Consider the following 72,089-nt stretch of genomic DNA (forward strand, 5'->3'; position numbering starts at 1 on the left):
TTCAAAGTCAACTTCTAGAAGCAAACCAAACAAAGAGGTAACTTGATGAGTGTAAAGAACTAGGACACTACAAAAATGAATGTCCAAAGCTCAAGAAAGATAGTTCCATAAAAGAAGGATTCAAGAAAAACTCCTTCAAAACTAATAAGGGGCTCATGGCAACCTGGGATGACTCTGAACCCGACGCCTCAAAACCAGACTCTGGAGAGGAACAAGCAAATGTTGCATTCATGGCTACCACATCTGGAAGTTCATCCGAAAGAGAATCTAACTCTGAAGAGGTATTTTCTGACCTCTCTCGCTCTGATCTGGAAGCTTGTTTATCAGAATCTCTAAGCTCTTATCAGAAGCTTCGACAGAAATTCAAGATCCTAAAAAGGGTCCATGAAGAAACTATTGAAGAGTGTGATAAGCTTGAGAAAGAAGTTTCTGAACCTAAAGGAAACATTTTTGTCGTTGAAAAAGAAAATGAAATTTCAACCAAAAAATGCTTAAAACTTGAAGAAACTCTTTTGAAAGCTCCACCAACTTCTGACACCATCATATATAAATATGAAAAAGCTTTTCAGAAATTTCTGAAAAATGGGCTTAAAAGAAGTAAAATGGCTTCTATGATTTATGGTGTTAGTCACAATAAGAAAACAGGAATTGGATATGACTCTGATGAAGATGAGAAAATACCTTCTGCAGAGGACAAGCCTAAATCTCCTTTTTCTTATCATTATACACATGCACAAACACAAAGATTTAATAATGCTAGAAAACCCAAAGTTTCCAGAAACTCTGGGAGAACTAATCATAAATGACCCAAAAGATTATGGGTACCAAAAGATAAAATAGTATATGTGGAAGATATCTTGTGAAGCAGAGTTAAGACACCATTCATGGTACCTGGACTCTGGATGCTCGCGACACATGATGGGAAAAAATCATATGTTCCAAAGTCTGGAACTTAAAGAAGCTGGCTTCGTAGGCTTTGGAGGAAATCAGAAAGGAAGAATCAAAGGATCTGGAATGATTGGTAGTGGATCTCTTCCCTCTATTTCTGATGTTCTTTATGTAGAAGGATTAATGCATAACTTGTTATCCATAAGACAATTAAGTGATAACGGTTATGATATAATCTTCAATGAAAAAACGTGCAAATCTATTAATCAGAACAATGGGACAGTTCTTTTCACTGGTAAGAGGAAGAACAACATTTACAAAATTAATCTTTCAGATCAAAATGTAAAATGTTTAATGTCTGTAAATGAATAGTAATGGGTGTGACATAGACGCTTGGACCACATTAGCTTGAGGAGGATTTCTCAGCTAAATAAATTTGAGCTAGTCATAGGCCTACCTAAGCCAAAGTTTTATTCAGATGCTCTTTCTGAGGCATGTCAGGAAGGAAAATTTTCTAAAATAACTTTCAAAAATAAAAATGTTGTTTCTACCTCTAAGCCTCTGAAACTTTTTCACATTGACTTGTTTGGACCTGTTAAGACAGCGTCAGTCAATGGTAAGAAGTATAAACTTGTCATTGTTGATGATTATAGTCGTTGGACATGGGTAAAATTCCTAAGACACAAGAATGAGTCACACTCTGTGTTTAATAGTTTCTGCTCAAAAGTGCAAAATGAATTTGACTCTAAAATCATCAGAGTCATAAGTGATCATGGTGGTGAATTTGAAAACAAACTCTTTGAAGAGCTTTTTGGTTCTAATGGAATATCCCATGATTTCTCGTGTCCTAGAACTCCACAACAAAATGGAGTTGTAGAAAGGAAGAATAGGACTCTCCAAGAAATGGCCAGAACCATGATCAATGGAACAAATGTAGCTAAGTAATTCTGGGTTGAAGTAGTGAATACAACATGTTATATTCAGAATAAAATCTCTATTAGACCTATTCTGGAGAAGACTCCTTATGAATTGTGTAAGGGAAGAAAATTCAACATTTCCTATTTTCATCCTTTTGGATGTTCTTGTTTTTACCTAAATACTAAAGATAATCTGAACAAGTTTGATCCTAAAGCACAAAAATGTATTATGTTGGGATACTCAAAACGCTCTAAAGGCTATAAATTATATAATACATAAACATTATTTATGGAAGAATCAATACATGTCAGATTTGTTGATAAGCTTGACTCTGAAAAGTCCGAGCTAGTTGAGAACTTTGTAGATTTGGAGATAACACTTGCAGGTTCTGACGAAAAGACTAAAGAATTTGAAGAAGCAAAAAAGGAAACGTCAGATGCACCTGAAGTCACAATCAATCAGAAAAGATCAATAAATAGACAAAATGTTTCTGAAGAATTGATTATGGGAAATAAGAACGAACCTGTCAGAACAAGATCAACATTCAAAGTTTCTGAAGAAACACTTATGGGACTAGTATCTCTGATAGAGCTAACTTCCTGGCAATGAAATAAGAACTTGATCAATTTGCAAAGAACGACATCTGGGATCTTGTACCAAAACCAAGGGAACTCACGTGATTGGAACCAAATGGGTGTACGGAAAAAAAACTCAATGAAAAAGGTGAAGTGGTCAGAAACAAAGCACGACTGGTGGCATAAATTTATAGTCAACAAGAAGGTATTTACTACAATGAAACCTTTTCTCTAGTCTCCAGGTTAGAATCTATTCGTCTACTTGTATCTTTTATGTAAACTACTCCATCAAACTATATCAGATGAATGTCAAAAGTGCATTTTTGAATGGATATATTTCTGAAGAAATGTATGTTCATTAGCCTCCTAGTTTTGAAAACTCAAAATGTCCAGAAGACGTTTTTACACAAAAAAAATACTCTTTATGGTCCAAAATAAGCTCCTAGAGCTTGGTATGAAAGACTAAGTTCTTTTCTTCTGGAAAACAATTTTATTAGAGGCAAAGTCGACTCTACACTCTTTTGTAAAAACATCATAAATGATCTTATGATCTGTCAGATATATGTTGATGGCATAATTTTTGGATCTGCTAACCCCTCTGTCTGTCAAGAATTTTCTGAGCTAATGTAGGCCGAATTCGAAATGAGTCTAATGCAAGAGCTAAAGTTCTTTTTGGCAATTCAAATCAATCATACATCAGATGCTACTTATATATATATATATATATATATATATATATATATATATATATATATATATATATATATATATATATATATATATATATATATATATATATATATATATATATATATATATATATATATATATATATATATATATATATATATATATATATCAAAGCAAATACATAAAAGACATTCTAAAGAAGTTTGAAATATCAGAAAGCAACCCAGCAAAGACTCATATGCACCCCACTTGCATTCTGGAGAAAGAAGAGGTAAGTCAAAAGGTTTGTCAGAAACTCTATCATGATATGATATGTTCTCTTCTCTATCTGACTGCTACACGTCCATATATATTACTCAGTGTTTGTCTCTGTGCCAGATTCTAGTTAGATCCAAGGGAATCTCACCTAACTGTTGTTAGGAGAATCCTAAGGTATCTGAAAGGAACACCTAACCTGGGCCTGATGTATAAGAAAACATCAGGGTATAGGTTTTCTGAATATTGTAATGAAGATTACGCTGGAGACAGATTGGAATGCAAAAGCACATATAGAAACTGTAAGTTTCTGGGAGAAAACCTCATCTCATGGGCTAGCAAAAGACAATAAACCATTTCACTCTCAAATGCATAAGCATAATACATTTCAGCTTCATTATGCAGCACTCAGATGCTCTAGATGAAGAATCAGCTAGAAGACTTTCAGATATATGAGAGTAACATCCCTATCTTTTGTGACAATATTGCTACCATATGTTTAAGTAAGAATCATATTTTGCACTCCAGAGCAAGGCACATAGGAATTAAACATCATTTTATCAGATACTATGTTCAAAAAGGGGTAATAATTTTAAAATTCATTGATACAGACCACCAATGTGTTGATATCTTCATAAAACCCTTAGCTGAAGATAGATTCTCTTTCATTCTGAAACATTTAAACATGGCAGATTGCCCGTAGTGATTCTGAACTTGTGTTTCTCCTCTAACGTGTTAAAATAGGCTATGACTTAAATCTATCATTGGCATCTGGTTCTGATGCTGATACTTCTACCAGTTAGATGTAATCTGAATTAGAAACCCTCTGAATCAAAATCTTTTGGTATTCTCGATGTCAGAAATATCAACATGTGGCCTCTCTAGCGTCTGACCTTGGATCTTCTAGACAACTGTCTAGCACAGAACTCAAGAGCCAAACTGTTGAGATCTTATCGAGCAGTGTGCATATTTTTAGGATTAGACATTCATCATTAGCTGCAATTCATTCTCCCCAAGTGTGTCAACTTAGATTTCTGAACTAATTAATTGTGTTGTTTCCTATTCTCTATTAACGTTTTCGTTTTGCATGTTACATGTTGTGTATATATATTTTTCATAATTCTCACTTTCACACATTTTTCACTCACAAACCTACACAAACCCCCCTTGTGCTCAAACTCTCTCCAAGTTCTTCAACAATCTTCAAGTTCGTCAACTTCCTTCAAAAATCTTCATCAATATTCAACAACATCTTCATCTTCTCCAAATGGATTCTCAACAACAACAGGTCTACTACTACTCTCAACAAATGGAAGAAAATGAACATCTTGCTGAAGCTCCACAATAAACCTCTACTGAAACTGCTACAACATCAACCATTATTTACAAGGAACCCCACGTCATTGATCGTCCTCCTCACATCAACCTTGCAACGGCATTTGAGAAACTGGAAGTTCTATATGAATCTCTAGTAGATTTTGAAAATATGAAGTGCAATGGAATTGATCTTACTGAAGATCTGCAGAAGCAAGGCTGGGGAAATTATTTTTAGAGGTTCTATGGTCTCATCTACACCTTCCTCGTCAAAGAGTTCTGGAGATTCGCAAATTGCGATGACCATTGCATAGTCTCATATGTTCTGGGAGTTAAGATGGTCATCACTGAGAAGTGAATTGCAAAACTCCTGAATATGGAGAAAAATGGGGGAAGAATAATTTACAACATAAACCATAGGGCAAGATATATGTCCTAGGAGATTGTTCCAACCATCTTCAAATAGAACTCTAAAGGAAAATCATCCAAGAACAAGGAACTTCACTAGAATCTGAGGGTCTGGTTGAAGATCATTCTGGGTACCATCCACCATCGTCCAACCTCAAACTCTTCTGACTACATCAACACATATCAGAATTATATCTTGTATTGCCTCCACAAAGGACTCAAGTTGAATTTTCCAGTGTTGCTATTTAAGTATCTGAGAGATTCAATCAGGGATACAAGAAACCACATGAAGCCCAGAAACTACATTCCTTTAGGGAGGCTCATCTCTGATGTTCTGATTGAAAGCGGGCTGATGGACCATCTGATATCCTACAACCTGATGGAAGATGTGACTGTAGATGTTGGCAAGCCTCTAAATTCCAGAAATCTAAAGAGCATGGGGATCATCGAGAAAGTCTTAGTCAAGCCAACTCTGGACACTTCCTGGGAAGCTCTGAAGGATCAGAGAAAGATACCCAATGGTCTCTATCTTTTCTCCAAGATAGATCCTCCAGAGGTCATTGCCCATTACCTCCAGAACCTGGCATCTCAAGGGGTGGATATCTCAGAGTTCTCAGTGGAATGGCTTCCAGAGCAGCCACCTAACTTCATGAAAAGAAAGAGATAGCCTTCTGAGAAGTCCAAGAAGTCGAAGACTCTGAAGCTGGGAGAACCGCCAGTAACCCGATCGCCTACGCCTCTAGACTCTTCTACTTCAAGTAAGTCATACCCCTCTAAAGCTCCTTCTAATTCTAATTTAAAGCAACTATATTCCTCTCTACCTCACCCATCTTCTACCTATACCCCCTTTGAACCCACCATATCCATTCCACCTACCTATGAACCTCATAACTCTAACATTTCCTTACCCTCTACAATAAATCAACCTCACTACCACAACACTTCCCATATCTGAAACTTCACCTCTGAATGAACCCCTCTCACCCATATCCTTAACTCCTTCTTCACCACCATATTATGACATATCATCTGACTCTGAATAGTCAGAAATCCCTGACCCTTCATCTCTAACATTGGCCCAACTCCAAGCCATAGAACTATCTGACCAACCTCCATCTAGCCTAGATACCTCTGTGCATACTTCTTATGAACCTCAAACAGAACCACCCTCTGAACCTCAAACAGAATCACCTTCTGAACCCCCAACTGAAACTCACATTGAAACCACCCACACATCATTAGAATCCATTAATCCATCATCTGAACCTGAATCGACCATCCCCACCCTGGAAGAGTCAGTTGCTTTATTTTCATAATCCTCAATTGTGAAGCTCAGAACATTGTCTGAAGAATCCATCCTAAGTGATAATCCCTCTGAAGTGAGGAATCACTGGAATGGATTTCTCAGATGGATGACATCCGAGGTCTTCAAGCTGAAAGGCCTCTCTAAATAAGTCAGAAATGACTATATCAGGTAAGCTGAGGAGAGGCTAGAGGCTCGTCTGGCCAGAGAAGCTGAAGAGAAAGCTCGCCATAAAGCTTAAGAAAAGGCTAGATTAGAAGCTGAAGAGCAAGCAACAAAATAAGCCAAAGAAAAGGCCATCCTTGAGGTTGATGTTGTTGAAGCTGAAGCCAAAGCCAAGGCTAACGCTGAAGAAGCAACACGCATTGCTGCGGAAGAAGCTGCTAAGGCAAATGAAGTTGATCTGACTCAGGGTGAGACCTCAAACTCTAATCTTGCTCCACTGGTGCTCAATACTCTGGAAGACATCCAGAAGGAGTAACAACTTGTGAGAGACATACTAGATCAATAAGAATTTGTCAACTCCAGTATTCAGACTCTCCTAACTCAGCTGCTTCAGAGGATGCCTCCTCCTCAAAACCCTTAGGCACCTTAGGCTTTGTGTTTTGTGTTTTTTTTCTTTTAAGTGTTCTGGCTTCTATGGTTCTCTTTCTATGTACCTCTTTCCCATTATCTAATGGAATTATGTATTGCACTATCTGCTTTTCTCAGTTGTCTTTTTTAGTCTGACAAAAAGGGGGAGAAATAATTAAACAGCCTTCTGATGAAATTAATATCTAAGTCTCATAATACACTGCTTATATTCTAAAAATCTAAATATTTTGCGCACTCTAAGCTTTCTTGCAGGAAGTATCTGAGAAACAAGCTAAGTAACATAAGAGTCTCTAGTAAGAAACTCCAAACCTTCTAAGTATCAGATTTAGGGGGAGGTTGCTTATCTAAAGGGGACTCATAGTATATATGACTATGAAATTATCTTCCTTTAATTATTATGAAGTATCATTATTTCATCAATAGTCTGAAGTTTTGTCATCATCAAAAAGGGGGAGATTGTTAGAATAAGATTTTGGTTCTGCATTTTATCTCTAAGTTTTGATGATAACAAAGGATGAAACATTTTGGTACCCTAATAAAATTCTCTAAGTGTGCGGGACTCTAATGAAAAATGAATCTGATGAAACAACATCTAACATCACAATAATCAAGAACAGCTGACTTAGAGTCAAAGGTATATGGTCTGACATCTGAAGACTCTAAAACTCTGCATCTAAAGGATCCCACACATGTATACTCTGATAATCCTTACATCTGAAGAATGTCTAATTAGAGATTAGTCAAGAACTTCTGAAGAAAACACATCAGAAAACTATCTGAAGAATATAAGATCTAAGAGAAGAATCTGAATTTCGCGCACTCTGATTCACGCCCAACATATCAGATTAAGACTTAACAATGAAGTATTCCAAATATGGTATGAATCTCTATATGGAGAAAATTGAATACTACCCTAAACTTCTATGGAAAGGACAATAATTTTAATGTCATTTAATTCCCATTATTGGCAAGATATCAACTTCAATGCTCCATTCAACGACATCATCTCCAAGCACTATAAAAAGACCCAACTATCATCATTCAAAAAGATGAAGTTATTACACAAGATTTATGCACATCAAAATCAAGTCATACACTAAATTCTTGTCTCACGTTATCACACAAGTTGTTGCTCTAAGTGTGATCTTGATCTTTGTTCTTACTGTGTTCACATTGCTTATCTAGAAGCACTAAACACCTTCTTGTAATCCTAAAATAGCATTGTAAATTTCCGCAAGTGACTTGTGAAGTCTGTAGACTTGAGAGGGCTAAGAGATCAGTGTACTCTTAGACGTTTGTTGTAATATTTCTATATTACTGGATTAAGTCCTTATTGAAGGCAAAATCACCTTGGTCGGTTGGACTGGAGTAGCTTTGAATTTCAAGCGAACCAGAATAAACTTCTGCATTATTTGTTTTGATTTTTGTGTGTGTGGCGTTTCCAAAAAAAATTATTGTCAATGAAAACAATTCAAACCCCTATTTCTTATTTTTCTCTACCTTCACGATCGATGTATCGCTGCTTCACCATACTAACATCGGATTCCGAAGCATAGTCAACATCAATCATCCAAATCATACACACATGATGCCAAATTTAATTACTCGTTTATTATTTAATTCATTATGTCTTTTAATTGTATTAATACAGAAAATAAACAGCTATCAGATGCATGGTTTCGTAAGTGGCTCTGATACCACTGAAGGAAAATTGCAATCCAAAATGCAGCAAAAATTAAAAAATTTCCTTTAGTGGTCCTTACAAATGGGTATGATCGGTGATAGAGATCATTACCTCTTGTGGCGGTTGAAACCTTTGATACAGATCTAAGAAGTGATCACGAGCATTGAATGGTGACAACGCCTCTACTCAGTCCACACGAACGAATTCCTTCAGTCTGAGTGCTAGTTGCTACGAATGAAGGCTTTGAGAGAGAGAGAGAGAGAGAGAGAGAGAGAGAGAGACGAAATTTCATCCAGTGAAATCCTTCTGCATAAGGGTTCTATTTATAGAATCACTTGTGTGAGTTGCAAGCTAAAAAACCCACTTAAGTGTATGTGGCCCATATCTTATGGTATACCGAAAATCACTAAAGCGCGTGGTATCTTACCATATTTCGTATTCTACTTAAGTGCATCGTAACTTACGATGTTCTACAATTCACTTAAGTGCATTGTACCTTACGGTGTTCCTTATTTACTCTATCTCTCATCAATCCGTTCTTTTGTGTGTGACCCTGTAGGTTTTTCCGACATTGGCAATTATATTAAATCACATATTTAACATAATAAACAGTGAGCGATATCTAGCAACACATCCCTACTACCCAAGACACTAAAATGTCATGTGATATGGCAAATCCTTTTTGTGATAATACTTATGTGTACAATTATCTTTTTTTCCCTTATGTCTATATTGATCACAAGTCATAGAATGTGCCATCCTTGTCCAGTTCAATATTAGGCCCTTAGACATTTATCTTGTTACGCGGGATGGGCAAATTCCATTTAGGCCACTCATGTCCCTCATCATACTTCGTGGAGTACCCATCAATTGTCTTTATGGTCATCTAGTTACGGACAATGTTTGATCAACAATAAATCACTCGACTCTACCTCTAGGGTCCATAGTTGTATCAGGTCGAAGAGTGGTATACACCACTATCACCATGAGAATAACTTATGACACTTTGCATAATATTCTATGTAGTATTCTCATAACGGGTCAATCCAGTATAAATATTACTCATAATATTCAGACCTATGTTTAAGACTTGATAACTCCTTATCCATGATCTATGAGATGTGATCATCGGTCTATATTCATAATAGTCTTAATGTTTTAATATTATCCCACTTCACAACAAAGCTCGACTACAAATACTTTGATAATAGTGTCCTTATTTTTAATGGAATCTCATGATTAAGTCACACTTGATACATTAAACAGACTAGCTATTATAAGGACTTTATTAAACAAACATAATAAAGAAAAAGTCTTTTATTATTAATAAATAATTCGATACAAATACCAAAAGTATTATCCTCTAGGGCTTACACCAACAGCTTCTTGGGTGTAAGTGACTTGGTGTGGGTCGTACATCTATACTTATCTCGCGGTCATGAAACTCGAATCCGTACTATCCTCGGATTCAAGAAACTTCATCGATTTATCGAAACAATTGATGAACACATGGTTGAACTCCAACCAATTCATTCCCAGATTAACACTGAGTTGACTTAGAGGCAAACGGACTAAGTCCTTCCAAAATTTCTACCATAAATTGTCAAGGGACAATTCAAACACACCAATGAAGTAGTCACTAAACCATTAGTTGGGGTATCAATGACCATGCTACCACTCATAGCAAACACTTCAAAATTAAATCTTGACACACACTCAACAAATATAAATGAATGTGTCGCACCCGTATTAATAATAGTAATTAAGGGAAAACTATTAATAAAGAATGTACCTCGAATCAAGCTATCATATGCAGTAGTATCTGCTCCAGACAACGCAAAAACTTTCCCTCTAGATTGATCCTTTTTAGGTTTTTCACACTGAGTACTAGTATGACCCTACTCTCCATAATTAAAGCAAGTTAGATTATTACTCGTACAGTCAATAGCTCGGCGGTCTGGCTTCCCACACTTGAAGCAATTCACAATTGTGTTCTTGCACTCAGAAACACGATGTCCAAACTTACCACATTTGAAAAATCTCACAGAAGTATGGGTCCCTTCCCCACTTTTCTATTTACCACCTATAGCCTTTTGATCAACCTTTTGTTTCCCTTTTCCAGCTGGAGCACTATACGGTTTCCCACGACTCTGATCCTTCCATTTTTCCCACTAAGACTCTTATAGTAACCAGAACAAACTATGTTATCCTCATCATATATTCTGCACTTATTTACCAGTACAGAAAATGGTCGAAAATCTTGATACCCAATACCTTGCTTGATCTCGGGATGCAATCTGCTCTCTAACTTGATACACTTCAACCCTTCAACATCCACATTATTGTAGTGTGGACAAAACTTCACCAGCTCTTCAAACTTAGCAGCATACTCCACAACTGTTGAATTTCCTTGTTTCAGCTCAAGGAACTCGATTTCCTTCTTACTATGTATGTACTCAGGAAAGTATTTCTCGAGAAAATAAGCTTTGAACACTACCCAAGTAATCTTAGTACTTATAACCTCCAGTCTCTGACGCACATTATCCCATAAGTCTTCAGCTTCCTCTAAAACCATTTGAGTATCGAACTGCGCCTTCTGAACTTTAGTCCAAGCCATCACTCAAAAAATCTTCTTAATCTTTCTGATCCTTTCTTGTGCACCCTCTGGATCATATCTTCCCTTGAAGGGTGGCTGGTTGTTTCTCTAAAAGCTCCCCAATCCATGAAATCCATCGCCAACCTGATTCTACTAACCCTACAGCGCCTGAGTGATTGCTTCCAAAGCATCAGCAATCACTCGTTCGTTTCTTCCAGCCATTACTCTTGTAAATCCAGCAAACATACATTAGAAGAACAACGCATCGACAATGTCCATACACATGTCACATACTAGGGAACAATCAACATTATAAAACCTGGTCGGATGGACCAACCTGCTATGATACCACTAAAGTAACACCCTACTTCCCAACTCGATAAATAATTAAATATAACATGTATAACACATAAATTCTTCAAGTAGGATGTTACTCACACATTAACAAAACATACATGAACCATATAATTGAAAATTAAATCATTTAATAAGCAGCGAAAATTATTAAATAGTTGGTATAAAAAGCCTCAACAACAATAAATTTGAAAAGTAGTTCAACATCAAAATCAAAGGAAAGATATGTAACGTAAACAAATAAAAAGAACAACTTGTTCCCCTCGTGTTACATATCAGAGCGACTCCAGCTATAGACTTGACCGACAATCAACTAAAGAGGCATAATGTCATCCTCTACTTCAAGCTCCTACTCACGTCCATAATTGTTTGTACTCCAGAGGAGCACAAATGCAACAACACAAAAGGGGGCGAGAATACATTCAAATAATAATCAGTACACAGAACAATAAAGGTGGATTCACACATCACAAATCATACACATGTCAAACATGCACCATAATGTCACATATTCGTATTTTACCCATGTCACGATCGATCACCAATCACAATGGTATTCATCATATTCAAAATCACACAAATCCATACGAGAGTATTCTACAACACTCAAACATCTCATATGTACAACCATTATGTAATGTAATGCAACATCGACTTGACTCATGCATGCGGTACCGACTCAACAAATGGTTCTTCATACGAACCGGGTCCCCTCTTTTGACCCCGAGCCCCACTCTGAGCTCCAAGACCCCGCTCTGAGCTTGAGACAAGTCACTAGTCCCCTCCCTGAACTCGTGGTCCGCCTCTTTCACAACATTATAACATGTGATATATGGTATGTAATAATACAATAACAACAACATAACAAATGAATACAGCCCAACATATGACTGTAAACATTCATGTAACAACAATATAACAATAAATACAACCCTAATTCTTACTATAGACAATCATACATTCAATGCATCACCAATAGTTATCACTTCTAACTACTCATCTCATTAATTCATCTGCAAGCATGTACAATAATTCACATAATTATACTTGCAATTCATCACATATTTTCACACATTTAACATACATTCACACGTCACTCAAACATATCAATTTACCTCACAAGGCACTACCATGAGATAGCTCTGCATGTTATCTCTCTAATGCTTCAAATTGAACCTCATTTGGAGTTATGGAACTAAAGTTATGGCAAGAACAATCAGATAAAAAAATATGATTCAGTTCTGCAAATTTTCAAAAATCAACTAGCATCAATCGATTGACATTCATTCCTATTACATTTTGCCTTTCCAAAATTTCACTTTTTGGTTGAGAGCAATCGATTGATTCATGGAATTAATCAATTGTCATGATTCAATTTTTCAGATTTTACATGCATACAATCGATTGACACAAGATGACAATCGGTTGACATAGTTCAACTTTTCAGATTTTACACGCATACAATCAATTGACGCAGGATGTCAATCGATTGACATTACCCCAAATTTCAAAAATCCCAAGTTTTCACATGCTAACTTCATTTTCCCCATTCCTTATCCCTCATTCATCATCCCAACTCTCATTAACATTCAAATACATCATATAACATCGTTAAACAACAACAATACATCAAATACATATTCTATTATGATTAATACATCAATTACTCACTGATTAAACACTTAATTCATCACTTTTATCATGAATTAACTCAATTATATTCATACCCTAAAACACCAAATTTCAATACAAATTCATCGTTTAATCAATTAACTCATGAACATAAAGCACCATGACATCAAACACGAATTTCCCATCATTTCATGGCATAAAAACAGAATCACAATCATTATTTATCATATTAACATCAAATAATAGAGAAGAGAACCCTATTGGAGGTTAAGGGAAACCTCTTTACCCTTTCATGAATAAGACACATTTATATCAAAAATCCCCCCTACCTTGTAAATTCAGCAAAAGCGCAAACAAGTAAGCTCATATGTCTTCTCTCCCAAAGCCCTAGCTCTGTTTCTCCAAAAGCTCTTGCTCTCCTCTTTTCTTTTCACGTACTAACAAATGCTCTAAAATCCCTTATGCCTTCTATTTCTCTTAATATATACTATAACTTAATTAAATTTCTCTCTAATTCAGATATGGGTCAACTAAAACATAAACTCTCTCCATTAGCTCACTATTTTCTTATAACTACACTTTTTACCCTTTCTTTTACTAACCTTTCCATTTCCAATTAATTAATTAATTAAATTCCACTAAAATCTAATTAATTAGCACAATTGTTCTAAACGGCCACTAACCGACCAAACCGGCCAAAATCACACGAAATAATATATAAATAAATAAATTAAATAAATCAAGAAATAAATAAATGATTAATTAAATCGGGGTGTTACCGTTGTAAGTTACACGCGCTAAAAGGGAAGAGCGACAAAACTATTAAAGTTCCATCACATTGTGACGATGAGAAAGTAAAGAATACAAAAAGCCAAAAAAAATACCCGAGCAGACTTTAAAGTTAATCCTCGTTAAATATTCAAGAGCGTGAAGTATGACTATGTGTAGGATATCATCCTAAATTACAAGCCACACTCCAATAATGTCAATTCATACTTTGGAGATAATTTTCGATATTGAGCTAATGCTCAGTCCATAAAGGTCGGACGAGAGTGATCCAAGTGATCAAGAGCCCAAATGCTCCACAAGCAAGGGAACCGTCGGATAAAGGAAAGTCAAGATCTGAGAACATGTGTTTCCTAATATATGTGTTCCTCGAAAGAAGGTTTTATAGACTCAAACCCTATATAAAGTCTAACAAAGACTCCATACTCATGTACACGATATTCTAACCCTAATATCTCTCCTTTTTGTCGTCACTGACTTGGATTCGGAATTTTAAGATATTCACTCTCACGTTCTAGTGTTTTGTAATATTAATAAAAAAATATAACTAATAATTTGAATATTCAAAAACTGATTAAATTAAATCGCATGAATTGGATTGGATCAATTTTTTTTAATCAATCATCTAAAATTGAATCGAATCGCAACTATATTTATTTTTAAATTTAAATAAATTTTTATTTCAAAACCGATTTAAACCACGTCACGAAGACCATACCTTTCTCGTAAGTGAGTAAAGTGCGAAATTAATCTCGGATTTTATAGAACATTCTCAAATTAATCGTGAACTACCTAGAAGATGGGGGACAATAGTTAATTGTATACAGTTTCTGATTTGATTCACACAACCTTACTAGATGACTTTCTTAATTAAATGCCACTCACACCCTCTCCCTATTTCCTAATTTAAATTTCTAGATTTTCTCTGGGTTGTTCAGCTCCATGTGAATTCGTTGTTTCCATTCTCATTACAACAAATATCATTGATGATGATGTACATTTGTTTTTTTCCGTAAGGGCGCGTGGAGACTTTTGGAACGAGTAAGCCATAATCAAAGTCATATAAAAAATTATTAGTCAATTATTAAAATGTATATATACATTGTTGATGATCGTAACTAATATATGTATAAAATATGTCACTAGAATTCCACCATACTTTACCATATTTAAGTATCCAACAACTCAAATTTATACTCTTTAATTTTGTTAATGAAACTCCCCAAGTTTTTTTTAACATCATATTTATTTATAAAGTTTAGCTCAACCTAAAAAATATCGAGATATTTGGTCTTGAGATTGATTTTAGAACTTTACATATGTATGCGTGAGATTCTATAAATTATTATTATTTCATTTACTGGCTAAAAGAAATTCATCATTTACCCTTTAAAAAAAGTACTCCTTTATAAATGCTAATGATAATGAAAAGAAGGGCCATAAAAATGTTTTAACATGTGTTTGCGAGTCAAAATTTAAAGAATTTAAAACATAAATCTTTGAAGATTTATATTTTAATATATATTGGATATTTAAAAAAAATTAACAACATGATACATAAAACTTAAAATACCATTTTGTTCTTTTAATTTTTTAAAATAATAAGTATGTGTGCAATTTTAGATTTAGTATTTCAAAACTCTCTTTAAAAGGAAACAAGACAAAAAGAAGAAGAAAAAATAAGAAAAAAATCTTGTAATTATAATTGGTCTAGTTCAGTTCTATAAAATTGATTTGTAAAGTGATAATTATCCTTATATATATATATATATATATATATATATATATATATATATATATATATATATATATATATATATATATATATATTGTCATATCACATATTATTATTCAATGTGAAATTTTTAACACACATCTCACGTCAACTATTAAACTTAATACCTAAATATAGGGTGTTGTTCATTACACCCCATGTAATGGTCAAACACCCTATGAAAACTCTAAAATTTCCTCAGGTATCATATACATTTCAAAATTCGGATGCGCTTATTACATATCTAATCACTTTATCTGAGTGACACCCCTTTTGAATTAAACCCTATGAAATATTTTACACCATTAGACAGTAAGTTAGAAGAAAATTGACATTTTTTAATAAACCTTATATTATAAGTCATTTATAAATCAATCTCACAATAAATCATACACATTTCTCATTCAATAATAAGACCAAATATTCAAACAAAAATGTTGGTAAACCATACATCAGTATTCATAAAATACAAAGAATCATAATACAAAATGTCAAAATATTAATATCAAAATAAAAATAAAAAGACAATTATTTCATATATGTGACGTTCATGCTCCTCTTTGCCTCTTATACTGCAACCCGTGCCTCTACTAAGATGGTTTGTAGAGTGACCATATGAGGAGTGCCTTCTTCAAACACGTCCCTAGTTATGGCGTCTCTCTAATAGCCACAATACATTGACATATTGGAAACACATCAAAAACATGGTGCGCCCTTGCTTGGTCCTCTTCTAAGATCTCCTGACGAGTTGACCTCATGGGGTCTCTTTCTGCATCTAGTGTCATGTAAAGATGTGACACTTTATAAAATCATTGGATGTAGTCGTATATCGTACTCCATAGATGAGGAGCTAACACACGATATATAGGGATGTCAATTTGCATTTGTTAATGAGGATCCTATGGGGATTATCTGTGTGGAGCTCCGGAGTCGGGAATTTTTTCCCCATGGGGATGGGGATGGAGGAAAAAGTTCCTCCAATGACACTTCAGGACGGGGATCGCAGAAGTACCCTTACCCTCCACCCCGCGGATTCCCTGACCCCAACCATATTATTTAACTTTTATATATAATATATAATTATATAATTTTGCATATTTTTTCCATAAATAATATATTAAAAAATGAAGAGTTATCAGTGGATCATATTTTTTTGTTTTATTATATAATGTGTTGTTTCACTACTAGGTATCCAACCCTAAAAAAGTGCATCCATTACATAAAGTGTACACAATCTCTCATCTTCTTCTTTTCTAAATTCTCCTTGCCTCCTCCATCTCTGTGGATCTCCGATGGATCTGCGGGGATGGGGATGAGGAATAATATTCCTCGTGACAGAGAACGAGGATGGGGATATAGAAAAAATTAACGGCAGGGCGGGGAGCAGGGAAGCATCATCCGCACATTCTCTGCCTCATTGACATCCCTAACGACATATATCCTCTAGAACCAGATGATCATAGTACTCTACAAATATCTCATTAACATCCATCCGGAGGACACTGGCTGGAACAACAACGGTTGACTCTCTAGGTATACCCTACCTTTACCTGAACTTCCGCATGAATCGCTCAGGTGAATATGGGTACATAAGTCGAAACCAACAAACCAACCATCTAGAGTACAATGATATCACCTCCAAGGATCGTGTCTCACAGTAATGGCCGCACGATGTAAAGAAAATATCATCCAACATGATGCGGTTAAGAACAACTAGAAACGACTCGATCACATGATTCCCTCTGAGTGGGATGATCGAGCACACACATGGAAAAGCCTTTGAGTAGTCTTCCACATATGTCCAACCAGAGAGATGTAGAGATGTGGAAAATACTGGTGGCTTCATGCCTTAAAATGGTTCATATGAAATATTAACAACGATATAGCACCAGTATTATGAAATTAATATCAGTAAGGGTGCAAAAAACTTATCGTAAATAGAAAAAAATCATGTCAATTATCTTGTCTTCCATAAACTACCTTCAACTAGCTTGGACTAGAGGTATACCAAACAAGGAACCCCTTCATTGTACATGTGAATCTTCTCCAAGTCAATGAAGTATTTAAGATAGATAACATCGACATATGTCACACTTTTGTCTACAAAATAGACATGTCTACTAAAACCATGATGTATGACCTCGATGCACATGCTCTGTGATATTCAACCCATGCATCATCACCATCAGCGTTCACAACTACAACCAACTGATTTTCATACATATCCACCAGGAATAAAAATCTAGCATGACATCCTCTCATGTCATTTATATCATGTTGGTATTTTCCCAGGTCATCTCCCAAATAAGTCACCATCATGTCTAGTGCCTCAAGTCTATTAGTTCTGGATTAGTAATAAGTTTCTCGTGCTCGGAAGATGTATGAGCCATGATACATCATCAAGTGTGATGGACATCTCACTGATCTAAAGATGAAATGACAACACCTCTACGTGAAATATCTCCACAAAAGTAGACAATAAACCATGATTAATTTAACCATATCTAGCCATGCACAAATCCTACAACCCGAATAGCTGCAACACATCTTGAAACCATAGTCCATCAGGTTGCGTTAACTTTGCAAACTTCCTTCCATGGTTGATACGTTTTAACGTATCACAGTACTATAAAAAATAAATACACTCATCTTCAGACGGTTCAAATACTGTAACATAGATGTTCAAAAGAGTAATCAAAGACTTATGTTACCTCTCTCTCCCGCATGTGCCTAGCACCATGGTCTGGATATAGAGGAATCAATAAAATGTCTGAGGGGCCTCCTAGAAAACCATTAGGCACGATAACATCTACAGAAGTAATGGCTTCTAGAGTAACAAAAGAAACATGAAACTGAGAACATGTTTTCGGAGATGCATAAACCCGGGAAGACGATGTGTCAGCATCAAATGAAGTTTCTCAAATTGTAGGTCATGAGGGTCTAGATTTATCCCTGCAAACGGAAGCATGTAGGGTCACTTTACCATGTCTCATTTTTTCTTGGTTGACATCCATTTTTCCTATAATCAAACAAGAAAAATCACGTCATAACCAAAGAAGGCATTGTCAAACCGAACCAAAAAACAAAAAACAGGTAAATCTAGATTTTGTTATCCAGACTAAGGGTTTGAATTTCAAAATCCTGACCATAGTTAATCGTTGGTGTAAGCCCTATAGGCCATTAATTTTATATTAAGTTTGGTACTTGTATAGAATTATCTATTAATAATAACAAGGCATTTATTTGTTATGTTTTTTTTCTTCAAAATAATAAAGTCACTATAATAGTTAATATCTTTAATGAAATATTAAGTATGACTTAATCATGAGATCTCATAAAATATAAGAACATTATTCTTAAAGTATCCATAGTCAAGCTTTATTATGAAGTGGGATAAAATTAAAGTATTGATACTTTATGTGGATAGACTGATGATCACATCCCATTGATAATGGATAAAAAAATATTAAATTTTCACATAGGTATGAATATTATGAGTAATATTTATACTTGATTAATCCACCATAAGAATACTACATAGAATATTATGAAAGTTTCATAAGTTATTCTCAAGGTGATAATGGTGTATATCAGGCTTCGATCTAAAACTACTATGGAACCAAGATGTGGAATCGAGTATTTCATTGTCAATCAAATGTTGTTCGTAACAACATAACCGTAAAAATGGTTGATGGGTACTCCACAAATCATGTTGAGGAACATGAGTGACCTAGATGTAATTTTATCATCCTACGTAACATGATATACATCTAAGGTCCAAGTATTCAACTAGATAAGAGTGATATGGTATATGTCTTGTGTTTAATATAGACATGAGGATAAAAGGATAATTATACACATAAACATTATTAAGGAAATATTTTTTCAGATCACATGATATTTTTGTGACTTGGATAACAATGATGTGTTGCTAGATACCACTCACTTTTTATTATATTAAATATATAATTTGATATAATTGTCAACGTAAAGAAAACCTACATGGTCATACACATAATGACAAATCAATGAGAGATAAAATCAATAAATAAAGCTTATTCAAACATGCGGCCTTATGAAGCACTAACATTAATTAGAGACACATGATACATTGTAAGGTATAATGAGCTTAAGTGAATTACAGAACATCATGTTTGTGTGAACTGGATAGAGGCGTTGTTGTTCAATGCTCGTGATCATTCTTCTAATTCTGCAAGAATAATTAATTTCCACAAGAAGTAATCAATCTATCATTGATCATGATCATTTGTAAGGGTCAAATAAGGGAAATTTTATTTTTCGTTGCATTTTATATCATGATTTCCCTTCAATAACCACCAAAGACGAAGCAAAGAAACACGGCATGAACTCTAAACTCCAATGTTCAAAATTTCAAATTAAGGTAGTAAAGGACAAACAAATATGACATGTCTATTTCATTTAACATAATGTATCATACATATAAACTATATAGGTAATATATGCATGTTAAATCAAAAAAGGAAAGGAAATGAGTAACTTACCAAATGTTTGCTATGTTACATCTTAGATTGGTTGTAGTGTAGTGGAGTAGAACTTCAGAATTGTGCTAAGCTTCAATTCAATGGAGTAAAAGTTCTGAGAATGCTTGAAAAATGTTGGAACAAATGTATACTTTGATTTTGTCTAGTTTGCTCTCCTTTTGCTCTGTTTGCCGAAATGAAAAGGAGAAGGAATATGGAAATGGAAGGATACTTAAACAGAAGTGTATGACTCCAATCTCTATAGTAATTTCGTACATTGAAATTTGAAACTTTTTTTAAAATGTGTTTTGCGTGATTTTGAGATTGAGCATAAGTATGGTGTGTTGAGGCGCATCTGTAGGTCAATCTCTGTAACTTACGAAACTAGACTCCAAAGTCCATATTTTTTTAACGCTTGCTTTGGTGTGTTATAGATAGTGTTTGTTGTGTATTGAGTGTGTCCCAATTTCAAAATTTGGGTTCTAGATATATTTTAGAATTTTGTTGACGTATGTGAGTAAGTCATGGGATATATTAAACAATCCCTAATGATGGATGACATGATAGTATAAATTTGATAGTAAGTGGTCCAATGGATTATAAACTAAACTTAGATATCATCTTAGAGTTTTGATTGACCTAACTCAATACTACAAAATCAACTTGAAAAAATTTCCCCCACTCATAAATATATGGTCATGTCAAATATTGTCCAATGTAAAACTATTAACCGAAAAGAATAAGATAAGAGAATAAAATAAAAACATTACTTCATACATCTCATTTATAAGATTCTTTGACATTTTTATGCATGTTAACAAAAATTGGTAGTGAAGTAATTTGTATAATCTATGTCTGACTATTTGTAAATTACTCTTTAAGTTAAAATAAATTCAATGTTGATTTATTATATTTCAAAGAAAATCGGCAGCATCCAATACACGAAAAACTATTCACTTAGGACATTTTGTCAAGGGCTTAAATTTACGAAAAAATATTTTTGTATCTAAGAACATGCTAACATAATTATATGGAGGAAATAACTATTTAATTTGATAAAAAAAATTACAAAGAGCAGTTGAAGACATCGTGGTTGGTGGAGGTCATTTCTTTGGAAACCTTCAATGGAGGGTGATATCTTTAATCATTGGAGTTGGGGGATTGATTTTGTACTCAGAAGTAGAGGATGTCTCATACGCTTTTCTAGTTTTTAGGGTTCAATCATGACTTTTACAAGATCATATATTAAGAGACAGTTGAATATATGATATGCACTCTAATTTTGATGATGTTTTGGAGGTCTTAGGATTTGCGATTTCAGATTTTGACCTTAAAAGTTTTGGCGAGTACTCTTTTGAGTAAAAGTGTTCATGACATAGACGTAAAGTTTAATATAATTGACCACAAGATAGAAAGCAGTTTTTTTGTTATTTGCAAGTTACACATGCTCAGGATTTTGTCCTTGTTATTCCTATTGATGGGTTAGGTCAACACATGTCATCGATAGAGTATCGTAGTATGCTTAGATATTGTCTTACAATTCTTTTACTTCATATTGATGAGGTTTTCCCTATTTGTCGCAAGACATAATTGGATACATTTTGAAAGCATGCAGGTTATGGTAAAGAGCTTTCAGACTTTAAATACTCGCATGACTTTGTTAAGGATGTCCTATTTGATATATTTTTACTTATCGGAATATCTATGAAGAAAAATATGCTTGTAAATTTTTTGACTGATCTACACGATGGGAGATCGACACTTAGGTTAGTAGATGTTCTGGTGTACGCTTGGGTAAGAAGGAAACACACATATGTGAACTTGACCTGAGATTTCTCCACGTGTGAGACTAGAGACTAGAGGTTTTACTATGAGACAAACAACTCTCAAAGTTGTTTCACGTAAAGTGGTCAAATATGATAAAACGTATTTCTGCAATCAACATGCTCTTATAGTATTTGTCTTTGACACTTCTTCTTTTCTTATATGAGAAATTGTGGATCTCTAAAGAGAGTTTTAGGCTCATGCATTATAATATTGTGTCTCTTAGATTAATGAGTATAGTTATTAATTTAAAAATATTTTACTCAAAATAATATTAAGTATAAGTTTCAACATTAATACATTTAATTTTGTATCGATTTTTTTATTGGCAATTTGTACTAGTTACTTAATTTCTTAGGAACACACAATTAAGAGTAAAGTAAGAGTAGTTAAATTTTCAATTGTCAAAAAAAATAGTAATAGTCAAATCCAATCTTTGTTTTTATACTTATACTATATACATATAAATATACACGATCTATACCTGTCATCCAACAGGTGAAATCTTTCGAGGAAATTGATGTAAGCAATAATGTGGTTATTTAATTTTCATTAATTTCTTTATAATTCTCTCTTTAACTATCTTTTGTTGTATCTGTCTTATGTAGATTAAAGACAAAGAAAGATTCATAATGCACGTCATTAGTATATTTTTTGTTTCTCTCATATTCACGTTGACATTGAAAGCTGAAGCAACAAACACAAATTCTTCATATCCATTAACATTCCAATCTTTTCATGTTCCTCAAATTCAACAACGTGATGTCTTCATCAGCTTTCGCGGTCCAGGTATTCGCCACGGTTTTCTTGCCCATTTGGTTGAAGCTTTGTCTCAAAAGAAAATAACTTTCTTCATAGACAATAAGCTTATAAAAGGAGATGAAATAGCAGAATCACTTGTTCAAGCAATAGAAACATCTTCGATTTCTTTGGTTATATTCTCTGAAAACTATGCTTCTTCATCATGGTGTTTGGATGAGCTAGTCAAAATTGTTGAGTGTAGAGAGAAAAAAGGACAGGTTTTATTTCCTGTTTTTTATAAAGTGGACCCCACAATTGTGAGGCATCAAAATGGAACTTATGGAATTCATTTTGATGAACATGAGATGAAATACAATTCGAACAAGGTGCAAAGATGGAGATATGCTTTGAAGAAAGCAGCAGATGTCAATGGGTTTCATTCATCAAATTATTTGTAAGTTTTGTTTTAATTTCCAATATTTCCCTCCTGTTAAATTTATCATATACTCCTTCCATTTTCTTTATCGTATTTATAAAAATTTAATATTTTGTTATTAATTATTATATAAATTTAATTAATATATATTGTCAGTGTAAAAAAAAAATATTAATCCGTTAAATTTTTATGAGTTTGACTTGGTTTTAATCATATATAAAGTATCAATAATTATGCATCATGGTGTAAAGCTTTTATTATATTATTATATTGTCATTTTTTTTGGGTTTAATAGCATAATTCTATTGTCAATATTATGTTTACTTATTTATTATAAAGTAAGATGAACAGATTGAAAGATATAAGAATAATTAAATATTTTAATGTTACTTTTAGTTATTTATTTTAGAGGAAAATAGATAGAAATATATAATATATATAAATAAATTGTTGTAAAAAAATAATAAATTTATTACTTTTTTTGATGTATGTAAAATACTTTAAAAATATATATGTAATGACTAATAAAGGCTTGTGGTTTTCTGTTTTATGCTTTGAATTTTTTTTTAATTATAATTAATTTCTTTTTTAATTTTAGAATTTTCAAAAATAAAAATTTATTTAAAAATATTTCATGTTTCTATCTAATTATGTTTATCATGGTGTTTTGATAAGCTATTAAAAAAATTAAGTTATTTAATGTTTATATTTGAAGTTGTTTCAAAAAAAATTCAAAATTCAAAATCAATTTTAAACACAAATATAAAAATAATTTTAAATATATTTTAATCTAATGAATTCTTATCATTTTATAGAAGAATTAAAATATTAAAAAATTTAAATATGATTTTAATAACAGTGGTTAAAAATAGTTGTCGATAAATGTTTGTTAGATTGATGAACGGTAGTGATCAAAATGTTAATTACAGTAGTGGTCGGTGATAGTTGGTGATGATGGTCATAGTTGAAGTTTCCAGTGGTATGACAAACATTATTGGGTTGTGATTGAATCTAGTTTACAGTAGAATAAGTGGTGATTAGAGTGAAAGTCACGGGAGGATTGGTGGTCAAATTAGTGATCAGAGGTTGATAGAACGGTGATTAACAACGGTGAGAGTGATAGATGAAGTGGTAGTCAATAGTAACCATAGTGGTGATTAATACTAGAGTGGTGACAATTGGTGATTAGTGATAGAAGGGATAATTTTCAGAGATGACAATCTTGTGATCATAATAGTAGTCAATTCAAATTCGTGATTATAGGTGGATAAAATGGAAACAAATATGTTCATAACGGTGGTTGATAATGATGAAAATGGTAGTTGGATTGTGATATGTGGTAGTCAAAATGGTGGTTAATATTGGTTTAGAAGGTGGTTGAAATATTAATTGACGATCACTCGTGGAGACCTTTAAACGTTAAAATAAAAACATAAATTATAAAATCATCATTTTAACTTAACAAACTTTGATTTTAAAAATCGAAAACCAAAATTTTAAAACTATACCGACCAAATAAAATAGGATTGTTTTTAAGTTATAGACAATTTGAACAAAGAAAAAATTATTTTATAATAAAGATTTGAGTTTTTCTTTCTAATTTCTTGTCACTGTAAAAGAAAATATAAGGGTACATAATATATATTATTTTTATATAATATTTAATTAAATTTTTTTAAAATATTATTGTGTGGGACAAAATATTGAGCTATAAAAAATTACACTAAAATAAATAATGTAGCATAGATTAAGATGTTGATTTGGATGTATGATAAAACTAGACGTAATAAAATTAAAAATGACCACGTTAAAAAGAGAATACTAGTAATAGAATTAAAAATGACCATATTAAAAAGAGAATAAGTTGTAATAATCCTTATAAAAGAAAAACAGTAGAAACTCTATAGGAAATCATGTGAATTCTATAGTAAGAAGGCTAATATTTTTTAAAAGACAGAATAATAAGATATATAAAATCAGGAAAAATATCACAAAGTTCAGATACAACAAACTAACACAAGAAGTATCACATATAGAAATCAGCAACGAAAAAGGAAGGAAAGAACACAAAATACGAAAAACGAACAACAAGAAGCAAACTTCAGTACCAAAATCAAGAACTAGGGTTCTCCCCAACTAAGAACCAAGATAGAGCTCAGACCACCAATCCCATCAAGAACAGAGCAAGAGACACCCGCTACAACCACACCACATCACCCCCTCAAGATATGGACCAACCTCTCAAACTACTATTGATAAATACAAATGATTGAATTCTCAAGCCAATCCGAGAGCAGGATTGAGTTCACAGAAGACCTGCACAAAAGCCAATTTCATGCCAAAAAAATACTATTTTCCTCCACTTCCATATTTGTTTGGATATTAGTGAACAACACCAACCAAATGGTCCATACCACATCATGCCAAATCATGACAAACACACCCATAACCTTAGTCATTCCTCCTAATTATCAAAAGAACTCAAAAAGGATGCTAAGGTCCCTAGGGAGGACACCCTAGACTCCAAACCATCTAAAAATTATATACTAGACACAGGAGGTTAAGTTACAGGAAAAAACAAATGGGAAGCGGCCTCGAGCAAGTCCTCATACATAATATAAGAGATACCCTCTAGATTAACAATAATCTTCTGCTTAAAAAGATTCTTTTTAGAAGAGAATCTATGTTGAAGGAGAGGCTAAGAAAATAATTTCACTTTAGGTGGGGCCTAACTATCCTAGATAAGGGGAAGGATAAAGACATCCCTTACACCCTGACTAACTGAGAGAGAGAAAAGATGCAGTTGGAAACTATACGCAGAGGCCGTTGAAAAACGTCCTTTTTGCTATGTCTCCAAACCACCTATCATTTTCCACACTGAGATGAACAGGCAGAAGAACGGAGAACAAATTGGAGACCATGGCCTCCTCATAGTCAAAAAAAAGATCTTCTCCATCTAAGATCCCAAGAAATCCTCCCCTCAACCCACTGACCTAACTCTCCCACATTCCCGTCCTGCACTTGAGATATGGTAAAAAGTCTTTGAAACCTTTGGGACATGGGAACATCTTCAATCTAAAGGTCATGTCAAAAGGAGGTTCGAAGACCAGAGCCTACCTTCCTAATCAAGTCATCCTCAAACTAATTAAAGGGATCAAGTCTCTTAGCTCTAGGGAAGGATACTCATTTCCACCAAGAGGACACTGAGGTCAGACGAGACTCCCTACCACCAGATAAAGAGAGGAGGCAAGAGGGACCATAACGAGCAGACAAGATATCACATCAGAAATCGGAAGCACCCGAGAGAAACCTCCATCTTCATTTAGCTAAAATGGTGAGATTAACAAGCCGGAGATCTGTAACACTCAATCCCCCTTTAGAGGGTAGTCAAACTATTGGAGATAGAGAAAAATCGATTAAAAAAACTATAAGATAAATTATTAAAAGAGTTCTTGAGATTAATGATCTGAATAGAAATATGATTTTTAATTAAACATAATGACTTAGCTTGATTCATTCAGCTGACTTTATCTATCCAAATAGAACCTAAGTGTAAGTTCAGTTCAACTTTCAGTTTTTGTTCTTGAACATCTTTAATGGTGATCTTTGCTTAATGGGATGATGGGTCTTCTTAGGAGGACTTAGTGGTAAGAGGGAGTTATGGTTTTTGTTGTTGTTTTCTTCTTGCCAAAATTGATGTTCTTATTGTGCATTTATGTGTTCTCAAACACCCGATCTCTCACACACTTGAAGTGTAAGACTTGCAAGTCATATCACTCTTTTAGGGCTCTTTGAAGACCATAGTTTTAAATTGTGGTTGTGTTATGCTCTAATATTTATATTGCAAAAATATGTGGTCAAAATTATGATTGCAATATTCAATATATTTTCCTTCTGTTATTCCACAGAAATGATGCAGAGCTTATTAAAGAAATAGTTAAAAATGTGTTGAAGAGGTTGGATCAAGTGCGTCAATTCAGCTCAAAACAACTGGTTGGAATTGGAAAACAAATTTCACAAGTGGAATCATTGTTACAACTAGATTCACAAGATGTTCGTGTTATTGGAATATGGGGGATGAATGGTATAGGCAAAACAACTATAGCACAGGTGATATATGACATGCTATATTCTGACTATGAAGGTTCTTACTTCAAAGCTGAGGTAAGAAAAGAATGGAAAACACATGGACATGTGTATTTAAAGAAAGATCTTTTTTCTACTTTACTTGGGGAACAAGATTTGAAAATTGATACACAACATGGATTGCCCTATTTCGTCGAGAGGAGGCTTCGTCGTATGAAGGTTCTCGTTGTTCTCGACGATGTCAATGATCCACAGCAACTAGAAACTTTGATCGGAAACCTTGATTGGTTTGGTAAAGGTAGTAGAATCATCGTAACAACCGGTGACAAGCAAGTACTTGCCAAGATGGTTGCTGCTAATGATATATATGAGGTTAAGGCATTAAACTCTGATGACTCTCTTAGCCTTTTCAATTTGCATGCTTTTGAACAAAACCAAACATATGAAATGGAGTACTATGATTTGTCCAAGAAGATTGTCAAGTATGCCAATGGAATTCCACTTGTTCTTACAATTTTGGGTCAACATCTTCATGGACAAGATAAAAGCATATGGAAAAGCAAATTGAAGAAGCTTAAAAAAGCTCCGGTTAAAAAAGTTCATGATATCATTAAAATGAGTTACAATGATCTAGATCGTCACGAGCAGAGGATACTTTTAGACATTGGTTGTTTTCTAGACGGATTGCATCTCAAAGTTGACGACATAAATCTGTTGTTAAATGATCGTAGTGATTCAATGGGTTTTGAGTTAGAAAGACTGAAAAATAAAGCTCTTATAACTATTTCTCCAGATGATGTTGTATCCATGCACAACATTATACAAGAAACAGCTTGGGAAATTGTTCGCGAAGAATCCGATAATGATCCTGGACATCAAAGTCACTTAATTGATCCTTCTGACATTTATGAAGTACTTGAAAATAACAAGGTATCTTAATACCACATCCATTGCAGGAATCTTAAAACTTTTCTATAGCAATAGTATTAAAACATTAGAGATAGTTATGATATAAACTTTTTGTAGGCAATGTTACTTACAATGATGTTTGAGAATCTTCAACTGCTCTTTTGCTGCAGGGGAGTAAGGCTATTAGAAGCATAGCTACCGACTTGTCGATAACAAAGGATCTGAAGTTAAATCCCGATGTGTTTTCTATGATGAACAAACTACAATATCTGGATATTTATAGTAAAGGATACTATTACGCGTTTCTCCAATTTCCGCGGAACTTGTATCTTCCTCAAGGGCTTGAGTCTTTGCCAAATGAACTCAAATACCTTCGCTGGGCATATTACCCTTTGGAGTCCTTACCGTCGAAGTTTACTGCGGAGAATCTTGTTGTGTTAAACTTGCAGTGCAGCCAAGTGAAAAAACTTTGGCATGAAGAGAAGGTAATAAATAATGCATGTGTAAATTTGATTGAATCGATGCGTTATGTTAACCTCTTTCAATTCGATATCTATTTGTAACTACTGCAGGATGCTGTGAATTTAAAGGAACTAGTACTGAGTTTATCTTCAAACCTGGTGGAGCTTCCAGACTTGTCGAGGGCTAAAAATCTTGCAACGATCGATCTTCGCGCGTGTGTACGGCTGACTAGTATACATCCATCTGTGTTTTCTCTCAACAAGCTTGAGAAATTGGATCTAGGTGGATGTTTTTCCCTCACAAGCCTCAAAAGCAACATCCATTTAAGTTCCCTCCGTTATCTATCCCTTGCCGGTTGCATTGCACTAGAGGAGTTCTCAGTAACTTCAAAGGAAATGGTGTATTTAAATTTAGAATTCACAGGTATCAGAAAACTACCATCATCAATTGGAGTCCAAAAGAAGCTTGAAAAGTTGCTTCTTTCACACAGTTACATCGAGAACTTGCCTAAAAGCATCAGGCATCTTTCTATGCTGCGACGTCTAGAATTACGAAATTGTTGGAACCTTCGAAGTCTACCGAGGCTTCCGTTATCACTGATAACTCTAGATGCCAGTGGTTGTGTATCATTGGAGAATGTAACTTTCCCTTCAACTTCTCTTCAAATGTTAAAGGAAAACAAGACAAGGGTTGCCTTCTGGAATTGCCTGAAACTGGATCAACATTCTCTGAAAGAAATAGAATTGAATGCACAGATTAACATGATGAAACTTGCACACAAGCAAATATCTACATCTAGTAATGATCATGATTATGATGCTCAAGGCACATATGTGTATCCAGGAAGCAGTGTTCCAAAATGGCTGATGTATAGGACAAAAAGTGATTCCATGACTATTAATCTCTCTTTTGTGAATCATTCCTCTGATCAACTGGCCTTTATTTTTTGCTTCATTGTTCCACAAATTGAATCACAGGGTTTCATTTTGAGATTTAATATTAGTGTTGATGGTGAAGATGAAAATATTCAAGTATACTTGGATAGACCTAGTCTTGGAATTAAATCAGATCATGTGTATCTAATGTGTGACCAAGGTTTGTCTCGCTATCTAAATAGTCGGGTGAAGCATCGGTCAAAGTTCAGAATTAAGGTTACAGTGGAATCACGAACACCGATATCAGGGTACATGCCAGTAATGTTGTTGAGAGGTGTAGGGGTCAGCCCAATAAACAGCTCACAGTATCACAACTTCATTCAACACATGGAAATTATTGCTGAAGGTCCAACTTATTTACCAGGTAGGGTAATTTATGTACTTTTCACAATTTACATAGGGTTGCTTATAAAGATAATTTTTCAATGGTTCTAGTGTGTTACTAAATTGTGTGTTGTAATATTACTATGCTTTTATAGTCAAGTAATAGTTGTTAGTATGTTATTTTGGTAGCTAAAGTTTGAACCTTGAATTTTCTTCACAAATTCATCTGTGTCCTATTTCAACCACCTGAGCTATGTCTTAGGGGTAATGCCATAATATAATTTGGTTATAATCTTTTGAAGGCTTTTTGAGACTCAGATAGTGATATTTCTCAATATAAGAAACTGATTTTGTTCTTACAGAGAAAAAATTGATAGAAATTAGTACCAAACAATAAAATTTAATAGTAACTACAATGAAACAAAAAATTGATGAATATTACTTCAAACAAGTACCAGAAACAATTCATCAAGAGAAAGAAAATGACCTAATAATTGAGCTTATAAAATGACCAGAAGCAATTTCTCAAATGCTTTCAAATATCACCGGTAAAATCACAATATGCACATTATTATTCCATATAAAGAGTGTTCGCTTTGCAGCGTGCATATCAGGTTTGTTGAATCAAAGTCTTATGATGCAATATTTGAACCATGAAAAATTATAACAGAAGATGAATTTCATATGCAACTTATCTGATCATGATTCTCATTTGTCAACCTAGTGCACCAAATAAAAGACTTGAGAATTAAAATCTAGCATAGGCAAATCATAATTCACTCAGATTTTTTTAACAAAAGCTTAGTAGCTAAAACTTTGATTTTTCTGCATTTTAGTTTACAGGTCTGGAAAAATGTTGAAACTTGAAGACCTTCTTATTCATTGAAGCAAAGATAGCACCTTTGATGGATATGTACAAAGGAAGACGATAGTATTATGAGGATGCAAGGAAATACATTACTAATATCTAGTCAAAGTAAAATACATTACTAAGCTCTAATCAAAGCACAAGAAATGCTAAGGAAAGAGCAATCAAAATTGCAGAGTTTGGACCCAAGCAACAAAATTAGGACAACAAAAGAAACCTTATGCATAACAATAAAACAAGAAATACTCAAGATCAACTAACTACTGACTTGATTCACTAAAGCTACATAACAATAAAACAAAGCTTCACTTGCTGCACTGCACCTGCTCATAAACATTGCCCAACGTGAGTGTAGCACAGCACCAACTCCTTTTTTTATTTCATGAGCATTCTTTGTCTATTAGCAACAGCAATTGAAGATCCATTTTTTTGTCCATTATTAGTCTGACTACCGACTTTGTTGCTTGCTGATACAAGGACCTTGTGCTATCCAACTCAATATCTTACTCCTACGATAACCCGCTACTTTCCAATAGTAATCTGCCAGCTTACGAAGTCACACTCCTTGATGTCACCATGTTTCAAGCCCTTTCTTCTCCACCGAACTGTAACGAAAATGTTCATTGAATGTAGGTTGAGATAGAACTGTCCTTACTTAAAAGAACTCATCGCGGAAAATCGCAGCATATAATATATCTGCATTCTCAATCATCTCATTCAAATTAAGGCGCCCATATTTGCCAACTTGTGCCTGTCATAATAACAGTATAAAAAGGTTACTCTTGAAATTAAAGCATGAAGTTATCCGGGAATCTAGTGAGTTAATACCATCTACAATACAAAAACTAGCTTGCTGATTCAAAATATGAAATGCAATGGGATAACAAAAATCATTCACATGTTCCGATGACTTTAGAAGAAATAAAAGACCTCTCTGTCAACAATAAGAGTGCAATTACTATAATGTTAAATTCAATACCTGTGAAACAAAGTATTCCGCCTGTTTCCTTGCATAATAACGCCAAGATGGATGGACTTTCCCAATTATAGGTAGTAGTTCAATAGCTGACAAATACCTGCACAAATTGAAATGGAAGTTGAAAACACCAAGACAAATGGATACTACTATATTATAAGGAAATTATCATGCTGAATTTATGAGTAGAATAATTATGGGAAAAGAAAAAGGTAAATAAATACCTATCACCATCTTTGTCTAGCTGAGAAAACATAAATTCAGAATAAGCTTTCTTCGAATCATCAGAATGATATGAATAACCGTAACTTTCTTCATCATAGGATCTTATGGAAAGAAAGAGCCCATTGACAAATTCTATATAACTGACCTTCCCATCTCTGTCGGTATCACGTTCCCTATAAAGAAATATAAGCATATATCAAGCAAGAGTACACCCAAGCAGTATTCAAATAAGTTAATTGTCTATAAACTGAAGATTTTCCATTCCTTTCAAAAAAATAAGATTAACCAAAACGAATACTATTGAAATTCCCGGCACCAGTCTATTATGGATGACATATTTACTTTGATCCTCTCATATAGATTATGATGTATGTAAATTACAAGCAAGATTGCAGTTACCAGACTTCCTCCCTGCACAGCCATTGTTGAAGCTTTGGGTTGTTGCTGTCCGCCGGATGAAGAAAACTACAATATATTTTAAAAAATTAGGTCAAACAAAAAGGACTACCATTGATTCACCACAGCAGCTAGATGTAGATACAGATAGGAAGAAGCTCACTCATGGAATTCAGCTAAATTTAGACGACCATCTCCATCTGTATCAGATGCATTAAAATGCTGTTCTTCCAACAGTCTCTTATCATAACCAAAAGAATCACCATCTGCTGAATGAACAAACATAAATAGCAAACAAAAGAACCTCTAAGATTCCAAAAATTATGAAATTTCTCAAAAATTTGTTAAGAATCCCTCCACTCTAACGGCAAGAAATATAAAACTCGAAACTCATACTCAACCAAAAAATTTATGGAACTCATACTCAACTTACATTCAATCAAAAAAGTTTATTTCCAAATATAAATAGCAAAAGAAAAAATTCTAAGATTCCAAAAATGATGAATCTCTCGATCCTAACGGCAAGAAACTCAAAACTCAGATTCAATTTCAAAAAAAATAAAAAAAATAAAAAGAAAGAATCCCAACAAATTTAGAATATGTTGACACTATAATCCTTGGACGCCGATCCATCAAGAGAATTCTAAAAACATTCTAATTTAGGAAAGAAAATCGTATGATTTCTGAAACCCACCTTAAATCTCCATATGAGTGATGGCTGGTACGAAGTTTAGCGAAAGGCTGGGATGAAGCAGATGGTGGTGCGATGTGAAAAGCAGCGATAGAGAGTTGGATTACGGTGGAGACGCTGAGGTTTAAGACGTTTCCGATGAGTGGCGTGTTTGGTTTATTTGTGGCAAATTGATTAAACAGTGAGAAACTAGGAAGCAAGAAGTCGAACTCAATTTAGATTGAACCAAAAAGATGATTTCCAAAAGTAAAGAAGAAATGTAAAATAAAGAATGAAAGTAGAAAGAGAACCTGTGTATTGTGAAGTGGGAAGACGGTGCTCGAATTCGGCGAAGGAGACAAAACCGTCGTGATTCTTATCGTAAAAGATCATGTCCCTCTTGCTGCGATGCAATTGCTTAGTTTGGTGATGTTGAAGCTTCCACTGAGTAAGTTCGTGGACGGAGATGTAGTTATCAGTGGGGTCCACGTCGATTTCTGGGAAGACGCAGACGATTTTGTTGGTGTGATTGAAGTCATCCTCCTCCCAGCCGGAATGGAGGTGGAGGCAGTGGTGGTTGTTCTGGGAGGAATTGGAGAGGAGAAAGAGCAAAGCAATTGCTCCGACGGTGAGAAAGAGTATGAATTTTATGGCCATTGAATTGGATAGAGAGTGAGAGAGAAAGTTGAATTGGTGAGAGTGAGAGAGAAAGAGAGGGTATTTATAGAATATCTAGAGTAGACAGACACACGTGTGTTGTTTTGGAGTTACTATTTTCAGGTAATGCTCAGAAATTGGATTGACATTGACACTACAAGCATCTTTTCTTTTCCCAGTTTGCAACGGCGTATACCTTTTGGACTTTTTAGTTCCAACGATGATGTTCTCCCTTTGTCATCTTTATTTGTCTTTTCTAAATATTTTAATGTGTTCCATAACCATAAACTACGGACTCCTTTTCGAGTACTCTTTGTGCTTGGTTCTAGTTTCTCAATTTATTCATTTTGCCTTTAACAAAAAAAAAACATATCTGCTCTTCAAAATGCCACGGCATTATTTACTTTATTTTACTGGCTGATCTTAATAACCGAACTGAACTTTTGTAGATTGAGTTCTATAATAAACTTTACAAAGAACAAACCCACATAGATATGACTTATTGCGTCATTCTCATGAAAGACATTGTTTTCAAGAAGAGAAAGGGATGAAAATAACAAACTGGAAGAAGGAAGAATCCAAGATCCTTTAATGTAGGGCCAAACATTTGTAAATAATGAACTCCTCTTAAAGGCAAATCATGAATATATTGTATAGAAATAATTTTGATTTAGATTTAGATATTATTATTACATGAAAAATAAAAATTATGTCAACTTAAATCATATATCTAAGATCTAATTTTGATTTCTATATCGCATCAAACCATATTATAATAAATTGATTCCAGAAACAAATCTCATTTAACTTAGAACTTCCATGAAATCAGATTTCATTTATCTCCATCTTATTATATGATCATGTGTTAACTATATTGTCACGTATTAAACAGAACGATGAATATAATATTTGTTTTATAAAAAAGGATTGACAACATTCTTTCTACGTGTTTGGTGTCGTCATGCACATATGTTAAAAATGAAATGTCTAGTGAGGAATTGGAAATGATTGTTGACTTTAAATTTACAATAAATAAGTACAAGTAAGAGTAGTGTGTTTAAAGATAAATTTGAAAAAGTTCATTAACGTCACACATTAGAGGGACATCACACTTTAATAGTGCTCATATATGGAAGGTTGGTCATTTGGGACCTATCCAAAGGGATAAGCAATTTTGTGAAAGGGTGAGGACAGACCACCATGAACCATCACATGCACGTTTGGCCGACTTAGTTCAGTTCGAGTCAAGTTTACGCTTACATTACATTGTGTTACCCAAAATGGTGAAAAACATTTAATATTAGTTAATTTGTGTGCTAATATTAATTAATATTAATTAATTGATTGGTGTGATGTCACTAACGATAACCGTAATTTGATCGAATTTGCCTTGCCTTCCACAATAAACCTAATTGTTGATCGGATTTTTCCTTGTCTTCCACGTTTCCTTGCTAGCAAAGTTCCATAACGTCTAATTTTGGATAGATTCGTTCCATTCCCCTCACATTTTCTCCCATTCAGATTAGATTTTCACCTATAAATATAGGTCTTTCAATCTCATTTTCTTCACTCCAGTTTTCCCCGTTCTGAAGTTTTTCTCCTCTCTATCATCTACGTTTCATCTCAAATTTTCTTTTCTGTTTTTTATTTTCGAGTGGCTTCTTCGTGCCATCTATGACTGATATAAAAATTAGATACTAAGAGTGATATTTATACCATATTCGACTGGTCATAGTACCATCAGAGGGTGTAATTTTAGACTGATTATCTATCGTACAAGTATTAGTCGTATAATATAGAATTGAATTGTTTTATTCTAGAGGCGTCGTGTTTGAGCGACTGTTTTGCACAATTTTAAACAATATCGTAAAATGTCTTAAACATAGCAACATATGACCTATTTGAATAAACAACTTATATGAAATTTATAGCAGAAGTGCTTATCAAAATAAGTCCTTATGAATAACTTCACATAAACTATTTTTATAACAAAATATAAAATAAATTTAAATTATTTTTATAAATGTTATAAATTATTTTCATTGACTATCTTAAAGAATTTATAAAAATAAACTTAAAACTTTTTTACAAGAATATTATAAGTTGTTTTGATTAAGTTTATCAAACAATATAACAAAATTTATAGATATGATTAAACTCAAATAAATCCAACGAAACATATTCTTAACCCCTTAACTCATCCCAATAATTTTTCCAATAACAATTTTCTCAAAACCATAACTCAATGCATTTAACCCGTAATAAAATTATAAATCTTCATATGGGATGACATACCTAGCTAAAGTTGAAAATCTGTCGGAGGAGGTGGTCTCATCATCATTATTAATTGTATTTGTTTGCTTGGTTAAGTGTGTGTTTGGATTGGCGGTGAACAAAATTGATTTTGATAGAATTGAGTTTGGTAGAATTGATTTTAACAGAATTAAGTTTAACAGAATTGATTTATGTTTGGATACATTTATGTAAAAGTGATTGTTATCAATTAATGTTGTTTGGATGATTTTTATCAAAATTGATTTTGAATGTATAATTACCAAAATGGACATGGTTAAACACATAAATAAAAAAGACAAAATTAATAATATTTAAACATAATAAAAATTACAAATATATAATAAAATTTGAAATGCAACATAGCACTAAAATATTATTACAATACTAATTTAAATTGAAATATAGTACTAATTTATAACAATATTAAGTTTTTAACTTGTACTCTATAATTTTATTGCGAATTGAGTCGCGAACGTGATCCATCTCTAATGATGAAGCGACATTTAAAACTTGTGATTGATCTAAGTTAGGCGATATATGGTAATCATCATGGTGAATGGTTGTATTTTCATCTTCATAAAGATTAAAATCAACATCAATTTCTGCATTCCTTCTAATAAAGTTGTGAATGGTCATTGTTGCGACGACTATTTGAACCTGCGTCTGAAATTTGAACTTGGGCATACAACGCAAAATTGCAAATCTGTTCTTCCATACTCCAAAAGTTCTTTCTATTGTGCACCTTAAACTTGAGTGATAATAATTAAATACTTCATTATTATTTGCGAACCCGTTAGAACGCCTAAAATCAGGAAGGTGATAACGTTCACATCTGTAGGGACCAATGTATCCTATTGGTGTTGGATAGCCAGAATCTACCAAATAATACTTACCTATAAAAATAAATTAATCATTTAAAAGTGAAGTCAAATATTATAAAAAAATCATTAGTAGTAATAAAAAGAACAAACCAGGAGGAGGGTGTGGAAAATTAAGGTTCACATTTGTGAGAGCTTGGTCAAAAACACGTGCATCATGGGCAGTACCTTCCCAACCGGCTAATACAAAAGTGAAACACATATTCCAATCACATACAACCATTATATTTTGTGTAGGATATCCCTTTCTTCCAATATACCTGGTTTGCTCGTTGGCATTAACTACACATGACACATGAGTACCATCAATTGCTCCTATAGCATTCTTGAAAAAAGGCCAATAACGTTGATCATTTTTTATTTTTGAATGACAATCATGAAATGTAGGATCTTCAGGTTTAATACATTTCATAGACAACTTAAGACAAGCACGAAGTACCCGATGAAAATGTCTACTAACAGTCTCCCCTGACTGTTGAAACCTTTCTTGAATCATTCTATGACCTACCCCATGTCCAACAACAACTAAAAACATTGCAACCATTTCTTCAACTCCCATTCTTTTAGAAGACTTTAAACCATGCTCAACTAGTTTAGTGCATATCAAATTAAAAATATGTTTTTCCATTCGAAACATCTCATAACAGCGAGTGGAGTTACCTTGCAATATTTCTTGAACCCATGCATGACCGCTTAATTCACTAGTTCTACATGGTTCTTTGCATAATTGACTTACTGCGTATTCTCCAATTAGTGCAGCCACAAAACTAGCTTGTTGAAAAAATTCATCATCATCATCATCATTGCCATCTTCTTCTTCTCTATTGTTGTCCAATTGCTCATTCTGATCATTCATTTATCCCTTCATAATTATAAATAATAGCATTTAGGTGTAAGTAAATCTACATTCCATACCAGTATGAAATTAACTAGCAGTATAATTTAAGTAGATGCACCCTTCATTTCATTTCATAATTAACTAGCAGTATCTAACTAACAGTATGAAATATAGCATTTAGTAATTCCATTTCAATACTTATAAACATAGCATTTAGTAATAGAAACATAGCAAATTCATTTCAATACTTATAATTCCACTTCACCATATCATTTGGTAATTAAAAGATAGCTAATCCTAATACATAAAAAGTCTAATTACTATAAGTCCTAGTTTAAGATGATTCATAGCTTAAGATCCTAATACATAAATAAGACTAATTTTTATGAAATTTTAGATCAATTACATCTTCATAAACGACATAGGATTATTTGCTGCAAATTTAAGCCAATGCACCCTTCTATCTTCAAAACCTTTAAAGGAAACAAACATCTCCCTCGCAGGCTTGAACATCATTAGTTGGCAACATTTTGTCAACAAGTCTATATCACTTGTAATTTCATCCATGGTATGGAGTGTGGCCATCACCTCACCAATAGATGTACTAGTTATAGCATCATTTCGTGCCTTACATGTTTCCGCAATCACACTAACAGCTTCAGCTATTGTTGATGAGGGAGTTATCTTTTTCTTGGTTTTCTTTTCAACACCACTAGCTCTCTTTCTCTTTTGTCCACTACTTTGGCTAGCAACCCCTTGGGAAGTATTCAAATTAATATTTGAAAAATCTTCCGTTGCTCCAATACTTACATCTTCACTATCACCCGATCCTTCTTCCATATCCAAGCCAATATTATTAGGACATGGACCTAAGTCATCAACATCGTTACCACAATCCTCATCGGGCAATATACCACTTGAAGGTGCCCAAGCATACTCACCATTAGCCACCACATCCTTGAAAAGTGTGGTTAGTTGATTAGCAAATGGAAGTCATTTCTCTCTAAATTTTCCATATAGAGGATTTTCCAATTGTTTTTTCTCCCACCACTCGTCCGGTGCATCAAATGAATTCTTCTCACTATCCCACCCCATTCCGGTAACTTTTACAAATAAATTAAACCATGCTCTCCATTCCTTTCTCAAGCTATCATATCTATTCTTCAATTTTGTCTTGTCATAATTTCTCCCGGATGATCCATTAAATTGAGAAACAATGTTTTTCCAACCCGTCTTGGTAAAGCTAGTTCCAATGCGCTCACCTTTCGTAACTTGATCCATACATGCTTGAATGAATATTTCGTTAACTTTAAGATCCGTCCAACTAGCTTTATATCTTTGAATTTCATCAACATGAATTTTTCTCTTTGTAGTCATAATACTATGTACACAAAGTTACAAACACACATCAACACTAACAATAATGTGTGAGTAGAAAATGATTTTAACATGATATGGCAACAAAATTTCACTCATAATACAAGTAGCAGCATTATAGGCTGCCATATGAAATTACACAAACTCATGAAGTATATCAACACTAAAGTAGCAGCATTAAAGTTGCATTGCAGGAAAAAATTAACTAGCCGTAAAAAACTAGCTCATGAAAGTATATAAGCACTATAGTATATAAATATTAGAATGTATTTGCAATATATAAATATTATAGTATAAACATTAGAATGCATTTGAACATAAACTAGTATATAAACAATAGCAGTTTGAAAACATAAGCAGTATATCAACACTATAGTTTAATATTGAACAAAATAAATTCTAAGAGGCATTTTATCAAACACTTAGAATGCATTTAGGTGAGCGGAAAAAAAACAATTGTTTCTTCTCATATTCATATCAGTTGCAGAAGAATTACAAAATACAACCATTATAGAACAAAATTATGAGATTACCTTATTCTTGGAGTAGAATTTTTCCTTGTATTTTTGGTTGTAAGAGATGATGGTGTATATATAGACTTGAAGGTAATAAATCTTAATCAAATTTGGTTTACCAAATTCATTAATACAAAGCAAAGAGAGTAATGAAGGAATTAATACAAAGCAGAAAATTGGAAAGTAGAGAGTATGGTAGCTTGAAAATAGAAGAAACAGTTGAAAAGAAATTAAAGAGGGCAATGAAGGAAAATTGTAAGAACCAAAATATCATAAATGCAGAATTGATTCTTGCTAACCTCAAAAGCTAGGAATTGTAGCTTCTATTGGAATTGCTTCTAGGAGAGTAGAATTGATTTTAGAGAAAAAACCCAAACAAGAAAATAAGACCACTTTTAAGTTTAAAGGAATAAAACGTGAGTTTGGGGCTTCAAGAAGCCAATCCAAACATAGCCTAAGTCTTTTAACTTTTTCATTCAACCTATACTTAAATGGATACTGGGTGGTGATTGTTTTGCCAAAAAAATTATAAATAAACGATCATCAAGGTTGGAAAACTACTATTTTAATCATAAGTTTATACTATTTCTACTACAAGTGTCGTGTCTTTTTACAAATATAAACTTACGATGGAAAACTTTTACTTGGAAGATTATAAGTGGGACAAGGTTCAATAAAATGGGACTTTGTAAGTTATATTTTTGTGTTTGTTGTGTGACCATCATAATGCGACAACCTTTTAATATATATACCACATTGTTAGGTTTATCGACAAAGTTTTCAATATCACATTTTAACTTTCAAATATCATTACTGTTGAATTGTAATTCCTTATGTCGAAGCAGGTTGTTCGATAGAAGTAAAAAAGTATCGAATCACCTAGTGTGTTGAATTGTATTAGTATGTCGAATCATGTTATTTCACGTAGGATTTCAACTTAGGGATATTTTAGTAGTGTTAACTATTTCGGTCTTTTATAGTTTTGCGCTTTGACTTAGGAAGTAAGTTAACATAAATCTATAAATATAGGGAGTAACCCTTATTCTTGTAATAGAGAAGTTATAACATTGTATTCACAAAATTTTACAATTGCAAAGTGAATAAAGAAGTTTTCTACAGGTTGTGGACAGAGAGAAACTCTGAAGAAAATATTATTCTTCTTCTCCATCGTTCTTTCTTTTCTTTCTTAATTGTTCTTTTCTTTTCATTGTCATTGTGTGGGTGATAACAATCTTGTTCGCCAAGATTGATAGTAATTCTCCATAGGTTGTGGTGGATTTCCAACATCTGTAATCAAGAGCTCCGATTTAAGCGATTTGTGGAAAGAAAATCACGATGGCAATGAATCATTCAAACGGGCATTTTCCAGCGAATCCTCTATTTCTCAAGAACAACAATTATGAGAATTTGTGCAAGCAGATAAAGATTGTGTTCTATTATCAAGATCTTTGGGATCTTGTGAAGTAAGGAGTAACAACGCTTGCAGAAAACGCGAGATCAAGAAAGGGATGCACATAAAGAATTGAAAAAGAAAGATTATAAAGCTCTCTTTATAATCCATCAATATGTTGATTCAGATAACTTTGAAAAGGTTAGTGATGTAGAGTCAGCGAAAGAAACATGGGAAATTCTGGAGAAGTCATTTGGAGGCGGGGAGAAGGTGAAAGAGGTGCGGTTACAAACTCACAAAAGAACGTATGAATTGCTTCAGATGGAAGACAATGAAAGCATAACCGATTTCTTCACTAAGGTTATGAAACTGGTGAATCAAATCAAGGTGTGTGGATAAGTGTTGACATCAAGATCTGTTGTTGGAAAGATCTTGAGGTCGTTGGCTCCAAAGTTCGACCACATGATAGTAGCCATAGAAGAGTCGAAAGATTTGTCAAAACTCACAAAAGAAGAGCTTCAAGGGACGCTTGAATCTCATGAACAAAGAATGGATGAAAGAGTTGCAGGAAAGTCAAAGAGTGGTGTGGCTTTGTAGGCGCAATCAGCAAAAGAAAGGAAAGGCAAAGGAAGTTGGAATGGCAACAAAGGCAGATGAGGCTACAACAATTCGAATGGTCGAAATCAGCAAGGAAACTAGTCGAATCAGAGAAAACCATGTAACCAAAGCAACCAAAGAGGTGGTGTTGCAGGTAGAGGAAGAGGTGGTGGTCGAAAACCAGACAAGAGTCACATTTAGTGTTACGATTGTCATAAGCATGGTCACTATTCTAGTGATTCTCCAGAAAAGCAGAAGAATCGAGAAATTGATACAAAGCTGGCGAAACATGAAGAAGAAGAAGAGATGTTGTTGATGGTTACAACGAGAGATAAAGAGAGATTCAAGGACCAATGGTACTTGGACTCAGGATGCTCATCACACATGTCTGGAATAAAAGATTGGTTTGTCAACATAAAGTCCTCAATGAAGAACATGGTGAAATTTACAAATGACAACACTCTAGCAGCTGAAGGTCTTGGTGATGTTCTGATTATGAGGAAATATGGCAAGAGGTCACTAATTTCAAATGTGTTGTACATACCATGAATGAAGAGCAATTTGCTTAGCATAGGGCAGTTAGTCTAAAAGAACTACAAGGTGTCGATCGAAGACAAAATGATGAGAGTTCTCGACTCAAATGGAAGGTTGATCTTGAAGGCTCCAATATCTCATAATAGAACCTTCAAGATTGAGCTTAATGTGATGGAGCATAATTTCCTTGCAATAGCATCCAACAAAGATGAATGGATATGGCATTATAGACTTGGTCATCTCAATTTCAAAGACATCCGAGATTTGAAGAGAAGAAATATGGTTTCAGGATTACCAGAAATCGACATTTCAAACAAAGTGTGTGAAGAATGTGTGCAGGCGGAGCAGCATAAGAAGAGCTTCAGTAAGGATGCAGGAAACAGGTCGAAGGAAATTCTTGAAGTCATATACTCTGATGTATGTGATCCTATCCAGGTGGATTTGATTGGAGGTAACAAATACTTTGTTACATTCTTAGATGATTTCAAACGAAAACTGTGGGTTTACCTAATCAAGAAGAAAAGTGAAGTGATCGAGGTATTTGCCAAGTTTAAATCTATGGTCGAAAGATCAAGATTTGGGGGACCGATGGTGGTGGAGAATATGTGTCGAAAGACTTCGACGCATTATGTGTGAAAGAAGGGATTGCGCATGAGGTGGTGTTACCCTACACTCCACAAGAGAATGGAGTCGCAGAAAGGAAGAATATAACCATCATGAATATGGTGAGAAGTATGTTGAAAGGCAAGCATCTATCCAAAGAATTATGGGGAGAAGCTATGTCAACTGCAACATATATCCTAAACAGATGTCCGACGAAGAAGCTAGAAGGAATCACGCCAGAAGAATGTTGGTCTGATGTCAAGCCTAGCTTGAGTCATCTGAAGGTGTTTAGATCTATAGCACATAGTCATGTGCCAGATCAGTTGAGAAGAAAACTTAACGACAAGTCGAGTCAGAGATCCTGATAGGATATCATTCGACTGGAGGATACAAGTTGTTCGACCCAGTGAACAAGCAAGTGGTGATCAGCAGGGACATGATCATAGATGAGCTTAAGGAATGGGATTGGGCTGAGAATGTTAAGAAAGATTTAGTGAGAATCTTATGTGATGAACCAGCTAGTGAAGTCGAAAGAGAAGTTCGATAAGAAGTCGGAGGTGAAGTAGGCCCAAGCAGACCTTAAAGAACAAGACACATGCCTGCAAGGTTGCAAGAATATGTGATTACATCAGATGATGTGTTCAATGAAGAAGGTGAACTGGTACATTATGCTTTCTACGCGGATGTCGAACCAATCAATGCAGCTGAGGCATTGAAAGATTCGAAGTGGGTAAAAGTAATGAACGAAGAACTGAAGTCAATCGAAGTCACCAACACTTGGTCACTTATCGAATTGCCCCAAGACAAGAAGGCAATAGATGTGAAGTGGGTATACAAAGTGAAGTTGATTCCATAGGAGAAGTGACTCGACACAAGGCGAGACTTGTAGCGAAAGGATTTATTCAAAAATAAGGAATCGATTTCGACGAAGTTTTTGCACCTGTTGCTAGGATTGAAACAATCAGGTTGGTTATTGGTCTAGCAAACATGAACAACTGACAGATGTGTCAAATGGATGTGAAATATGCATTCCTGAATTTCCCCTTAGAAGAAGAAGTTTATGTTGCACAACCAGTTAGGTTTGTGAAACAATGCGGAGAAAGAAAGGTGTACATGCTGCATAAAGCCCTGTATGGATTTAAACAAGCTCCAAGGGCTTGGAATAAGAAGATAGATATCTTCCTAAGGGAGAAGGAATTTGTGAAGTACACAAATGAATATGGAGTATATGTAAGAAGAAGCAAAACTGAATTTCTTATACTATGTCTTTATGTCGATGACTTGTTGATAACAAGTAGCTGTAAGAAGGAGATCGAAGACTTCAAAGGTGATCTCAACAAGGAATTTGAAATGTCAGATCTGGGTGACATTTCATATTTCATTGGCATCGAATTCTACAAGAGTGGTAGAGGTTTGATGATACATCAAAGAAGGTATACAGGCGAAATACTCAAGAGATTTGAGATGCAAGATTGCAACTCAACTTCCACTCCAGCTGAGCCCAAACTACAATTGTTAAAATATTCAGATTCAGATGATGTCGACCCAACCCAATATAGAAGACTGATTGGGTCACATCGATACCTTTGTCATATAAGGCCTGACTTAGCATACAGTGTAGGTATGGTGAGTAGATTCATGCAAAATCCAAAGGTATCACATCTAGCAGCGGCGAAAAGGATAGTAAGGCATCTGAAAGGAACTCTCGACTATGCCATTTTATTTCCTGCAGCTGATGAAGGAAAAGAATGCAAACTAGTAGGGTACACTGACTCAAGTTGGTATAGTGATGCTAAGGATAAAAAAACCACAACGGGTTATGTGTTTATGCTAGGTGGTGCAACAATTGCTTGGAGTTCGAGAAAGGATCCAGTAGTGGCATTACCGTCATGTGAAGCAGAATAGATAGTTGTTTCTCTTTGTGCATGTCAAGCAACGTGGATGGTGAATCTGGTCGAAGAGATAACAACGAAGAATCATGGAGCAATTACCATGAAGATCAATAACATGTCAGCTATGAATTTGGCGAAGAATTCGATAGCACATGGTCAAAGCAAGCACATCGAAATAAGGTTCTATTATCTCTGAGAGCATGTAGCAGATGGGAAGATGAATGTGAAATATTGCAAAACTGAGAATCAGATTGCAGACATCATGGCGAAGGGAGTGCAAGTCGAAGTGCTCAGAAGACTAAGAGTTATGATGAATGTAGGTATCTTAGAAATAATGAATTAGATGGTGTGTTGAATTGTAATTTCTTGTGTCGAAGTAGATTGCTCGACAAAAGCAAGGAAGTATTGAATTACCTAGTGTATTGAGTTGTATTAGTATGTCGAAGTTTCGAAGCATGTTACTTCACACAGGATTTCGACTTAAGCCTATTTTAGTAGTGTTAACTATTTTGGATTTTTAGAGTTTTGGGCTTTGACTTAGGGAGTAAGTTAACCTAAATCTATAAATAGAGGGAGTGCTCATTATTCTTGTGATAGAGAAGTCATAACATTGTATTCACAGAATTTTACAGTTGCAAAATAAATAAAGAAGTTTTCCACAGGTTGTGGGCAAAGAGAAACTCTGCAGAAAATATTCTTCTTCTTCTCCATCATTCTTTCTTTTTTTCTCAATTGTTTTTTTTCTTTTCATTATTATTGTGTGGGTGATAACAATCTTGTTCATCAAGATTGATGAGAATTTTTCATAAGTTGGGATGGATTTCCAACAACCGCTAACAATTTTGGCCTTTCATTTCTTAACAATTTTGGTCTCCGGTGTTATTGTTATTTTTAATTTTCTATCTTTTTTCCAATTTTCCTAAATATTTGTTAATGTATAGTTAAATTAGTTATGTATTTTGTAAGAGTTAAATAAAATGTTTCAGGTTACGATTCACTATCACAATATATATTTTATTTTAATCAATAATTATTTTTATTTGAGTATATATGATCGTTATTTATTTTATAATTTTTTTAATATTAAATATTTTATTGTTTTCTTTCTTCATCTCACCAATCTTTTCTTTCATTTTGTATCGTATTGAATTTATAATTATGGTTAATTTTACAATTAATAATTTAAATTTACATATAAATTTAACCGTGCATCTTAAAGAAAAAATTTAATTATTAATTCTACTAGCTTATTAGTGGTTGTAACCAAACCCTGAGAATAGGAAAAGAAAAGGGGAGAGATTTCTCAGACTATCCCAAACCTGAAATTTTATTCCCACACTGCCCAATTTTGGAAAAAAAATCCCAGAATGTCCCACTTTCCTATTTGGGCTCGTCCAATGAATGGGCGAGATGATGAAGATGTTTTTTTGCTGACTAGGCTCGGTCATTCATTGGCTGAGCTAGTGAAGGATTTTTTTTTTATTATTTTAAATACTCTTATATAATTAAATAACTTTATTAAAATTATTATTAAATAATTTTCTAATTAATTCTATATTTAAATAATAAATTTGATTTTTTTTAAAATAATAATAATATTTTTATAAAAATATTTAAAATAAAAAGTTAATAATAATAGTTTTTTATAATAATAATAATAGTTTTCTAATATTGTTTTTTTAAAATATTAATAATAAAATGATTTTTTTTTAAAATATTAATAATAGAAATGATTTATTTTTTTAAATACTTATTATACAACTATAAATATTATAATGAGGCATATAATGAATTGTAATGATTAAGAATTGTTTTATTGATATAATGGAAGAAATACATTTTATTTATAGTGACCGCCTGTTCCACATCTTGTGCCAACTTTTTTGCGTTTTTCCTTGCCCAAGTTTTCTTGTCTTTGTCTTGCGGGAGACGGAGATGAATCGGAAGACAATTCATCATGGGCGTCTTGTTGTTGATGTTGTTGATGACTTTGATGTTGTTGTGATGTGTTTGGAGGCATATCCATACTGTCGAGATCTTGAATGCGAAAAGAAATGATATTCATTAGATGGTCATCAATGAGGTTAAAGTTAGGTATTGAATATGGGAGTTGTATGTAGGTGTTGGGTTGGGTGTGTTGGATAGGAGGATAGTAGACATCATCAGGGTTGTATGTAGGAGTGGGTTGTGCGAATGTGGTGTTAGATGTTTGGGGTTGAGAATGAGGGTTTGAGTATTCAAAGTTAGGTTGAGGAATTAGAGTGTATTGTATGGGTGGGTGTAGCTTGGTTTGTTAGTGATATTGTTGGTTGTAATAGTAGTTTGTTTGAGGGAATGAAGTGTGGGGAATATGATGTTGGGTTGAGGTGGAATAAATGGTGTGTTGTTGTGTGGTCTGAGTGTGTTGGTAAGTTTGTTGAGTTGATGATGATGGTTGGGCCCTAAATGTGGATGTGGATGTGGGGGGAATGTCTTGATGTGGGGGTGATGTTGTTTGTTGGGTTGAAGAAGCTACACATTGACGGGGATCATTCAAAAATTATGTTGGAGCAACGTGCATAAAAGGAATTGATAAAAACCAATTCATGTATTCTCTACCGGCTTAGACTCACCAATTATCGAGTTTCCTTGTAACACCAAATGCCTTCTTCTTTTCCATTCTTTTAACTCTTCTTTGTTTAAATCTTGCCAATGTGTGTCCCAAGCTTGGACCATAGTCATGTTATGGTGTTCACTTAGACATCTTAGCTGAGACGGTATTTGTTGTTCAAATCTAAATTGGAGTTTGACTCGATCCGTCTGATGCATCTCAACGGTAAAGAAACATACCATATATGTTGTTGCACTCCAAACTCGGCTGTCACTATAATCAGGCACTGGATATTGCATGTACGACCTCCAAATAAACTGTTAAAAGAAATATAACTATTAGAGTGCATAAAATAAATTTAAATAAGTTGAATATTATAATTAATCATTCTTACATCGTTTTCTTCCATGTGTTCTATTGCAACACGGTACCCTTGTAGATGATGACGAGGATTATTTCCGTAATTCATACCTCGTTTGCACCATCTTGCATATTTAAAAAATACCTTTAAGCGACGTATAAATAATTTTGAGAAATATAAATTGCATTTAAATGAAAATCGTTACCTTAATGCATAAGGATGTGATGGAACCTCATTACTAATCGGGGCTAACAAGGGTATGCGTGTGAATGCCCATACAGTTAGTAATACAACACAGCCTCCTATGCTCTTGACTCCTTTATGGGCTGCCTTGCACATATGTCTATATAGTGTCGCCAGACAAGCAGAACCCCAATTGTATGTGTTACATTTTTCTAGGTCTCCTACTAAAGGTAACCAAGAAGAATGCAATAAATTGTGACTCTTATCTGGCATTAAAAAAGTAGCAATTAAAAGAAAAAAATAAATTTTTGAATGAAGAATATTTTCCGCCTCGGTCAGGTTAGGGTTATTTTTCAGTTGTGTTAATACGGCTTCTAACCAAACAATTTTGACAGAAGCCCCATTTTTGTTTGAAGTTGTTAGTTCGATGCCCAAATTCTCCATGTAAACATCATTGGTTACGTTTGTTGGGCCATTAACAGTTTTACCATTAATTCGGAGACCGAGTAACATACTCACTGTCATACGGTGAACTGACCTTTAATGTGTTTTTTAATCGCAATGTCGCGGTTAGCAAGAGTCGCCACCGACTTTTCTTTTATCCAATAAGGAAAGGTGGAAAAGAACAGGAAAGACCTTAATTTAGATTCTTAGGTTCGGGAGGTACATTATACAAAGGGAAGGTATTAGCACCCTTTGTATCCATGGTTATCCATGGGCTCTTAATTGCTCAATCATTTATGTTTTTCTAGTTTGAAAAAGTGTTTGAGAGATGTGTAGGAAGTGTTTTGAAAAAGAGAATTTAACTTTGTAATGATTCTTGTATGAACGTATACAAAGTGGTTATCTCGTTTAGTTTTGAAAATAGTTTAGAAAAAATATGACTTGGCAATGATTCTAGTGCGAATGTATGCCAAGTGGTGATTTTCTAATGGAGGTTTTGAAAGGTGTAAGGCGTGAAAAGTAGTTTTAAATTGTGAATAAGCAATTAAGAGTTATACCTATCCGAGGTCTTTCCGGGCATTTCCTATCCTTATGAGGGTAAAACTGTCCTTACCATTGAGAAGTAAGTAGTCTTATCCCTTTGGATGTAAAAGGGTCATCGTAGGGTCATCGATTGGTCATTGAAGGCAACAGTTGTGAGGATACCTTAGCATTCGAAGGGACTATCATCATTTAACCGTAGGCTACACCGAAGGGTCATCGAGGGACAAAGGCAACATTCGAGGGACTATGATGATTTAACCGAAGGGTCTTTGCTAAGTGCATCCCCATATTCGCGGGACATGACCGTAATACCGTAATCGTAGGGTAACAAAGAGAGGTCCAAGATCACTTATTTAAAGGCAATGTGTTGTAATTACTTAGATAGCCGTAACCAATTAGGTAATTAGGTCCATATTAAAATCAATACATTAAGATCAATTAAGCCATTAGGGTGAATCTTCACCCTGAAATGAATACATTAAAATCAATTGGGTAATTCAGGGTGAATCTCCATAAGGATCTCCCACACATAAAGTCGGATACCTAGCCGGCCGTTTCCTCGGGAATATGTAAACCTTTGCACAATTCAACACACGGGTTAGAGCATCAAAGTAAAGTACAATTGAAAATTGCACTACAACACAACAGTCATAATCTCAAGCCAAACGATGCAGAATTATAATAAGTCTTGGTTAGATAGACATAAGGCATAATAGAAAAGAAACAAAGTAACCCCTGTCCCGTTCGCCTCTGCTTCGCCTAGCGAATGCTCGCTACAGGCTCGCTTAGCGATGTGCTAGCGAGCGGCCACGGGTTTGGATTTTGACAGCAGCATGACCTCCTAAAACCTGAACTTGTATGGCACTTGATTACAGGAATAGCATGGACAAACATTCATGATATTCAAGCATATTTAAATTCGCATGTGAAATCAAATTACATATTCGAAACTTCAATCATGATGCTTTATGTATATAGAGATTACTGATTAAAAGCATAAAACAATAGCGATGCGCAAACCTGCTTGCAACTGAGCTGATATGTTGGAGAGACTGATCACTTTTGGTATCGGATCGAGTTGGGCGGCGGTAGCTTCGGAGCGGATGAGCGGCCTTCAGGGTTTCTTCACTCGGAACTCTAAAGTAGCCTCCAGGGTTTCGGTGCCAGGGTTTCCGTCCGTCTTCCCTCTGTCTTTTTCCTCTGTGAAGCTTGGCTATTTATAATGCTCTTGTTGTGACCTAATGGGCTCAGAATGAAGCCCAGAAATTCTGACATTCGCAACTTCGCTAGGCGAAGGAGTTGCTCGCCTAGCGAGCAAGCTATTTTGGGCTTTTACTGGATCTGGTGTTTCGCTAGGGCGAGTGTCATGACGAGGGGTTCGCTAGGCGAAGGAATTGCTCGCCTAGCGAGCAAGCTAGTTTGGGCCTTTTCTTGGATTGGGCCTGTCGTGAGCTGGGCCTTCGTTCCTTTAAGATCAGTGTCATAAAAATGAGTCAGAGTGCCTTGAAAAATGTCTTAAAATATTGATGGGCAAATTTTGGGGTATGACAGCTGCCCCTGTTCAATATTCTTGCACCGAGAGAGTTAGGATGGCATGTATGCCATTCGTGGTTTGGAGGTGGAAGATTATTGAACACTAGAATGCCCAAAAAATTTGCGCTTGTCAATCAGGAGCTAGTCTTGATGGAGATGGGCTTAAAGATGCCATCCAGGGAATTTGATGATGAGAGCTTCAGAGTGCGTCGTACATTAGACGATATCTGAAGACATGGATGTCGTACCGGGTCATACGCTAGCCCGTATAGTGAGTTATCCATTATGCTGTCGACTTTGTTGGGGAGTCAGAGTGTGTTATACGCTGCTGGGGATAAGGGATCAGAATGGATCATACGCTAGACCGCATCTGAATACCAGAGTGAGTTGGTCATTGGGCGGATGACTTCGCCGAGGATGAAAAATCAGAATGGATTGTACGCTAGATCGTCTCTGAGTTGCAGAACGAAACCTCCATTAAGCGGGTGATTTCACTGGGGATAGAGGATCAGACCGAATCGTATGCTAGATCGTATCTGAGTTGAAGATCCAAATGGGTCTTATGCTAGACCGTATTGGAGTTGCAGGATGATTCGTCCGGTAGGCTGTGTCTGATGATGAAAGGGGTATCTGTACACTAGACTACAATTCAGAAATGTACCTGTCCCTAGGTAGCATCTGAGCAGATGAAGGTCTAACTGGGTCGTACATTAAACCGCATCTGAGCAGAATGAGCCGTCCATTAGGCTGGATCTGATGATAAAAGGGGGGTAGTCGTACACTAGACTACACTTCAGAGCTGTACCATACACTAGGTAGCATCTGAGCAGATGAAGGTCTAACTTGGTCGTACATTAGACTGTATCTGAGCAGAATGAGTCGTCCATTAGGCTGAATCTGATCATAAAAGGGGTAGTCGTACACTAGACTACACTTCAGAGCTGTACCATACACTAGGTAGCATCTGAACAGATGAAGGTCTAACTTGGTCGTACATTAAACCGTATCTGAGCAGAATGAGCCGTCCATTAGGCTGAATCTGCTTATAAAAGGGGTAGTCGTACACTAGACTACAATTCAGAAATGTACCTGTCACTAGGTAGCATCTGAGCAGATGAAGGTCTAACTGGGTCGTACATTAAACCGTATCTGAGCAGAATGAGCCGTCCATTAGGCTGAATCTGCTTATAAAAGGGGTAGTCGTACACTAGACTACAATTCAGAAATGTACCTGTCACTAGGTAGCATCTGAGCAGATGAAGGTCTAACTTGGTCGTACATTAGACTGTATTTGAGCAGAATCTGAGGACTTGAAGGTCTAACTTGGTCGTACATTAGACTGTATTTGAGCAGAATCTGAGGACTTGAAGGTCTAACTTGGTCGTACATTAGACTGTCACTGAGCAGAATCTGAGGACTTGAAGGTCTAACTTGGTCGTACATTAGACTATCACTGAGCAGAATCTGAGGACTTGAAGGTCTAACTTGGTCGTACATTAGACTGTCACTGAGCAGAATCTGAGGACTTGAAGGTCTAACTTGGTCGTACATTAGACTGTCACTGAGCAGAATCTGAGGACTTGAAGGTCTAACTTGGTCGTACATTAGACTGTCACTGAGCAGAATCTGAGGACTTGAAGGTCTAACTTGGTCGTACATTAGACTGTCACTGAGCAGAATCTGAGGACTTGAAGGTCTAACTTGGTCGTACATTAGACTGTCACTGAGCAGAATCTGAGGACTTGAAGGTCTAACTTGGTCGTACATTAGACTGTCACTGAGCAGAATCTGAGGACTTGAAGGTCTAACTTGGTCGTACATTAGACTGTCACTGAGCAGAATCTGAGGACTTGAAGGTCTAACTTGGTCGTACATTAGACTGTCACTGAGCAGAATCTGAGGACTTGAAGGTCTAACTTGGTCGTACATTAGACTGTCACTGAGCAGAATCTGAGGACTTGAAGGTCTAACTTGGTCGTACATTAGACTGTCACTGAGCAGAATCTGAGGACTTGAAGGTCTAACTTGGTCGTACATTAGACTGTCACTGAGCAGAATCTGAGGACTTGAAGGTCTAACTTGGTCGTACATTAGACTGTCACTGAGCAGAATCTGAGGACTTGAAGGTCTAACTTGGTCGTACATTAGACTGTCACTGAGCAGAATCTGAGGACTTGAAGGTCTAACTTGGTCGTACATTAGACTGTCACTGAGCAGAATCTGAGGACTTGAAGGTCTAACTTGGTCGTACATTAGACTGTCACTGAGCAGAATCTGAGGACTTAAAGGTCTAACTTGGTCGTACATTAGACTGTCACTGAGCAGAATCTGAGGACTTAAAGGTCTAACTTGGTCGTACATTAGACTGTATTGGAGTTGTTGAAGGTCAGAATGGACCGTACATTAGATCGCATCTGAGTTGAAGGAGTCATATGTTGGGCTGAATCAGAATGAACCGTACACTAGGCTATATCTGATAGTATTTGCATATGTTGTATTTGCAATGAATATTTGGGATGGGCTTATAGATGCCATCGTTAGGAGGATGTCAGAATGAATGTTGACATGGAGTATATCCGAAAGATGTATCTGAAGAAGAAAGTAGTCGTACACTAGACTACACCTCGGAATATACCGTACGCTAGGCAGTATCTGAGGGATATAGTTGAATCTTGAATGTAACTGATAAAGATGTTCGTCTGAATGGACCTTTGTTTTGACTGTGTCAGGAGGATAATTGATCTGAAAAATAAAGTTAGCTTCATGCCATGTCATGATGCATGAGATGCAAATGTTGTATGCATGCGTGTGCTGTGAAATGATGTGATGAGTGAATTATGCGTCTGGAATAAATGCGAGCATTGTACGCATGTATATGTTATGAAATAATGTAATGTATATGATGCGGAATGAAAATTGTGTGTAGGTATGTGATGTGAAATGAGTGCACTATGCGTCTGAAGCGTTCTTCCAGGGGGCTCTACTGGGAAAATAAATCTCAGTCCTCTGGTCGGAGATATTTGTATTGATGACCCTTCCTTAGCTAGGGGTATTTGACTTTTATCTGATGGCAGAGATATTCAACAGAGCCTTGCTGGGGGTAGAAGAGATGACCAGTCTGTCTGGCGATGCCAACCTCTTCTGGGAAATAGCTGGTTTTTGTTGGGGAATGGATTTGTAACCGGACTTGTTGGAAAGCCTGGTTAGACCTTATCCTCGATCCTGAAGTCTTTTAGTAACTGCCATTGCTATTTTATGCATGTATTTTGATAAACATTGATCATATTCAAATGCATATATCAATTCAAATTAAATCAATGGACGTTTATGCAAACAAAACAGAGAAAGTAAAACAAAAGCATCTTTTTGGAAGATGAAATGGTATCGACTTTGAAAGAGGGCCTATAAACAGGCAATTTGAGTACAAGGAGACAGAAATCCTAGTAAGAGGAAGCCGTCCAGAAAACAAAGAGAAAGCTATGCAGAAAAAGTCCCATCGATTTTAATTCAACTACTGTCATTATGTCTTCAAGCCTCTCATCTCCTGCTGTCGGATAAAAGCGATTGGCTTGTTCAGTCCCTTTGACTTGGATGAAGCCGTCTGAGAACGGGACATAGTCATATGCTTTTAATCCCTAATTTTTGCCTGGACCGCCTTTTCAGGTTTTCAGTCCACCAGGATACCCCTTTTTGCCCAAGCCGCCTTTTCAGGTTTTCGACTTGCCGGGTGTACATGCGTAGTATTTTTTAACTATGTCCGTGTTCACGGGATGCAGGGGCTCTTCGTCATCCACTGTAGCAAGCATCATGACTCCACCAGAGAATACCTTTTTAACCACAAATGGCCCTTCGTATGCGGGAGTCCATTTGCCTCTGGAATCACCTTGTGGTAGAATGATACGCTTTATTACCAAGTCGCCAATTTGATATACCTGCCTCTTGACTTTTTTATTAAACGCCTGGGTCATGCGCTTATGATATATCTGCCCATGACAAACAGCCGCAAGTCTCTTCTCATCAATCAAGTTTATCTGATCGAGTCGAGTCTGAATCCATTCATCCTCATCTAAGCTCGCCTCTTTCATGATTCTTAGAGAGGGAATCTGAACTTCCACTGGTAAAACGGCTTCCATTCCGTAGACTAAAGAGAACAGAGTTGCCCCTGTCGAAGTGCGCACTGAAGTGCGATAACCATGGAGAGCAAACGGTAACATCTCATGCCAGTCTTTGTATGTTACTGTCATCTTTTGTAAGATCTTCTTGATATTGTTAGCAGCCTCCACGGCGTCGTTCATCTTTGGCCGGTACGGAGAAGAGTTATGGTGTTTTATTTTGAACTGCATGCAGAGTTCAGTTTAGTACCATTATCAGTGATAACTCTTTCAGGAGACAGCCGGTTTCTCAAATAGATATTTGATAGAATCCATCTTAGAAGTCAATAAAGTGGTATGTTTCAACATATACTGTCTTAGTCGGCGAGCAGCCCAAGCCAAAGCGCAACAAGCTTTCTCGAGCCGTGAGTATCTTGTTTCACAGTCGGTACCTTTTGCTAAGGCCGTGTATGGCATGCTCTTTTCGACCAGACTCGTCATGTTGCCCCAGCTCACCCTATTGAATTTTCTAACACGGTCAAATACATGATTAGAGGTCTTCCTTCAACTGGTAGCATCAGAATTGGAGGTTCTTGGAGATACTTCTTGATTTTGTCATTCATCATTCCATACCATCTCTTGATTTTTCTTTTTTAGTGATTTGAAGATGGGTTTGCAGGTAGCAGTCAAGTATGGAATGAATCGGGCAATGTAATTCGAGTGCCCCAAGAAACCTCTGACTTCTTTCTTGTTTATTTCAGTACCCAGATTTACAATTTCAATTGATTCCTCATGCGGCTGTATAGTCTTTTCTTCTTGCAGTAGTCGGGCAAGTTCTCCAGGGACTTCACAATCTTCCTCGCTTCCATCCTCGGCTTGGTAGATCGGATTTTCAAAGTCATAATGAACAGTAGCAGAACTATTATCAACAGGATCCATAGTGGATATGGATATGGAATTTGTTACGTGAGTGTGTGCAAGAAAACATAGCTTGTTTGAAAAATGACAGGAAATATAAAGAGCGCAATATTTGAATGCAAAAAGTCCATTGATTTATTGAATATGAATATGCTTATGAAAATGACAAACCCTTAAAATTAGCTATTATGCCCCGGGTATAGACACAATGCTTTTGAAATACTAAAATAGCAATAACAATTACTCCCGACTAAAGGAAATCGGGATAGTGTCTTCAGCCTTCCAATTATTGAGTCCGTCACCAATTGTTGGGTAGACCCAGCTATCCAGGTCGCAATCGCTGTCGGCATCCTCTATAGCATTAAGAGTTTTGTCATGATTAGGCAGAGGAGCAGTGATGACCTTAGGAGTCTCAGGCGGATCCAATTCAAATTCTCCGGCGTCGATCATATCCTGAATTTTATTCTTCAACGACCAACAATCGTTCGTATTATGTCCGGGGCTATCGGAGTGATACGCACACCTGGCGTCGGGATTATAACTAGGAGAAGTAGTGTTGGGTTTTGCAGGAGGATCTCTGAGGGTAATTAAATTTGCTTTTAGCATACCCTGCAGTGCTTGTGCTAAAGTCATATTGATCTTCGTAAACTGCCTTCTTCCCGGGTTAATGTGCCTCACAGATTTCTTGTCTTTTTTTCTTCTCGAGCAAGAGAGCCTTCAGTTCTTCCTGCCCCTTGGATAAGTTCAAGATCATCTCCTGGAGTTGAGCATTCTGAGCATGGAGATCTTTGACAGTTTGCCCGAGGTCCATTTTTCTGCTTGCATGAAAACCGTGAGAACATTGATCCCTTTAGAACACCTGTTATGCAATGTTATGCTATGCAATGTATGAAATGTTTTTAAGGACTTTTGGAATCTAACTTTGCATAAACTACCAAAAAAAGGAAACTTTTTTCTCTCTTTTTTTTTTTTTTTTTTTTACAAAATAGAGCAAAGTTAAATCCCTAAGTCCTCGAAATGGTTAGTTCAATGCCATGATGTTATGATGTCATGATGTTATGATGTTATGTTGTTAAGTAAATAACAAGCACAAGCAAGTCACACAACCCTCATCCTTAAGTTTTAAGGCTTGCATGAGTTCCATAGGTAAGTACCCTCCCCACTGAAGTTTGGTTGGTTCAACCTGTCCTAGAATAGTAACCGGGTTCTAGAAGGATCTCAAATCATCGACCTTTCTTTAAGTCCACTTCAGTGCAACGCCAAGTGGTTGACCAAAGCTTCCCTAAAGTCCAATCTCAAAGAGTGTAGTATCGAGTCTCAACCAACCCCAGTCGGAACCGAAGCCAGTTATCTCACTACTTTCTAATGGCTAGGATGAGTCAATTAGGGTTCTAAAGGTCTGGTTAATGCTTTGATGACACCACGCGAATGCCAAATTTTTCCTCAAGTAAACATGAGGAACATCAGGACATCCAAAGTGTCACATTAACCGTAGCCATCATTTTAACCATTCCAGTATACGCCGGATAGTCGCGATGATCTATTGCTACTTACCTAAGGTACACTAGATCCGGGTGTAGGATCTTTCACTCAACAATGCCCTTAAAAGAAGGAACAATTTGAAAACATAAATGATTTTTAAGGTGACCTCTCTTTGTAGTCCCCAGCAGAGTCGCCAGTTCTGTCATACGGCGAACTGACCTTTAATGTGTTTTTTAATCGCAATGTCGCGGTTAGCAAGAGTCGCCACCGACTTTTCTTTTATCCAATAAGGAAAGGTGGAAAAGAACAGGAAAGACCTTAATTTAGATTCTTAGGTTCGGGAGGTACATTATACAAAGGGAATGTATTAGCACCCTTTGTATCCATGGTTATCCATGGGCTCTTAATTGCTCAATCATTTATGTTTTTCTAGTTTGAAAAAGTGTTTGAGAGATGTGTAGGAAGTGTTTTGAAAAGGAGAATTTAACTTTGTAATGATTCTTGTATGAACGTATACAAAGTGGTTATCTCGTTTAGTTTTGAAAATAGTTTAGAAAAAATATGACTTGGCAATGATTCTAGTGCGAATGTATGCCAAGTGGTGATTTTCTAATGGAGGTTTTGAAAGGTGTAAGGCGTGAAAAGTAGTTTTAAATTGTGAATAAGCAATTAAGAGTTATACCTATCCGAGGTCTTTCCGGACATTTCCTATCCTTATGAGGGTAAAACTGTCCTTACCATTGAGAAGTAAGTAGTCGTATCCCTTTGGATGTAAAAGGGTCATCGTAGGGTCATCGATTGGTCATTGAAGGCAACAGTTGTGAGGATACCTTAGCATTTGAAGGGACTATCATCATTTAACCGTAGGCTACACCGAAGGGTCATCGAGGGACAAAGGCAACATTCGAGGGACTATGATGATTTAACCGAAGGGTCTTTGCTAAGTGCATCCCCATATTCGCGGGACATGACCGTAATACCGTAATCGTAGGGTAACAAAGAGAGGTCCAAGATCACTTATTTAAAGGCAATGTGTTGTAATTACTTAGATAGCCGTAATCAATTAGGTAATTAGGTCCATATTAAAATCAATACATTAAGATCAATTAAGCCATTAGGGTGAATCTTCACCCTGAAATGAATACATTAAAATCAATTGGGTAATTCAGGGTGAATCTCCATAAGGATCTCCCACACATAAAGTCGGATACCTAGCCGGCCGTTTCCTCGGGAATATGTAAACCTTTGCACAATTCAACACACGGGTTAGAGCATCAAAGTAAAGTACAATTGAAAATTGCACTACAACACAACAGTCATAATCTCAGGCCAAACGATGCAGAATTATAATAAGTCTTGGTTAGATAGACATAAGGCATAATAGAAAAGAAACAAAGCAGCCCCTGTCCCGTTCGCCTCTGCTTCGCCTAGCGAAGGCTCAGTGAATGCTCGCTACAGGCTCGCTTAGCGATGTGTTAGCGAGCGGCCACGGGTTTGGATTTTGACAGCAGCATGACCTCCTAAAACCTGAACTTGTATGGCACTTGATTACAGGAATAACATGGACAAACATTCATGATATTCAAGCATATTTAAATTCGCATGTGAAATCAAATTACATATTCGAAACTTCAATCATGATGCTTTATGTATATAGAGATTACTGATTAAAAGCATAAAACAATAGCGATGCGCAAACCTGCTTGCAACTGAGCTGATATGTTGGAGAGACTGATCACTTTTGGTATCGGATCGAGTTGGGCGGCGGTAGCTTCGGAGCGGATGAGCGGCCTTCAGGGTTTCTTCACTCGGAACTCTAAAGTAGCCTCCAGGGTTTCGGTGCCAGGGTTTCCGTCCGTCTTCCCTCTGTCTTTTTCCTCTGTGAAGCTTGGCTATTTATAATGCTCTTGTTGTGACCTAATGGGCTCAGAATGAAGCCCAGAAATTCTGACATTCGCAAGCTTCGCTAGGCGAAGGAGTTGCTCGCCTAGCGAGCAAGCTATTTTGGGCTTTTACTGGATCTGGTGCTTCGCTGGGGCGAGTGTCATGACGAGGGGTTCGCTAGGCGAAGGAATTGCTCGCCTAGCGAGCAAGCTAGTTTGGGCCTTTTCTTGGATTGGACCTGTCGTGAGCTGGGCCTTCGTTCCTTTAAGATCAGTGTCATAAAAATGAGTCAGAGTGCCTTGAAAAATGTCTTAAAATATTGATGGGCAAATTTTGGGGTATGACACTCACATCCTCTAGTGTGATAGTTATTTCACCCGTTGGTAAATGAAAGGTATGTGTCTCGGGTCTCCATCTCTCTAACAATGCAACAATTAATTTAGAATCTACTTTTAGACTTGCAATCTTGGCCACATTTGCAAAACCGGCTAGTTCCAAATACGGTATTATAACCACACTTGGTTGAATGTATGTATGCGAATGGACCCGGAACCTACCGTCTTCCTGAAATTCAAATAAAAATGGTAATAAATATTTGATGTGATATTTAGATATTGAATTTGTGAAATATATTTGAAAGAGACTTACGTATTCGGCAATGTTTGCCGCCGTCCCACGGTGTGATTCCCATCCACAACAAAGACATTTTGGAATAGAAGATAATGAATATTTGTAGAGAGTAAATATTTGAAGAGAGTAAGTATTTGTGAAATAGAAATTGAAGGAAGATGATGAGAAAGAATTGTAGAGGAAAGGTTTATTTATAGTGGTAAAAAAATATTAAATATATAGGTTAGAATTGTACAGGGTGATTGGACAAGTAAGGGAATGCATGCAAAATTTTTTTGCAAGGAATCCCTGCAACAACGATTCCCATGCTGATTGGAAATTACACTGCAAAAAAACATGCATGCAGACTCGTCCCTTTGATGGCCGAGTTAACCCTTGTATTGTGTTGCCTCGTCCAATGGAATGACGAGCTTAGCCATGTCACGTGTTGCCTCGTCCAATGAATGGGTGAGCTTGTTCTTCTAGGGTTATGACTCGTCCAATGAATGGGTGAGCTGGTGAAGGCTAGGTTCACGTTTTCTCTCTCTTCCAATTGAAGGACGGGTTGCATGTGAGTTTTTCTACAGGGTTTGGTTTACTAGGATTATGGTTTGTTGACTATAAATTGCATTAATATCTTCATTCATTCTCATCAAACCAAATCTACTACATTTATATCTTTACTTATTTTCATCAAACCAAATATTCTACATTCATATCTCCTTCATCTAACCAAATATTATTCATATCTTCATTCATTCTCATCAAACCAAATCTACTATATTTATATCTTTACTTATTTTAATCAAATCAAATATTCTACAATCATATCTTCTTAATCAAATCAAATATTCCACATTCATGGCTCAAATAAATTTAATTGTGTTTATCCATTATGAAGGGTCCCTTTTCACATATGCAAATGAGGGATTCTCATTTTGCAATACGAATTTGCATATGTCAAAATCTACATCAACTCCGACTTCCATCATTTAAAAGACCATATTGAAAAAAAGTTACAAAGTTATGTTGAAGACATCATTTATCACCATCCATTATTTAATGGAGATGATAATACCGTCTTTTACATAATGACACCCATTGAGACTGACGAAGATGTCAAGTCGATGTTTCAATGTCATATAACATTATCTCAATTACCCACCATTGAGATATATGTTCGTCTAGTCGAAAATCTTTAAGAACAACCGAGTCACAATGAAAATCTTGAAGAACAACCGACTCACAATGAAAATCCCTGTTATCCAACCCAATCTGTACAGTCACACGAGTACAGAATGAGTCAAGCCATTGACGAAGAACTGACTCAAAATAATGAATCTTTCATACCAAATGAAGAGGTAGGCGGGAATAGTGAGGATGATCTTGAGGAGGTTCGATTTGAAGATCTATTTGGTGTTAGCGATGACGATGGCAATGAAGACATCTTCGACACACCGACCGTTGCACTAAGAGCGCAACCAATTAGTTTGTACAACCCACATGTGCGCATGCAAAATATAAGTTTGGATGATGCTGAACCAATCTCCGTTTTCGGAAGTTTCATACCAACTCACAATGCTGACGAAATAGAGGAGGGCATCGAGTATGAAAATAAGGAAGAGTGTGTTCTAGCGTTGCAACAACGGCATATAAAACGTAGACTAGATTTTTCTGTGGTTAAATCTGACAATGTAAGTTTTGTCATCAAATGTAGAAATTCAACATGCAATTTCAAATGCAGGGTCTCTTTGCGTAAGGGCAACTCAAGGTGGAGAGTTGGTAAGTCTGGTGGGCCTCATACGTGCACAACCACTTCCATGTCACAAGACCATACAAAACTCAGTTCATAAATGATTAGTAAGAGCATAATGGAGCTTGTAAATCGGGACGCTTCCATTAAGGTGAAGGTTATCATCGCTCATATTGCTGAGAAATACATGTATATCATATCCTACAAAAAGGCATGGATTGCAAAGTGTAAGGCAATTGAGTCGCTGTATGGAAATTGGGAGACATCTTACAACGATCTGCCGTAGTGGATACTAGTAATGAAAACATATCTACCAGGTACCATTATAGAATTGCAATCCTTACCTGTGATTTCAAATGATGGTTCACACTTGGGTGACCAAAGGATATTTCATCGTCTGTTTTGGGCGTTTCGACCATGTATACGTAGTTTCGCGTATTGTAAACCTATTGTGCAGGTTGATGGAACATGGTTGTATGGCAAGTACAAAGGGACTCTGTTGATGGCTGTGGCACAGGATGGGAACGGGAACATATTTTCGATAGCGTTCGCATTGGTTGAAAGTGAGACAAAGGAAACTTGGAGTTTCTTTCTTAAGAATTTAAGAATACACGTTACTCCCCAAGCAAATTTGTGTCTAATATCAGACAAGCATGAATCGATAAAGAGTGCATATAACAATCCGGAAAATGGATGGCACTATCCTCCATCATCACACGTCTATTGCATTAGACACATCGCGCAAAACTTCATGCGCGAGATTAAAGACTAGGATTTGCGCAAACTAGTTGTTAACATGGGTTATGCGTTAACAGAGGCGAAATTTAACTACTATCGGGGGGAAATCCGAAGAACAAACAACGACGCTTTATCATGGATAGACAACATCCCTCGGGAGAAGTGGGCAAGGGCATTTGACGGAGGGCAACGCTGGGGTCACATGAGAACTAACCTAGCAGAAGCAATGAACTCGGTGCTAAAAGAAACCAGAAACCTTCCAATCAATGCGTTGGTCAAATCTACGTACTATCGATTAGGATCACTATTTGGTAGAAGAGACCATCAATGGACAAAAATGTTAGCCTCTGGGCAGATTTTCACTGATAACTGCAACAAGGGGATGACTGAGGAAGTCATCAAAGCTAACACGCATAACGTCATGCAGTTCGATCGCGAGAGATTTTATTTCATGGTCCAAGAGAAGATTAATCATAACAACGGTCAACCAACCGGAACATTCAGCGTTGATCTTAGGAAACAACACTATGATTGTGGGAAATTTCAGGCATTTCACTTACCTTGCTCCCATGTAATCGCAGCATGTTCGAGCATACGCAAGGACTACTCCATTCACATTCCAGACATCTTCAAAATTCTTAACATGTTCAAGGTCTATAAGGAGAGTTTCCTAGGACTTCCCCGTGAGGAGAATTGGCCACAATATGAAGGATTTACTCTTTGCCACGACGACTCTATGAGAAGGAGGAAGAAAGGGTGCCCAAACAGCACCAGGATTAGAACCGAGATGGACGACGTTGAGAAGGAAAAGAGAAGGTGTGAAATTTGCCGTGAAATAGGACACATGCGTAGGAAATGTCCTAATGTTGCAGGACCGTCCCAGCGACCATCCAGATGATTATGTTGTTATTTTAATTATCCGTCCAAATCATTATGTTTTTTTAATTATTAACTACTATGCACGTAGTATATATAAACCATTGTGTATTTCTAATGTCTTTTGGAAACAAACAATTATGAAATACATTTGATAATCAAAGGCTTCTGGTTACAAAGTACGACCACAACAACAACCAACACAAGTGATAATTAAAAAACTAATCAACAACAACCAACACAAGTGGACCTTCAACGCCTCTATTAACTTCACCACTATGTGCTGAAAACATACACTGAACATCTTCATCATTTTCTATACGATCCATGTAATACATATGCGTACCATCGGGGCTTGCATCAGTCAACATTATGTATGGACAATGATACTCTACTTTCCTCACCTTCATACGACGCCCGTCCAACTGTCGGAAGCCAATGTGGATGGCTGAAATCGTTGTTCTGAAATTCCATTGCGGGTCGAGGCAAACACTGATTTTTTCACCATGTCCATAAAATACAAGATCCCAAACAGACACTTTTACCAAACTAAAGGATTTTGTGCTTTGAGTTAATTTTCTACAAACTCCTGCTATTTATAGAAAATTAATACTTGAATACTCGGTCAATCATTGGCCGAGACAGTACAAACACAAACCAATTGCTCGGTCATTGAAATTTTGGAGGGAAACATGTCATTCGAATTTTTTTGGAGGGAAACATATCATTCCAAGAAATTATTTAAATTTTGGAGGATAACATATCATTTTTATTATTAATATTTAAAAAACAAATCCATTTTTGTTAATAATTAAAAAAAAAATCATTTCTATTATTAATATTTAAAAAAAAATCATTTTTATTATTAATATTTTAAAAAAACAATATTAAAAAACTATTATTATTATAAAAAATTATTATTATTAACATTTTATTATTAATATTTTATAAAAATATTATTATTATTTTAAAAAATTTAATTTTATTATTTAAATATAAAATTAATTAAAAAACTATTTATAATAATTTTAATAAAATTATTTAATTATAAAATAGTTTTTAAAATAAAATAAAATTAAAAATAAAAACCTCCCTTCACTAGTTCGGCCAATCAATGGCCGAAAAATTAGAATGGAACATTGTGTAAATAAATTTTCAAGAAAGGGGCATTGTGAGAGGGTTCAATGTAGACCCCACTTTTCGCTTTCAACTTTCACTATCACACTTTTTTATAGAACAAAAACAAGTTATCCATCCTCTCAAAAGAAAGACAAGTACAATTTTGTTTCTATTTTTCCCCTCGTCATGGGCCCACAAAATTTAAAAGAAGATTGGGAGCACTTTTTTATTAAGCACAATTCAAACTAATACTTATTCTTTTCAAGACTTTTCTCTCTTACTAACTCCATTTTCTTTCACTTTTGAAAAAATCCTTTGGGTAATTAGGATCTTATTCTTCTGCATATTCTTCTATGACTATTCACTCAGTGTAGGAGAAAAGAAATTGTTTTAATTTCTTTGGATTAGGCTTTTGTAGTATTGTGGTTCACTTCAACAATGGCTGCTGATCTTTCTCTTTCATCCACATCCTCGACATCTTTCAGAGGTCGTGCCATTCATGCACACATGACACAACCCTTTCATTAGTTCATGAAAATGAACTGCGTCAATCCCATATGCTTGGTTGGTTATTCAAACATGGATTAGATCAAACATGTGGGGCCTAAGATTGGGTTGAGTCTTGACTTTTGGTACCAACCTTAGAAAACAATTTCGATTTAGTCCACGGTATGTCATCTTATGAAAGAGAATTGGATTATTCTTGAACTTTTTTTACACGTGGCAAGTTGATGAATAATTGCATGCTTTTAACTTGGACTGCGTATTTTTAGCTTTTTGTTGATATTTATGGCATGTTAGTTTTAGTTTTAAAAAAAAATTATATTTTTAAAAATGGATTTTATAAAATTATTTTTTAAAATATTTTAAGTTTTTTTATATTTATCTTTTTAAAATTAAAAAATTAATTTTGACATTGTATAGTATAAATATATATTATTAAAAATTAAAATATATGTTTAAATATATGTATTTCTGCAACGTAGGGGGATTTCGTTTTATCCCCTATGATATATTTTTTTTAGATTCTTCCTCTGTGATTTTTTTTGTTTCATCCCCTAAAGGTATTTTGAACATTGAATATGGGGGTAAATTAAAAAAAATATTATAGAGATTAATTTTTACGCTTAGGGGATAAAAGACACCTAACTTTAACATTTCGAAGGGGATTCAAAATATTCATAACTTTAATTTTAAACCAATTATTCGTGACAAGAGAATTTATAAAATAACTTCTATATAAAAAATAATAATTGTAGAGATCAACTTAAAATTTCTAAAAATTATAGAGAATTTATAAACCAATTATTTGAATTTTAAACTAATTATTTATAAATTCAAAATAAAAAACAGGTTATTTTTTAAAATAGATTATTATTTATTTCAAATTTGATTTTTAAGAAACTTTTATAAAATAATTAATTTAAGTGATTGTAATTGTCAATATGTATAACATGTAATAAACTCTAGTGATTAAGGGTTGTAAGATGTTTTAAGGTATGTTAAGGGGTTGAGAGCACTACTACAAAAAGTGTTTTTTACCTTGGACGCGAAATGCATAATATCTCGGCTAAAGAACTGAGGTAACGAAAGGCGACATGAAAACTAACTACTTATCACCTGGTGGAAATAAAATCGAGAGGTAAAGTTATATGGACATGGGTTCGAGCCACAGTAGCTGCAATCCATCTTGGAGAGCTTTTCCAAACATCTTTATGTTTTAAGCGCTCCATGTTCCATATAGTAAAAAAAAACGCTTAATTATCCCCTCAGTCACGAAGAAATCGAGGTGAATAAGCTCTTTTTTTAAACTACATTGTATACACAGAATATTAAAAATAAATTATAAATCTATTTTCCAAAGAGAATTTTTATTTTTCATGTTGAGGTCTCATGCAAGATGCTAGAGATCTGTTTCCCAATGAGAATTTTTATTTTCTGCACTTGCAATCCATCTCAGAGATTTGTAGTAGCAGCGCATGATCAAATGAACTGTGGTGAATATTTTCTCTCTTTAGGGCTGATACATATAAGTTAGTCTTTGGATAAAATCTGTTTAACAAGTATTTTTATAGTAAAATATGTTTATTAAACACCTCGGTTTTATTATAAAACCAATGTTTTTTATCTTCTTCTTTTAATTATCACCTTGATGATGACAAAAATCGGGGTGAATAATTTATTTTAAATTACATTGTTTACACAAAATATTAAAATGAATTATTTACAGCAAATCTTTGCTCTTATTGCTGAATATCTTCGTTGATCATAGTGTGAATTTGTGTTGATGCATTGTGAAATTGGTTAGAGATGGATGATGTATGTATGCATGATCATGTATGGTAATTTTGGCAAAAAAAAGTGTGATCAATTTTTGTCCTTTAATACTAAATTATTGTCTTTCATTGACTTTTTCTTTTATGATGTATGATGATGATTATGTAATGATGTGATGATGGTTAAATGAGAATAATATTAATTTTTTACTATTTTTGATGTTTCGCGCATAGGATGCAAAATGAAATAATTATACAAAATAATTTGAAGTTTTTTTCTATTTATTTTGTGTTAGACTTTTGAATTTTTAAACAATGCAAGATGCATATGATGAATGAAATGAATTAATTTGAAATAATGCTCTTGAAATTAATTTACTTATTCAAATGGATCAAATGTTGACTTTTTTTACTTTGGTCCTTTATGCATGAAAATATGATCTAATGACATGAAGATGACGTGAGCATGATGAGATGTGACAAAGGGCTAACATGACTTGGTGAATGAAACCATGAGATGGGAATCTCTCATCCTAGGACCAGATGAATTTGAAGTATACATAGCCAGATGATATGAAAAGGGGAGGGACAGAATTGGGGTATGACACAGAGCATGTTATGTCACATAATGACTTACCTCGTCACATCAGTGCGACCTAAGTATAATCAACATAGTTTTCCATGTGAAACTTTTTATAGCTCTCACACAAACTTCTTTTGTACGAAACATGTCTCCCATTTTTAACTCTCCCTCCGTTTCTATATACGGGTTGTAAAAGATATCTAAGGATGACTCATCTTCATTCAAGTTCAATTTTTTCACGTGCTCAGGCGAACAATACACATGGCTTAAAGGTAATGGTGTTTTCTCGTGGTCTATAGAGTCATTGTTCACCATATAATCAAACTATGTCTTGAATTCTTCTTTTTCATCGTCAACGATATTGACTTCAGTTTGACCGTCGAGGTCAGTTTGATCACAAACTTATGGTTGGTCAACAATCCGAGACAACTGAGACTACCGAGGTTGTTCTAGCAAAATATACAACTCAATATTGTTGAAATCAGAATATTCATGACTCTTAAACATATTTTAAACATCTCATCATCTTGAGCCTTTAGCTGGAAATATTTGACTTGGTTGTTATAAAAAAACTAGATTTTTGTATATAATTTAGGATATTGGACCAGACTGCAACTTCTACTCTATTCTTTCTTTGAAATGCGAGAAATTTAATCTCTTATTTATTGTAAACTGGGTATTATCGGTATTTCAAAAATTAAACTCAGATATTTCACAGTCAAATATCTCACTAGTAATGTGAGCATTGCTAATGTAATTTGGTGCATAAGCCATTTCGTGTGTATTTTGGATTGAGAGTGGTGTATTTTGGTGTAAATGTGTTTAGATTGTGCTTAAATGGGCGAAATCTTGCATGGGACAAATCATGCATGCGTGTACATAAATATGTCTCATACGACGTGTTGATAGAATTGTATTTACACCATGTCGGTTTTGGTAATCTCCTTAACATCCATTCCTACTACGTTGATTATAAATTTATCGTCGCATTAGAAGAAAAATAGAGACCCAAAACACACACATTTCATCTTCCTACTAATGAATGTAATGTCACACTAGATGATGTGTACATGTTGTTGGGTCTACGCATCGAAGGTAAGGTTGTTAATGGACAAGTTAACCAAGACAATGCAATATGCACATAACTTTTGGATGTCGATTTGTTTGAAGAATCGACGAGGGGCCAAGGTATTTAGCTAACACGCCCTAAACAACATGACATCTCTTTGGCATTAATCGAAGATTCGACCAAGAACTAAAAAAATCATTAAAATTAAATATTATATTATGATACTATTTGGTCACTTTTTATTTTCCGAAACTATCGATAATACTGTAAATATTATGTATTTACCATTGTTAAGAGACATAGGTAAAATAAGAAGATATAGTTGGGATTCAGCTATTTTGTCTCATCTATAGAGTTCTTTGTGTAAAAACGCAAAGAAATATACTTGTTCGTTTTATTCCTCCACCTTTTTGCTTCAAGCATGGGGTTAGTCGATAATGTCATCCTAACCCCTATCAACGAGACATGCTTCACATTCCCATATGCAACAAAGTAAGTTTATAATATTTTTTCCATTTACTTACTTTATAATATAAATAACCGTAAATAATTTATTTTCAATCTTTTGGATAAGGTGGTCTGTTTGTGGGATGGACTATAACAAATGTTCTAAACAATGTATAATGGTCTATCCAAATCTTTTGGATTACCTTGGACCAGACGATGTATTAAAACTAAATTATTCATCATCTCGGTAATTTAGTTTTAATATTAACCATTTACTAATCTAATAATACTTTTTTTTTATAGATTATATGGAGGTCATATTTGTATCTGGACCATGAAATTAACCCCCAAGATGTTGTAGTTTGGACTGCAAAAACAACGATCATCAGGTTCACTATTATGGAGATGCACCCGAGTGACTGTATGAAATTCCAGTGCGCATGCATAAACAAATCCCAGATTCCCAAACGTGTTTAGGACAATGGCATCAAGAGTCGATGCCTAACGGAATTTTACCGGTTGGACAAACTTCGCTAAGGATGTGTGTCGTCAGTGGAAATGTCGTCATCAACTAGTTATAAATGAAGTTGTCATGCTAAACGAAATGGTATAGATCGGTGACAACAACTCAGTTTCTGTCTGACCTAAGGTATTTGATCGACTCACGCCTACGAGCTTCGTCATCAAATTCCGAACCTGATTACCAACACGCATACACCTAACAACCAACCTAACAAAATTCTCAACCCACATACACCCAACAATCAACTAAACATGATTACCAACACAGATACACCCAACAACCAACCCAATAACACCAAACCACATACACCCAACAATCAATCCAACAACATTACCAAACCACATACACCCAACAATATTACCAAACTCGCGACCAATTCATGCCACACACCCAAATACAAAAACAAAGAACATGTTTCATACCACCAACAAACATATGTCACCACCACATCTTACCATAGCACTAATGAGATATATGATACCACCACATCCTACCATAGCACCCAACCAACATACACATAACTAAGATATGCCTATCAAACACCACAATAACCATTGCTTCGTTTCCAAAACGAATCAATGTCCCAATTCAACCGTCCAACCCTCCCACCCGTAACCCAACCAACACGAATCAACTACGATGACATGGGCATCGAACTCAAATACGGCAGAGCGTCCCAACGTAATTGACAAGAGATGTTATATATGATTGATAACAATGATATCCTAGGGACCTCGCACCAAACACCTTAGGTGAATCCTAGAATGCACCAAATACCTCAGATGAATCCTGGAATGCACCAAATGTCATAGGGTGAATTGTCAAAGGCCTAAACAACAAAGGAATGTGTCGGGGTTCCCATCGGTGACCATTATGATCAAGCGGGTCGTTACAATATGGCTACAAAATTCTCTCGCATGTAATTCTATTTTAATCAAATAATATTATTATTTAATTTTTTATTTCACCACTTTTTTTTATTATAAATTAGCTATTAATTTAATTTTAAAAAATCAATACACATAGACGCTAGAGACTGCGGGGCCTCCTCTTGGCCTATAGTGCGTGTGTCAGTCTTATTGACACATTGATAGTGTATGCGTCAGAGATTGTGGTGTCTCTGTATTATTTCTAGGGCATGCACCATTATCAATGCGCTTCTTCTTTACAAGATAATTACTTAGATATTTTAATTTAAAAACTTGGTTATTCCACGAAAAAAATTATATGATGTGATATAGCATAAAAGTTGATGATTTTTTTTGGGTACAATTTCAAACCTCTTATTGTCATATATTAGGGAAAAAAATATGCCCCTAAAGATTATAGATAAATAAACACTTAAAATAATTTAAAAATAGATTGGCTTTGAAAATCAGTTTTGAAAAAATAATTGGTTTTTGAAAAATAACTCAATTTTTAACTGAAAAACAACTTATTTTTCATGTAAATGTATAAATAATTGATTTAAAAATAGTTTAAAGAAAATAATCGATTTAAAAGCGGATTTATATAAAAAAAAAGTTATGATTATGTGACTATAACCAATTTTATAACTAGTTTTGATCGAAATATTGTAATGGTTATAAATCCTAACCGTTTGAATAATTTACAAATAGTTATGATTTGATTTTTAAAATTAACCATGGACACCCTGTAATAGTAGTTAAAGATAAAATGGAAAATCAACTAAGATAGAAAACGAGGAAAGAAAATATTTATTAAGAATACGGGTGGTAAAATGGATGGATTTGATGAATATAAATTAGATGGTTAATGGATGGATCAAAACAATACATTAGTCCATTAGTAATCTATTAATTTTTTTTTTAAAATATCTAATTTAATCCATCATTAATAATAAAATTCATCCAATCCATCTATTATCATATTTTTAGTGGAGATCGGTTCAATTTTTTTTAGATTTTTGAAAAAAAAGTTTTTTTTTATTTTTGAAAAAATCGATTTTTTTTCAAAAAAGTTGATTTTTTTTAGTTTTGAAATTAATCGTTAATTTTTATTTTTGAATTTTTTTACTTTCGAAAAAGTTATTATTTTTATTTTTTAGAAAAAAATGATTTTTTATATTTAAAATTTTCGGAAAAAATCATCTTTTTTGTAATTTTTGGAAAAAAATATCTTTTTATTTTATTTTTCCGACATTTTTTTTGTATTTTCGGAAAAATATTTTTTTTAAAAAAATCTGTTATTTTTGTATTTTCGAAAAAATTTAGTTTTTTGTATTTCCGTAAAAAAATTGACTTTTTCAAAAATAAAATCGACTTTTGATAATTTTCAAAAAAAATGATTTTTTGTATTCTTAAAAAAAATCTAATTTTGTATTTTCTAAAAAAATGATTTTTTTTATATTTGAAAAAATTCAATACATAAAAAATTATTTTTTCGGGAAAAAAATTATTTTTATTAATTTTTTTTAAATAGATCTAATGAAGATAAAAAAAATCCATTGGATTAATAAAATTGGTTGGATGGATTGGATCAATCCATTCATATAAATTAATGGATTTAGTTAATTCATTAACTTAATTTTTATCTAATGGATAGATCGGATGAGTTTTATCTTAGTGGATCTAATTGTCACCCTAATTGAGACTCAAGTCATGATACTCAATATCTTTGCAAATACTTGTTACTACTCCACATAAAGAGGGAATATTTAAAGTTTAAACCATGAAAATATTTAACAGAAAACTAGGTTCAGAAGCAACTGATCATGATTCTCAATCTGGTGCACCATGTAAGATGCTATAGAAGTCTTGTTTAGCTGCTTTTTAGTTTACATATCTAGAAAAAGGTTGAAACTTGAAACCCACCTTCTTCATTGATGCAAAGGTAGCTAGCACCTTTACCAAATATGTGGCAAAGGGAGACAATAGTAATCTCACTGGTTTCGTAGATGCAAAGAAAAACTAGTCAAAGTAAAATACATTACTAAGCTCTAGTACAAGCACAAGACATGCTAAAGAAAGAGCAATCAAAATTACAGAGTTTGGACCCAAGCCACAAAATTAGGACAACAAAAGAAACATTATGCCTACCAATAAAACAACAAATACTCAAGATCAACTAGCTACTAACTTGATTTACTAAGGCTACATAACAATAAAACAAAACTTCACTTGGCTGCACTGCACCTGCACCTGCTCATAATCATAGCCCAACGTGAGTTTACGCCGACTCCTTTTTTGATTTCATGAGCATTCTTCTTCGTTTATTAGCAACACCAATTGAAGATCCATTTTTTTGTCCATTATTAGCCTGACTACCGATTTTGTTTCTTGTTGATACAAGGACCTTGTGCTATTCAACTCAATATCTTACTCCTACGATAACCCACTACTTTCT

At 34.9% G+C, this 72,089-nt stretch overlaps 5 protein-coding genes and 1 long non-coding RNA gene across 7 annotated transcripts in view; 1 reads left to right on the forward strand and 5 right to left on the reverse strand.

Annotated features, from left to right (window-relative positions):
- Positions 1–10,200: 10,200 nt before the first annotated feature.
- Positions 10,201–11,246, reverse strand: LOC127138049 (uncharacterized). Its single transcript, XM_051064455.1, has 3 exons — positions 10,866–11,246; positions 10,422–10,527; positions 10,201–10,319 (listed from the first exon to the last, which is right to left on the reverse strand). The coding sequence occupies exons 1-3, from the start codon at positions 11,244–11,246 to the stop codon at positions 10,201–10,203; spliced, it is 606 nt and encodes a 201-aa protein (XP_050920412.1).
- An 11,469-nt stretch (positions 11,247–22,715) lies between these two features.
- On the forward strand, positions 22,716–30,330 carry LOC127076296 (disease resistance protein RPV1). Its single transcript, XM_051017908.1, has 4 exons — positions 22,716–23,292; positions 27,183–28,290; positions 28,440–28,754; positions 28,842–30,330. Exons 1-4 carry the CDS (start codon positions 22,730–22,732, stop codon positions 30,099–30,101), a joined length of 3,246 nt encoding a protein of 1,081 aa, XP_050873865.1. The 5' UTR covers positions 22,716–22,729; the 3' UTR covers positions 30,102–30,330.
- A 572-nt stretch (positions 30,331–30,902) lies between these two features.
- LOC127076297 (uncharacterized) lies at positions 30,903–33,983 on the reverse strand. Of its 2 annotated transcripts, none has more exons than XM_051017909.1 (6): positions 33,437–33,983; positions 32,619–32,724; positions 32,459–32,524; positions 32,059–32,232; positions 31,838–31,934; positions 30,903–31,609 (listed from the first exon to the last, which is right to left on the reverse strand). In XM_051017909.1, the coding sequence occupies exons 1-6, from the start codon at positions 33,780–33,782 to the stop codon at positions 31,514–31,516; spliced, it is 885 nt and encodes a 294-aa protein (XP_050873866.1). In that variant the 5' UTR covers positions 33,783–33,983; the 3' UTR covers positions 30,903–31,513. The 2 variants fall into 2 exon arrangements, with proteins under 2 accessions (XP_050873866.1, XP_050873867.1); XM_051017910.1 differs by having other exon boundaries at positions 32,619–32,721; positions 33,437–33,980.
- A 2,517-nt stretch (positions 33,984–36,500) lies between these two features.
- On the reverse strand, positions 36,501–37,451 carry LOC127138050 (uncharacterized). The gene is made up of 2 exons (XM_051064456.1): positions 37,049–37,451; positions 36,501–36,970 (listed from the first exon to the last, which is right to left on the reverse strand). Exons 1-2 carry the CDS (start codon positions 37,449–37,451, stop codon positions 36,501–36,503), a joined length of 873 nt encoding a protein of 290 aa, XP_050920413.1.
- Positions 37,452–37,977: 526 nt separating this feature from the next.
- LOC127076299 (uncharacterized) lies at positions 37,978–40,116 on the reverse strand. Its single transcript, XR_007786794.1, has 2 exons — positions 39,704–40,116; positions 37,978–39,174 (listed from the first exon to the last, which is right to left on the reverse strand). It is a non-coding gene; the product is annotated as an uncharacterized LOC127076299 (long non-coding RNA).
- A 31,538-nt stretch (positions 40,117–71,654) lies between these two features.
- The window catches only part of LOC127076298 (uncharacterized), a 2,627-nt gene continuing 2,192 nt past the window's right edge, over positions 71,655–72,089 (reverse strand). Inside the window, exon 6 of the mRNA XM_051017912.1 lies at positions 71,655–72,089. This exon is cut by the window's right edge and continues 220 nt beyond it. The gene's annotated coding sequence lies outside the window, so the exon portion shown is untranslated.

This window comes from Lathyrus oleraceus, chromosome 4, assembly GCF_024323335.1.
Source record: "Lathyrus oleraceus cultivar Zhongwan6 chromosome 4, CAAS_Psat_ZW6_1.0, whole genome shotgun sequence".
Lineage (NCBI taxonomy): Eukaryota > Viridiplantae > Streptophyta > Magnoliopsida > Fabales > Fabaceae > Lathyrus > Lathyrus oleraceus.

What these genes read in the sequence shown, in the direction of transcription:
- LOC127138050 (XM_051064456.1), bottom strand. Translation starts at nt 37,451, where the DNA reads ATGATTCAAGAAAGGTTTCAACAGTCAGGGGAGACTGTTAGTAGACAT. An exon ending in TTTTCCACACCCTCCTCCTG is followed by an intron (nt 36,971 to 37,048) that starts GTTTGTTCTTTT and finishes TTATTTTTATAG; the next exon opens with GTAAGTATTATTTGGTAGAT.
- LOC127138049 (XM_051064455.1), bottom strand. Translation starts at nt 11,246, where the DNA reads ATGGCTTGGACTAAAGTTCAGAAGGCGCAGTTCGATACTCAAATGGTT. An exon ending in TTCGACCATTTTCTGTACTG is followed by an intron (nt 10,528 to 10,865) that starts GTAAATAAGTGC and finishes TATGGAGAGTAG; the next exon opens with GGTCATACTAGTACTCAGTG. An exon ending in ATATGATAGCTTGATTCGAG is followed by an intron (nt 10,320 to 10,421) that starts GTACATTCTTTA and finishes TTAATTTTGAAG; the next exon opens with TGTTTGCTATGAGTGGTAGC.
- LOC127076296 (XM_051017908.1), top strand. Translation starts at nt 22,730, where the DNA reads ATGCACGTCATTAGTATATTTTTTGTTTCTCTCATATTCACGTTGACA. An exon ending in TTTCATTCATCAAATTATTT is followed by an intron (nt 23,293 to 27,182) that starts GTAAGTTTTGTT and finishes GTTATTCCACAG; the next exon opens with AAATGATGCAGAGCTTATTA. An exon ending in AAGTACTTGAAAATAACAAG is followed by an intron (nt 28,291 to 28,439) that starts GTATCTTAATAC and finishes CTTTTGCTGCAG; the next exon opens with GGGAGTAAGGCTATTAGAAG.
- LOC127076297 (XM_051017909.1), bottom strand. Translation starts at nt 33,782, where the DNA reads ATGGCCATAAAATTCATACTCTTTCTCACCGTCGGAGCAATTGCTTTG. An exon ending in TCCCACTTCACAATACACAG is followed by an intron (nt 32,725 to 33,436) that starts GTTCTCTTTCTA and finishes TTGTTCATTCAG; the next exon opens with CAGATGGTGATTCTTTTGGT. An exon ending in CGGAATACTTTGTTTCACAG is followed by an intron (nt 31,610 to 31,837) that starts GTATTGAATTTA and finishes TTATTATGACAG; the next exon opens with GCACAAGTTGGCAAATATGG.